The sequence below is a fragment of the Lemur catta genome, chromosome 6 (assembly GCF_020740605.2).
Source record: "Lemur catta isolate mLemCat1 chromosome 6, mLemCat1.pri, whole genome shotgun sequence".
In the NCBI taxonomy this organism is placed as follows: Eukaryota; Metazoa; Chordata; class Mammalia; order Primates; family Lemuridae; genus Lemur; species Lemur catta.
This window is the reverse complement of record NC_059133.1, coordinates 42,932,194-42,991,894: the sequence shown is the minus strand read 5'-3', so window position 1 is coordinate 42,991,894 and position 59,701 is coordinate 42,932,194. Positions and strand designations below refer to the sequence as shown.

At 38.3% G+C, this 59,701-nt stretch overlaps 1 protein-coding gene across 1 annotated transcript; it reads left to right on the top strand.

Moving 5' to 3' along the window:
* Positions 1-4,177: 4,177 nt before the first annotated feature.
* KCNMB4 (potassium calcium-activated channel subfamily M regulatory beta subunit 4) lies at positions 4,178-59,409 on the top strand. The gene is made up of 3 exons (XM_045555237.1): positions 4,178-4,819; positions 30,800-30,927; positions 58,878-59,409. The coding sequence occupies exons 1-3, from the start codon at positions 4,484-4,486 to the stop codon at positions 59,044-59,046; spliced, it is 633 nt and encodes a 210-aa protein (XP_045411193.1). The 5' UTR covers positions 4,178-4,483; the 3' UTR covers positions 59,047-59,409.
* The last annotated feature ends 292 nt before the right edge of the window (positions 59,410-59,701 follow it).

Here is a 59,701-nt window from a genome sequence, read left to right as displayed (position 1 = left end):
TGAGCTATGATCACACCATTGCACTCTAGCCTGCACTCACTGCACAAATTGAGACCCTGTCTCTAAAAAAATTTTTTTTCAAATAATTTACTAAGGTGAATTGATTACCTATGTTTTTTGCTTTTCTCAACTGCAAATATACATTTGAGCTGTATGCAAACATACATTTGAACTTTTAAAATATATTTTAAATAATTACTAGGTTCAAACAAAATGCAGTCTTTGGAAGCTTTCTGATATTTAAGATCCCTTCTGTTCTACTATACTGTGATTATAAATAGAAACAGTAAGCAGTGTCCTCAGTAATAATTATATGCTCAATATAATAGGTAAACGTTATGGCCAGGAAAAAATAAGGATAATTAGAAAATACAGTGGTCACATAGGAAATTTATTTTTAATTTAAAATCTTGAAGATAATAACAAATATTGACATTCATAATGGAGTATGGCAAGAAAGTTAATTTATTGGTATCAGCAAGCTGGAAATCATTTAGTATAACAGTAAATACTTCAAATTAAAACCAGACAAAAAGGAAACTCAATTTTCTATTATTATTATTATTTTTCTTTTTTTTTTTTTTGAGACAGGGTCTTACTTGTGGGGCTAGAGTGCAGCCTCTCTCATAGCTCACTGCAACCTCAAACTCCTGGGCTCAAGTGATCCCCCTGCCTCAGCCTCCCGAGCAGCTGGGACTACAGGCCTGTGCCTCCACACTCGGCTAATTTGTCTAGTTTTCTGTAGGGACAGGTTCTCACTGTTGCTCAGGCTGTTCTGGAACTCCTGGCTTCAAGCGATCCTCCCGCCTCAGCCTTTCAAAGTGTTAGGATTACAGGTGTGAGCCACCATGCCCGGCCTCGATTTTCTATGTTAACAAAATCTGCAATTACAGCTACTAAATAAAAAAATATACAATGTTGCTATATGGTTTTCTTTGTTGGATCACTCATACTTTCATTATGTTTATTCTTATCTAATTATCCTAGTGACAAAGGTCTAAAACCTATCCAAAATGTGCATTTTAATGAAAAAAGGTGAGATACAATATTAATTTCCTCACCTATGTATTTTAGCTATTCAAGTGTTTAGTAGCAGTTTGTTATTGAAAAATTTAGTAATGTGCCAATGTTTAAAATAGTGTATAAACATTTTCCCAACATGCTCTAAACACCCTTCTATTCCTAGGATACAAATGCCTTCTTTATAATTCTTTTTCGAATCTTTCAATAAAATGGCATATACATATGAAATGGTATATTGCAGCTTTAAACATCAGTCACAAGACCTTGTGAAGAATATTGATCATGAGAACAAATTATAAATAATAAAAGTTTTAATGTTCTTGTTTAGATAGGTTTTATTTTTCTTTTAAATGGAACTTCATCAAGACTCAGCCACTATTCTCCCGGAAGCACTGCTTCAGCAATGACATACACTGAATAAGTCAGTCTGGTTCTGAATATTAGAGTTGTTAATCCTAATTTTAATTGGTGGAACACTTCAGAGAAAGGACTAGCTCCTTTTTCTGTGCTGCCTCTACCCTCCACAGGGAACAGAAGATGCTAGGTGACCTCAGAGCTTAGCATTTCTGAGGTCCCCAGGGTTCTTACTATCATTTTGACTTAGAGAGTAAATGGTGACCCATTTTCTGAAATTGAGGGGCTGACATATCCAATCTTCATTGGGGATGTGATAAGGCAGCCCCACCTCAAGTAAATGAAACTAATAACAAACATTCCCACTGTTTCATTAAGGATGAAATAGAAACTGATTTGTGAAGTCTTTTGATATGTTTGACTTCCAATAAGAAAGACATGAAGATAAGAATTCAGAGAAGACAAGCAAGCTAATTTAAAAATACGAAACAGGAGAAGAGTAAATGCCTAAAGAACAGAAGACTGGATGGCTACAGTTTCTTCAAATACCTTAACTGTTAGGGGAAAAAATTGACTAGATGCAGAACTAGAAAAAAATGGATTTGAAAGCTTTTAAGAATTTAAGACAGAATTTTCTGATATTGCTCTGTAGTCTTAGAGGACCACTTCAGTTTGGAGGCATAGGTTTCATTCACAGAATACTTTGAGCTCTGGAATCACTGAAAAATGAATCATCTTCATTAAATTATTCACAGCCCCCCATCCCTGTGCTTTATAAGCATTAATAGGAATTAATTCTGCCTCAAGTTTCAGTCCCTCAGCATACCAAGCTAGCATAATTGGACTTTGTTATTTGCTCATCACTGCCTCAGATTTTAGACTCAGCTTTAGCTTTCTTGAAAAGAAAATTATTATAACCTGCAACAGGAAAAAGATTCAGAGTGAAGATTTGTGATCTCAGGTTAAGCTATTTCAACTACTGAACTCACTTTTCCTTTTAGGTAATGTAATCACTAACAATTGTCCTTATGCCAACAGAAAAAGAAGAAAATAATATAATTCTTAGGTTAAAAAAAAAGGGAATCTCTCTCAAAACTTGAAAGTTATTAAAGTACAAAGCATCTTCCTGATTTGGAAGTTTTCCAAAATCACTCATCTTCTAAATTTATTCAGAAAAACACTTAGGGTCTTCCTGTACTTAAACTTGATTTGCCCATTGCTTGGAAATGCTTGTTACCTAAGCACATAAAGGAATGTATTACAGTACTTCAAAATAACAAACTTATCAGAACTGCAGTTGAAAGGTACTCAATACCAGTTAAGTAACATTTCAAGTCCAGGAAAGATAAGTCAAGAATTCCATGATTCTGTGTTTCCATATTCATCAAGAATATAAATCGATTTAGAGTCTATTCACTTGGCACTTACAAACCAAGAAAAAGATGTTTATGTATTTCTCAAGGAAGTGAACATTCTGATTTTATTCTTCAAAATACAGGTTGAAATAGTTCCCAAGTTTGATTTTATGATAGAAGTGTGGTTTGGAAAAAGGTAATCTTAACTTAAAAGAAAAGGTCACCAAAAGAATAAAAGTTGAAAGTATGCACCGGGCGGGTAAAGGTGGAGAGAGCAACGGGAAGAATTAAGAGAGCAGACGCTGCTCGAGAAACGGTACCTGTCCCAAATTGGGTCTGCATGCTGCTGTCGCTTTGCACAACGCTCCTGGAAAGCTCATCTACAATCCTGGGGGGAGGCCAGGAGTGGCAAGACTCCTAAGGAGGGAAACACAAAAGAAATGATTCTGTTCTCGGGAGGCTTGAAGCGAGGGTACAGTCCTGATGGGAAAGCGGTGTTTCTTTCCAGGCTGCAAGCCTCGCCACCTGTTTCCTTTGGTCCCTACTCAGTCAGCCCCAGCCATGGGGGCAAACGAAGTTGGGGTCGACCCGGCTGCCGGAGACCTAAGTTGCCCCGAGATCCACCGAGGAGGAGCCAGGCAGTGCTTCCTTGGTTTTGCCAGTCGCAGCCTCCTGCCTCCACAGCAAACTCTGTCTGATTCGGCCCGTTCCACCAGGGCCAGGGGGCGCGGGCCTGCGCCGGGCCGGCGGGGAGGGTCGGGCCTGGCAGCCGGGCCGCTGCTGCACTCGCGGGGCGGCGGCGGCGTGGGTGCGGCGGGGTCTCGCCTCCACCCCGCCGCGGGAACCTGCGGCCAGGGCTTCCCCAGGGCGCGCCCCGGCGCACGCTGCCGGCCCCGAGGCTTCCCCCCGCGTCCGCACGGCCCCCGCCGCGCCGGTGTCCCACACCGTCACCGAGCGCGCCTCCCCGGGAGCGCTCGCTGCTTGGCCGCGGGCTCACGCTCCCAGCCGGCTGACCAATCCGCGTTCGACGTTCAAGATTCCCGCCGCTCCGCTGCCACCGGCACTACACCCTGCCCCTCTTTTTTTTTTTTTTTTTTAACTTTCACCCGGGTTAAACTGTATTAATCCTAAGCTTTCATCTCGGACGCTCCTCCAAGGGGACCCAGCGAGGATCCCGCGCGCAGCCGCCGCCGACGCCGGAGCTCGCCCGCTCCTCGCCTACAGGGGCCGCCCCCGGGCGGGGCGGGGCAGGAGGGCGCGGGGCGGCGGCGGCGGCGGGCGGGGCGGCGCCGCCTCCCGCACGGGGGAGCCCCAGGGCTCGCCCCAGCCCCGCCGCTCCTACCCTCGGGGCAGCTGCCCGGCGAGTCCGCGGAGAAGCGGCCGGCGGGCGATGGAGACTGGGAGACGCGCGGCGAGAGGAGGCGGGGTGGGGGAGGCGGGGAGAGCGCGGGGGCGGAGGCTGGCGGGGAGCGCTGGAGGCTGGAGCGGTCCGCGCGCTCCCAGCGCCCAAGGGTGCGGGAGGCTCTGAAGCGGCTGCCGCACCGCGAGGCCCGGGCGGCGGCTGGGGGCTGGGGGGGCTCCGCCGGCCTCGGCCCCTTTGTTCTCGCGCGCTCCCCCTCGCCGCCCACTCCCCTGCTGTCGCGAGGCGGCGGCGGTGGCGGCGGCGTCTCCTCCCGCCCGAGGCAGTCGGGCTCGGCGCCGGGGGCGGGAGGGGGCGGGGGGAGCGCGCCGGCCGCCGGGAGTGGGGGGCGATGGCGAAGCTCCGGGTGGCTTACGAGTACACGGAAGCCGAGGACAAGAGCATCCGGCTCGGCTTGTTTCTCATCATCTCCGGCGTCGTGTTGTTCTTCATCTTCGGCTTCTGCTGGCTCAGTCCCGCGCTGCAGGATCTGCAAGCCACGGAGGCCAACTGCACGGTGCTGTCGGTGCAGCAGATCGGGGAGGTGTTCGAGTGCACCTTCACCTGTGGCGCCGACTGCAGGGGCACCTCGCAGTACCCCTGCGTCCAGGTCTACGTGAACAACTCCGAGTCCAACTCCAGGGCGCTTCTGCACAGCGACGAGCACCAGCTCCTGACCAACCCCAAGGTAAGGACGCCCCGCGCGCCCGGGGGCTCCCCGCGAAGGGCGCCTCGCTCTTGCGGGAGCCCTTGAGGTCCGGGGGCAGCCTGGGTGTCAGAGCCCGCGCGGGGTGGGTTCGGAGTCCGTCCGCGTTGCTCGGGGGAGACCGGGCATCGCCGGCTGCACTCAGACGTGAGTACCTCAGGGAGCCCCAGGGCTCTGGCCCTTCAGGTGGCTTTGTGCGCGGCGACCTGTGGTGCCCAGAGGCTCACTTGAACACCTGTCTCGGATTTTGAGGCCTCGACTCAGCCCAGGTCCGGCGCCTACCGGACGGGCTTTGGAGGAATGCAAGGAGCCACGAAAGTTAACTTTTCCTCCGTTTAAAGCCAGTGGTTAGCGGGGATCCACCTACTCCTGTGCACTGTCGGGTCCGAGCTTCAGCTGGCCTGCTCAAGGGCTCGGGTGGAATGACCTTCCGAGAAAGGTCAAGGGGATCTTTTACCCATTGAAAGTTGTTAGAGAGCTCTTGCCTACACAGACGGTTTTAACTTGGGGTCCAGAGGTAAGCTTTTGAGGGTTGACAGACAACCTGGAATCAAATGGGAAAATCTGTGTGGGTCCATTTTGGGGGATACAGAGAGCTCCTAGTTTTCATGAAGTAGATTCTCCAAAGGGTCTAGAGGGCACCTAGTGACTCCGTCTATGGACCATCAGGAGCAGTCTGGGAAACAAAACTTACTGATAATAGAAAGCCCCCAGTCATACCTACCAAATATTCCTTCCCAGACAACTTTTGGTCTCGCGGGCAGGCAAGAGGGGGGAAAAAAAGGTACAACCTGGTTAGGACTTCAGGATGGAGAGCAGAGAGAGGGAGACTCAGAAAACTGTTCCCAGTGGGAAAAAATAACTTATAAAAAGCAGTGTCCTCAGTCTGTGAACTAATTGAGCTTTGTAGTGCACCTGGTTTTGCAAGAAGGGTTTTCTTATCTTCCCTTGGTCTTTTCTACTCTCCTTGTGGCTTAACTATCAAAGTAATGGTGTGTATCTTTTTTAAAGTTACTGACATTTTTCCTGTTTGTGAGAGCTGTGCTTGAAGATCAAGCAGGAAAATAGTCCAGAAGGGAATGAATCTGTGTACACAGGAAAACTTTCTATTAAATGTGACAAGATATATTTATATTACTCCAAAAGAAAAAAAAATTCTGTTTATATTTTAAAAATATTTAAAACAAATTTAAAACTCGTCTCCTAAACAATAAATAATTTGGGAAATTAAAAGAATTGCTTTTTAAAAATATGACTCCTCTCAGAAAAATGCTTCTCCTGACAAGTGAAGATTTATCTACCTAAAAAAATGAAGATAATACATAAACAGTAAATATAGGAATAAGAATTTAGAATGTAGAATTTAGAGTATAATGTTCAAGCTCTTGAAGAAGTGATAGTGTCTCAAAGACCAGTGTTGTAAGTTAATCTGCTTAATGCTCAGAATTTGAAAAGAACTCTCGGGTTCATAAACATTTTTTTTTCCAGAATTAAACTAATAATGTCAAAGATGCCAAGCAGTAGTAATGATTTAGAAATTATATGGTAGTTCATCATTTAGGAGTTGCTATAGTTGCTGAAACATTGCTAATTATTTTAAGATAGTGGTTTAGGCACTAATAAATTGCACATATCTATACCAGTAAATGGCTAATATCTAATCAAGACATTGACAAATTAGAATTTATTACAAAAGGCTGCTTCACAATTTCCAGGCAATTTTGAAGGATCTGGCAGAAAAAGTAAATTGCAATCATTAGGACAATGATTTTTAAATCACTTGGAAGCAATCACAATGCTTTATGTAATACTAAGATTCTTTCTCTCTGATGCAAATAACCTGGGTTTTTGGGTTTTTTTTTTCCTCCAGTGCCAGTTCAGATCTTGGCAACAGTTGTTTTGAAGATGTATGTGAACAAAATAACGTCTTAGAGAGTATTCAGGAAATGACAGAACTAGAAAAAGATAAATTTATGTTACAGAAAGTCACAACATCCTAGTCAATTTAGACAAGATTTCCTCAGCTAAACCAATATATCTCTATCTACATTATGATTGTGTTGTAGCATTTATGGAATATAAGCTTGTTCTTTAGTATCACCTATTTCTGATCAATTAAATGCTCAGTTTGGGAATTCTTGTATGCCAGAGTCAAGTACAAAAGCAGAATGTTTCCACATTGCCCTTGCTATTAGACAATACCTATTGCCCATTCCTTTGCATCTTGGCCACCTAGAGGTTTTGTCTGCCTTACTTTACTTCTTTATTGAAGGCCTAGGTTTCCCACCCGTTCCTTTGTAGAATATCTAGATTCCCTGCAATGTCTTACATTCCAACCCCCTTCAACCCTCTCTTCTTTATCACCTACCACCACAAGAAATCATTTAGGAAATCACTTCTTAGAAAAAGAGAATAAGGACTTTTCCTTCTCCCTTGAGTTTGCTGGGTTAATTACAGTAAGAGGCAGGGAAGGGAGAAGAATATTACAAATATGTAACTTCTTAAGCCATAGAGTACTAGGAAGACACTGTGAATAAATTTGATCTTTGGGTGATACTTTCTTTAAAATATCTTTAATTACTATTCAATTTATTTGTTTATATTTTAAATCATATCCTTGTTGTCTAAAGCAATCACTACATCGAGTCATGTAATCAGCAGTATACAAGTCAGCTAGTTAGCCACAGGGAAATGATCTCCTGTATGGATTAACCGTAGTAAAATCTAAATTTTGGGTCAGTTTCCTATTGCTGCTGTTCCCATCACTGTACTGTCTCTTTGTGACTCACAGTTGTATATAGTAAAAGTTTTGGTTCTCAGCTATGTGAGAACACATTAGAATCACCTGGGGAACTCTTAAAGGCCATTTCTTATCCCTGGGTCCAACCCTCAGAGATTCTGATTTGGTCTTGGATGGGGCCTGGACATTGATAGTTTTTAAAAGTTCTGCAGGTAATTCTAATGTGTAGAAAAGAGTCGAAAACCACTGTCTTAGAAAATGTACTCATCTACTGTGCAAGAAAAGCAACATGAGAACCAAAAAAGATTCACTGTAATTAATATTTATATTTTTGGAGCCTGGTGCGGTGGCACACGCCTCGAGTCCCAGCTACTCAGGAGGCTGAGGTGGGAGGATTGCTTGAGCCTAGGAGTTCCAGTCCACCCTGGGCAACATAGGGGACCCCATGTCTAAAAAAAATTTTTTTAATTTAAAAAAATACTTATATTTCCAGGTTAAAAGATGTTGCATTTAGAGAGTTGATGTAAAAAGAGGGACTCAAGGAAATTCTGAAGGAAAATGAGTATCATTTAAAACTAGCATGTAAGTGATAGTTTAAAATTGGGTAAACGAAATGGACTTAATTCTCGACATTTGCTTGTGTATCAGTATATACATTAGATGACAAAGAAAAAATGAATTTTAAAAACCACCCTCTTGTTTGTGGGACAAGAAGGAGTGGGTTATTAGAGACTATATGTTTTATTTTTGTTTTGAGCTTTTTTCTTCCTTTGATAATAAAAACTTAGAAACAAAGGGTAAAAGTCTGTTTCTAAGAAACCAGCACTCTTAAGAGAAATGCACTGAGAAAAAGAAAAACTTAGAAAAGGCTTTAGGCTTTAAGTATATCCCCTGAAGCTGGATGTACCTAACTACAGGGTATCGTGGCTTGCAATCACATTGGTACCCTTCAGATCCACTAGTGCACCTAGCTCTGACACACTGTGTAGACAGTGTGGCCTGTTGGGGGTAGTTTCTGAACTCCTTCCTTAAATACTCAATTTGATATACTTTGCATGCTAGGGAAGTCCATCGTATCAGAACTACATAATAAAAGGCTAAGCTGAAATGTGATGACTTCTTTACAATCTTTATTTCTCCATGAAAAAGACTGCACTTTTTCTTGATTGTTTTTCCTTTGATTATATTAAGTAATGTTTGATATGTACATACAATTCAACTCAGCATATCCTTTTTTCAGCATTTATTGTCAAATAACCGGGAAAGAAACAAGAGGACATACAAAGATGAGTTTGTTCATTTATCAAATATTTGTTAAGTGCCTACTGTGTGCAATGTGTGATTCCAGGTTCTGAGACTAGAATAGAGATAAAAACAAAGTTCTAGCACTCATGGAATTTACATTTTGGTGTGGAGAGTAACAGATAAGAAATAAATTTATAATGTAATGTCATGTAATGATAGGTGGGTAAAGAAAATTCAGACAGGGTAGGAGTATAGACAGTGATGGAAGAAGCAAAGAGCTGCTCTTTTGGACAGGATGGTCAGGGAAGGTGGTGCTGATGACGTGGACATTTGCACTGAGACCCAAAGAACATGAGGAGATGAGCAGAGGCCAAAACAAAATAAGGAATGACTCAAGTGGCTATCTGGAGTATGTTCCACTGGCTGAGGAAATAGCAAGTGCAAAGGTCCTGCGACAAGTGTCTGCCAGATCTCTGTGAGGAACTGTGAGGATGACAGTGAGGTTGGACCACAGTGAGTGTTACAGAGAACAGTGGAAGATGAGGTTAGAGTCCTAAAAAACATAAGAAGGACTTTGGATTTTATTCCAAGCATGATGGTAAGCGTCTGACATTGAGTAGGGATGAGAGATAATCAGACTTAGACTCTTAAAAAATGTTAATGATCCCTCTGGCTGCTGAGTTGAAAATAGAATTTGTGTGTATGTGTGTGTGCATGTACATGCACACATGTTCACTTGTGCAGAGTGAGAGGTGTAGAGGCAAGATTAGACACAGGGAGTCCAGTAGGACAGGCAAAAGATGGTGGTGGCTTAGATCAGCGGGTAGCATTGACAAAATTCACTGAGGGATTGGATATGAGGAGTGAGGGAAAGAAGAGTCATGGATAGCTCCAAAGTTTGTGTCAAGCACAACTAGGTGAATGGAGGTTCTTGTACTAGATGAGGAAAACTAGAGGAAGAGTATGTTTGGAGGAATGTGGATGAGAAGGTTCGGTTTTATGTATGCCTAACAGACATGCAAATGAAGGTGAATCCATGAATCTCTGCCCTCAAAGAAATTGTTACCTAGCAAAGGTGATGGGAATACAAATAACTATCAAACAAAGCAAAACACCAAGTTCTACAAGGAGCTACAACAATATGATATGAACATCCAGTGGGGAAAGGTTAGGGGAAAAGCTTCATGGAGAAAGAAGCATTTGCCATGAGTCTGAGGATAAATTGAATTTCATCTTGGTGACGAGGAAAGGTGGGGAGGAATGAACAGAACACAAAGGAAGAGAAAATGCAAGAAGCAAAGCTGTGAGCTGTGTGAGTGTGGAGTGTGTTGGGTGATCAGCAGATAAACTAGTGTACCTGGAACACAAGACACATAGAGTGAGGTCTTGGGATAAGGTGGGAGAGTATGTCAGAGCCAGTAGTGCAGAGGCCCTTGACAACCAGGATGGGTTTGGTGGACATTGGGAAGCTATGGTAGGAAGAATTATGCCCCTTCTCCCCAAAGATGTCTATATCCTAATGTCCAAAACCTATGAATATTTTATGTTACATAGCAAAGGGGAATTAAGGTTGCAGATGGAGTTAAGATTGCTCATCAGTAGATGTTAAAATAGGGAGATTATTTTGCATTATCCAGGTAAACCCAATGTGATCACAAGGGTACTTAAATGTGGAAGATAGAGGCAGAAGAGGAGGTCAGAGTCATGCAATTTGAGAAGGATTCAACCAGCCACCCCTAGCTTTGAATACAGAAGAGGACCATGAGCAGAGGAAAGCAGGTCCTTTTACAAGAATGTGGGGAAAGGCAAGAAAATGGATCTTCCCCTAGGTCTCCAGAAAGGAATGCAACCCAGTTGGCATCTTGATTTTAGCTCAGTGAGACCCATTCTAGACTTCTGACTTCCAGAATTGTAAGATAATAAATTTGTGTTGTTTTAAGCCACCAATTATGTGTTACAGTAACAATAGGGAACTAATACAGAAGCTAAGAAAGGTTTATGACTAGGTGACTAATATGATTAGATATTTAAAGACTTGGTCAGAATATATTAATAGTACATCTATATTACATCTCTTTTGAAACAGTCTAATCTGCAGAATGCTAAGATCTATCTGTGTGAGATTATTTATCATGATCTATCTCTAACTTCCATTTGTGGATGTCATTTATGAAGATCTCAATGATATTTGTAAGATCCCCCAAAATGTCTAGACTTGCTTCTTCTATATCATTCATGAAATGGATTCAGGGGCCCAAATGGACTTTGAAATCTTATCAAATGTCTACCTTACTAGTTCTAATCTAACTGTATTGCAGCAGCATTATATTTCATTGGAGAAAAATTAAATTCTAGAAAGTGAAAGTTTAATCCATTTTTTCTTTATGATAAATATATTTATGAAATTATCTTTATCAGAATAACTTTATTTTAAAAGAGATCTAAACAACTGAACACCAGATAATAATACTGTTAGTGAGAGGTAGATTCTCAATTCTGATTATAATTACCTTTTGTTTTCTCTATTTCAAGGGTAAAAATGGCAACAAAATTTATTATTTCCCCCAACCTGCTTCTATTCTGGAGTCTTTTGTTTCTGTCAATGGTACCATTAACATGCACATTCTCAGGTCCCATCCTAGACCCACTGAATCAGAAGCTCCACCCAAGTTTCTGATTTAGTAGTGCTGTGTTGGAGTTCAAGAATTTGTCCAGTGAAGAGTGTATAACTAACTACCAAGGTGGGGAAAATGAAATAATATAAAGCAAACAGTCCAAAAGAGAGAAAAAGGAATGTAAGCAGATGAAATAATAAAAAAAATAAGATATTAGATTTAAAACTGAATATAAAATAAGATATTAGATTTAAACCTGAATATATAAGTAATTACATTAAATGTAAATGGACTAACTCCTCCAATTAAAAGGCAGAGATTGTCAAACTTGAAAAATCAAACCCAATTATATGTTGTTTTCAAGAGTACCACATAAAATATAAGGGCACAGAAATGTTGAAAGTAAAAATATAGGAAAACAAACGTAATACAAACATCAAAAAAAAGCTGGAGTACCTATATTATATGAAACATGGTAGACTTACAGACAAAAAAAATCTGATACTAGAAATAATAAAAAGGATATTTTATGATTATAAAGGATCAATTCAACAGACTATCATTGGAATGTACCTAAAAATATAATCTCAATACATAACACAGAGAAATTATAGTAACTCAAGGGAAAAATACATGAATCTATCATGATAATAAGAGATTTTGACATACCTCTGTGTGTGATTGATAAAACAATCAGACAAAAATGATATCAGGAAATATCTAGCTATCTATAACATGTATACCAACTGACCCAATTGACATAAATAAAACAGTATGTTCAGTAGTAGCAGCATACATCATTTTAAGTGCCAACTTAACATTTACAAAAACTGACCATTTTTCTGGACCAGTGAAATTAAACTAGAAATTAACAACAAAAGAGAGTAGTAGACAATCTCTACATGCTTGTATATTGAGTAACATGTAATAAAATTCTAAATAACCCATAGTCAAAGAATAAGAAATCACAATGGAAATTTAAAAAGATATTTTGAACTAAATTATAAAATTTCTGCATATCAAAATGTTTGGAATGCAACTAAATCTGTGACTAGAGAGACTACATTCTATATGATCCTATTTTATATGAAGTTCAAAATCAGGCAAAACTAATCTGGTGTTAAAATCAGCATATTTACATTTGGGAAAAAAGAAGATGAGCTTTGGAGTGCTGTTAACATTCTTTCTTGGCTTGAGTGGTGATTACACAACTGTCTTCACTTTGTGGTAATTCAATGAAGAAACTTATAATTTGTGTATTCCTCTATATTTTGTGCTGTGTATACTTTAATTTTTAAAAGGTTTATGTTAACATCCAAAACTATAAGCTACCCAGAAATAATATAACAAACTATGTGCAACGTTTTGGAAAAAATTATTAAACTTTACTGAAAGATATAAAAGATATGGGAAATTCATCAGGAAAAGAATAAACTTATGAATAAATGATGATTGAACAATTGGCTCTCCATATGAAATAAAATTTCATATGATGCGTTCTTCACACTCATAAAAGCAAATTCTAAACAGATTAAAATCTAAATATAAAAAGAAAACTATAAATGATTTATTCTTTGAACTCCATTTAAGATTATATCTTTAGGCCTATATCATAAAGCTATTTTCCTGTGTCATCTTTTAAAAGTTTTATAGTTTTCTTTTTATGATTGACACATTTGACCACATTAAAATAATTTCTGTGTAACTAAAGTTATTATAACAAAGTGAAAATATAAGCCACAGACTAGTAGATGATATCGGCAAAACAAGTAATCAACAAAGGATTATCTTGTGTATGTGAAAATGTCTGCAAACCATTAAGAAAATAACATAAGTATGACAATCGGAAAATAGGCAGAGGATATGTACAGGCAATTTATGAAAAACACAATGGCCATTAAATGTAACAAGAAACTCAATTCCAGTAATCTCAAGGAAATTCAAATGATAAAGATTATGGAATACCATTACACACCCATCAGATTAGCAAAATTTAATATATTTCATAAGATCAAGTATTGGTGAGGATTAGAGAAAATAGTCTTAGTCATTGCTGGAAAATTGGCACAACTATTTAGGAAAACAATCAGAAATACCAAGTGTTACTGAAGCTGTACATACCTGACAACACAGCAAATTTATTTCAAGGTATTTACCCTAGGAAAACTCTAACACATGTCCAAGTATAGGGATTTTCATTGCAGAACTGTTTGTATTAGTTAAAAAGTAGAAACAATCTAATTGAGTTAATTAGATATTGGGTGGGGTCAACCCGACAAGAGGCACCTATGAAAAACCCACAGCTAGTATGACACTTAATGGTGAAACATTGAAAACTTTCCCCCTAAGATCAGAAAGAAGACAAGGATGTCCACTCTTACCATTCCTGTTCAACATTGTAATGGAGATTAGAACCATGGCAGTTAAGCAAGAAAATAAATAAAAGGCGACCAGAGTGGAAAGGAAGAGATAAAACTATTTACAGATCATATGATCTTGTATATAGAATTCCTAAAGAATCTGCACCCCCCACAAGTAAAAAGTTGTGAGAGCTAATATATGAATTCAGCAAGGTTGCAGCATAAGAGATCAATTATACAAAAATCAATTGTATTTTTATACACTAGCAATGAACAATCCAAAATAAAATTAAGAACACAATTCCATTTATAATAGCATCAAAATAATTTTCTGTGAAATAAATTTCACAGATTTAAAGAGTTCAAGACTTGGACCCTGAAGACTACAAAATACTATTGAAAGAAATTAAAGAAGAATTAGATAAATGGAAAGACATCCTTTGTTCATGGATTGGAAGACTTAATATTGTTAAGATGGAAATATTCCCCAAATTGATCTACAGATTCATTACATTCTCTATCAAAAACCCTAGTAGATTTCTTTTTGCATAAATTGACAAGCTGATCCTAAAATTCATGTGGAAATGCAAGGGATCCAGAATAGCCAAAATACATCCTGAGGAAAGAAAACAAAATTGGAAGACTCCAATTTCCTGATTTTAAAATTTACAGGCATACTTCAGAGATATTGTGGATTGGGTTCTAGACCACTCAGTAAAGCAAATATTATAGTCAAGTCACATGAATTTTTTGGTTTCCTAGTACATATAAAAGTTATATTTATACCATACTGTGGCCTATTAAGTGTACAATAGCATCGTGTCTAAAAATATATAAATCCCTTAATTAAAAATATGTTATTGCTAAAAAGTGCTAACGATCATCTGAATCTTCAGCTAGTCATAATCGTTTTGGTGGTGGAGGGTCTTGCCTCAATGTTGGTGGATCAAGGTGGTAGTTACTGAAGGCTGGCATGACTGTGGCAATTTTTTAAAAGAAGATAACAATGAATTTGCCACACAAATTGACTCTTCCTTTCACAAAAGAGTCTCTGTAGCATGCAGTGCTGTTTGATAGCATTTTACCCACAGGAGAACTTTAGAGTCCTCTCAAACTGTGCCACTGCTTTATCAACTAAGTTTATATACTATTTTAAATATTTTGTTGTTATTTCAACAGTGTTCACAGCATCTTCACCAAGGGTGGAGTTTATCTCAAGAAACTACTTTCTTTGTTCATCCATAAGAAGCAACTCCTCATCTGTTAAAATTTTATCATGAGATTGCAGCAATTCAACCACATCTTGAAGATCCACTTCTAATTCTAGTTCTCTTGCTATTTCTACCATATCCACAGTTACTTCTCCACTGAAGTCTTGAACCCCTCCAAGTCTTACTACATGAGGGTTGGAATCAACTTCTTCCAAACTCCTGTGAATTTTGATATTTTGACTTCCTTCCATGAATCACAAATGTTCTTAATGGTATCTAGAATGGTGAGTCCTTTCCAGAAAGTTTTCAATGGACTTTGCCCAGATCCATCAGAGGAATCACTATCTATGTAAGCTATAGCCTTATGAAATGTATTTATTAAATAACAAGACTTGAACGTCACAATTACTCCTTGGTCTATGGGCTGCAGAATGGATGTTGTGTTAGCTGGCATGAAAACAACACTAATCTCCTTGTACATCTCCATCAGAGCTCTTGGGTGATGAGGTACATTGTCAATGAACAGTAATATTTTGAGAGGAATCTTTTTTCTGAACAATAGGTCTCAACAGTGGGCTTAAAATATTCATTAGACCATGTGTAAACAGATGTACTCTCATCCAGACTTTGTTCTATTTCTAGAGCATGGGCAGAGTAGATTTAGCATAATTTTTAAAGGCCCTGGGATTTTCAGAATGATAAATGAGCATTGGCTTCAACTTAAAGGCACCAGCTACATTGGCCCCTAACAAGAGAGTCAGCCTGTCTTTTGAAACTTTGAAGCCAGGCACTGACTTCTATCTCTGAAAGTTGTAGATGGTATCTTCTTCTAGTAGAAGGTAGTTTCATCTACATTGAAAATCTTTTGTTTGGTGTAGCCAACTTTATCAATTATCTCAGCTAGATCTTCTAGATAACTTGCTGCGACTTCTCCATCAGCACTTGCTGCTTCACCTTGCACTTCTGTGTTTTAGAGATGGCTTCTTTTCTTAATCCTCATGAACCCCAACCATTGCCAGCTTCCAACTTTGCTTCTGCAACTTCCTCACCTCTCTCAGCCTTCATAGAATTGAAGAGTTAGGATGTTGCTCTGGGTGAGGTTTTGGCATAAGAAGGGGATATTGTGGCTGGTTTGATCTTCTATCCCGACCACTAAAACTTTCTTCATACCAGCAATAAGGCTGTTTGGCTTTCTTATCATTCATGTATTCATTGGAGTGAGAGAACCTGTGTCTCTTCCCTTTCACTTGAACATTTAGAGGCCATTTCAGGGTTATTAATTGGCTTAATTTCAATATTGTTTTATCTTAGGGAATAGAGAGGCCCGAGGAGAGGGGGAGAAATGGGGGAGTAGCTGGTTGGTGGGGCAGTCAGAATGCACACAATATTTATCAGTTAAGTTTGCCCCTTGATATGGACATGGTTGATGGTGCCTCAAAACAATTACAATAATAACATCAAAGATCACTGATCATATTTCATTATAACAGGTATAACAATAATGAACAAGTTCAAAATATTGCAAGAATTACCAAAATGTGACACAGAGACACAAAGTAAGCATTTGCTGTTGAATAAAGGATGCCAATAGACTTGCTTAATGCATGGTTGCCACAAACCTTCCATTTGTAAAAAGCTCATTATCTATGGAGTGTAGAAAAGCAAAGCACAATAAGATGGAGTATGCCTGTACAGCAAAGCTATGATAGTCAAGACTGTGGAGTACTGGCGTAGGATGAACATACTGATCTATGAAATAGAATGAGAGTCCAGAAATAAACCCATGCATTTATGGGAAATTGATTTTTGAGAAGGGTGTAAGGGAATTCAATAGGGAATAAGTAGTCTTTTCAACCAGTGGTGCTAGAACAACTGAATATCCGCACGCAAAAGAATGAAGTTGGACTCCATTCTTACACTAAATTTAAAAACTAACTCAAAATGGATTAGAGACCTAAATGTAAGTGCCAAAACTATAAAGCTCTTAGAAGAAAACATAGGTGTAAATCTTTCATTACCTTGGATTAGGCATAGTTTCTTAAATATGACACCAAAAGCACAAGCAACCAGAGGACAAATAGATAAATTGTACTTAATCAAAATTAAAAACATTTGTGCTTCAAAGGACATGATCAAGAAAGTGAAAAGACAAAAAAAAAAAAGGTGAGAAGACAACCACAGAATGAGAGAAAATATTTGCAAATCATATATTTGATAAGGGTCTAGTATCCAGAAAATGTAAAGAACACTTAGAACTCAACAAGGCAAATAACCCAATTAAAAAATGGGCAAAGGATATGAATAGATATTTTTCCAAAGAAGGTATACAGATGGCCAATAAGTATATGAAAATGTATTCAACATTATTAGTCATTAGGGAAATGCAGATCAAAACCAGAATGAGCTACCACTTCAAATCCACCAGAATGGCTACTAGAAAAGACAGTAACAAGTGTTGTTCAGAGTGTGGATACATTGGAACCCTCATACAAAAATGTAAGAATGAAAAAGATATAGCCACTTGGAAAACAGTTTGACAGTTCCTCATAAAGTTAAACATACAGTTACCATATGATCCAGCAACTTCATTCCTAGGTATATACCCAAGAGAAATGAAAACATGTCCATACAAAAACTAGGACATGACTCTTTATAGCAGCATTATTTATTATAGCCAAAAAGTAGAAGCAAACCAAACATTCATCAACTGATGAATGGATAAATACAATGTGCTATTTCTATACAGTGGAAAATTACTTGTGTATAAAAGGAATTACAACATAGAGGAAGCTTGAAAACACGCTAAGTATAAGAAGCGAGCCATAAAAGGCCACATGTTATATGACTCCAATTACATGAAATGTCCAGAGTAAGGAAGAAAATCTTTGGAGACTGAAGGCAGATTAGTTGTTGCCTAGAGCTGGAGGGCATGGGAGGATTGGGAATGATTGCTGAAGGGTACAGAGTGTCTTTTTGGTGTGATGAAAACATTCTAAAATCAATTGTGGCAGTGGTTGCACACCTCTGTTAACCTACTAAAAATCATTGAATTGTATACATTAAATGGGTGAATTGAATGGTATATGAATTATGTTTCAATAAAGCTGTTATCCTCCCCAAAAAATCATGAGAAATTTGCTTTGCAAATTTCAGAATTTCAAATAACGTATAAAGAGATATCTGTTCAGTAAATGATGTTAAAACTGGCCTATTATTTAGAAAAATATATTTTTAAAATATTAATTTTCTAAATAAAACTTATTTGAGACATATTAGGAATATTTTTTAAATTGTTTGGAAAATAAAATACAAATTTAATTAAAATTAACAGTTTTGATGGAATAAAATTTTAAAGGTACAAAAATAAGTTATGAAAATACTAAATATAGGTAAATAGGTAATTTTCTGGGGTGGGCAAAGCTTTTCTAAAAGGATAGACATTATAAAGGAATTCACTGATTTACTTAATGACATAATAAGGGGAAAATAACACATTTCTTAAAACATAAAAATTAAAAGAAAAATGACACATTTGGGCAAATATTTGCACCATGGTAGGGAAATGAAACAGAAGTCAATATATGTACAGTGATTAGTTCAGGGATTTTTTTTTTTTAAAAAGTCAGTATATGAAGAACTCATAGCAATAAAAGACCATCTTCTCAGTAAAAAACTAGGCATGAACATGTGAAGGCAATTCAGTGAAGAATTATAAATGAAAAAACGCATGAAAAATATGTGTATTCCCACTAATGTTCAAAGAAATAGTCATTCATCATTTAGTGATGGGGATACATTCTGAGAAATGCATTGTTAGGCAATTTTGTATACCTAGATGGTATACTCTTCTACACACGTAGGCTATGTATTCTACACACGTAGGCTGTATAGCAAAGCCTGTTGCTCCTAGGCTACAAACCTATACAGAATGTTACTGTACTGAATACTATAGGCAGTTGTGACACAATGGTATTTGTATATCTAGACATAGAAAAGGTACAGTAAAAATAAAATATTAAATCTTATGGGACCACGATTCTGTATACAGTCCATTGTTGACTGAAATGTCATTATGCAGTGCATGACTGTATTAATTAAATCATAGCTATGTGAAGTGATGGATGTGTTAATTAGCTTGATTGTAGTAATCATTTCACAATGTATACCTGTATCAAAATACCGCATTATACTTCTTAAATATATACAGTGTTTGTCAAGTGTACCTCAATAAAGCTGAGGGGTAAAAGAAATATTAATACAATGTTGAGATACCTTTTTTGCCTATCAAGTTGACAAATATTACATTGGTAAGAATATGAGGATGTGGGCAGTCTTATGCACTGCTCATGGTAGTATATTGCCAGGAGCAATTGGAAATGTGCATCAGAATCCTGAAAAATACATGTATTAATATTAATTTCCAGCTGGGCGCAGTGGCTCATGTCTCTAATTCTAGCACTCTGGGAGGCTGAGGTGGGAGGATCGCTTGAGGTCAGGAATTTGAGACCAGCCTGAGCAGGAGTGAGACCCCATCTCTAGTAAAAATAGAAAAATTAGCAGAGTGTGGTGGCATGCACCTGTAGTCCCAGCTACTTGGGAGGCTGAGGCGGAGGATTGCTTGAGGCCAGGAGTTTGAGGTTGCTGTGAGGTAGGCTGATGCCATGACACTCTAGCTTTGGCAACAGAGCATTACTCTGTCTCAAAAAAAAAACTAATTTCCTAAGTTTTCCATAACAAAGTATCACAAACTGTGGCTTAAAATGACAGAAATTTATTCGTTCACAGTTCTGGAGGCTGTAAATCTAAAATCAAAGTCAGCAGGTTAATGTCCCCCCTGAAAGGTCTAGAAAAACATCCTTCCATGCCTCTTCTAGCTAATGGCTATAGCCTATAGTCCTCGGTATTCCTTGGCTTGCAGTTGCATCACTCTGATTTCTGCCTCTGTCTTCATATGGCCTTCTTCCCTCTGTGTGTGTGTCTGTCTCCGTATCACATTCTTCTTTCTCTTATAAGGACAGGAGTCATTGGGTTAGGGCCCATTCTAATTTACTATGACCTCATCTTAACTAATTACATCTGCAAAAACTCTATTTTCAAATAAGATCACATTTTGAGGGTCCAGGTAGACATGAATTTGATTGGGACACTATTCATCCCAGTACAATATACATACTGCTTGACCTAGTAATACTACTTCTGGCAATACTTCCTAAGGAAAAAAAATTATGGAGTTGTTGAAAGATGTAGCTGTAAATATATTACTTCCAGCATCATATAAAATTACAAAACATCTGAAACAATTTAAATGTTCAATAATAGGGTACCATTTTTATTATAATAGTGTGTCTACTGTAAGTGTATACTGTAAATATGTCTACTATTAAATAGATACACGTTTATATGATGAAATGTTATGTATTAAATTTATTGTAGAAATATATTTTTGCCATAAGATGTTTATGGTGTGTTATTGACAGTTATGAAACAGTGTAATTCCATGTTTTAAAAAAGTGAAATATGTCCTTGTGTTTATATATTTATATATGTACACACCATTAATTTTCTTCCTTTTTTTTTGGTAGCTCTATTCATTAAGTGTGGTTTTATTAATAATTTTCTCTTTTTAGCTACAAAAGATACACATTATTCTTTGGCAAATAACATTAATACACCTTCAGTAGAAAAATGCAGGAGGATGTGGAATTTGACTTTCAGTGTCCATGTAAGTTTAAAATTTTTATATGAAAAGAAACTATATACAAAGATAAAAGATCAGTGACAAGATGGAAAAATACCTACCACTAATTTTATTTTCACTACTGTAGCTTCTAAATTTTCCCCAATAAAGATGGCTTAATTTTGTAATGAGAGAAAACCCAGAAATGTTATGTTAAATGTTCTGGGAAACACACGGGAAAAGACTAAATAATACAACTGAGAGAATCAGTGTTTTGGAGATGAAGCTACCTCCTTAGAAAACCATGGTGTTGTTTGTGCCTGTACACCCATCTCACCTAACCAACTTTAGTCACCACAATAATAGAGGAACGGAAACGCCTCTCCCCCAGTCCCCATTTCAGGGAACATCTGAGGTTCCACTTAACAGAGTCCAGGACAGAGCGGGGCACATAGCAGGCATTTGAGAAGCTGTCTTGTGTAATGGAAAAGGCTGGCGTGGCTGAGTCTGGGTGCCTCCTATTAAGTGTGCACGTGTAGGCGAATCACTTAACCTCTTGATCCTTGGTTTCCTCACAGGCTGAGGATTATAGATGATATATATGTATATAATATTCCAAGCAAGTATTATTTATAAATACCTGTGGAGTAAATAAATCTTGGTATTTGCATGTGTAGTTCCTGAGGTGTCAAGCAGGGAGGATTTCACAGTTGAGGAAAGAGTTTAGGGACTCCATTGCAAACTGTAGAATCAGTAGTTCACCAGGTGTTTATTAGAGTATTAGAATAGTGGCAAGCACCATTCTAAGTGCTGGGAATGCACTTAACAAAGCCCCTGCTGAGGTGGAGCTTACTTTCTGTTGCAGTCTTCGGAGGGCGGCACACAGTGTTGTGGTGGGATGTGTTTCAGATTTGTGGTAGCATCTATCACCTGGATCTGTTAAGCTTTCTTTCACTTAGCTTTATCTGCCGTGCCTGTGTGATGTACTGCGTATTTTCTTCTGGTTAATGTCAAATACCTTGCCCTTCAGTGTTTTTCAACTGACATTTATTTGATTTGGCAGAACAGCTGGATAGAAAATTAACAGCACAAATTTATGGCGTTAAAATTTTGTAGGGCTTCAGAATTCCCATTGGAGATATGCTGAGCATCTTCAAGGAGTGCAAAATTGTCCTCATTTTCAGAAAGATAAATTCAGGTATGAATCTTCAGCAAGTTTATTTACCAAAGAAGTGTTCTTCAAAAAAACAAAATCTGAAACAAGAATGAGTAGATAACCAGAAATACAGGGAAAGTTAATTAATTTGACCAATTGTATGCCAATAAATTTGAAACCATAGGATGAGATGGTGATTCTCTAGAACAATTAAAATTCTAAAATAAAACAATCTTTATAGAGATTTCTAAAAAAAGAGTTACTGTAAAGGGAATGGAGAAAGTTCTCAAACAACTACAACAGTGTTTCAAGGTCAATTCTATGAAAGCAGATAACTTTAATCTTTAAACTATGGCAGAGAACATAGAAATAAGGAAAACTTCCAAATTCTTTTTATAATTTTGAAATTACACTGAAACAAAAACCTATAATAACATACATATGCAGATAAAAATGATAGGACAGCTTTTCTTAAAGATATTTACTTAAAATCCAACATTAAATAACAATAGTAATCTCAGTGACAGAAGTATCAGAGGTTTTAAATTTTATTTTTGCTTCTCTACATTTTCTAAAAAATTTTTTGGAACCAGTAAGTCTGAGACAACATGATAGTGGTGGTCTTATTTCAGTGATTACAATATATGTCTTTATAGATAATGAGTCTGTCTTTGAAGTGGGTTGAATTGTATAAATTTTCACAGATTGATTTCATAAAAATTACATATTGCTATGAAGCAAATGTACCACAAATTAAGCCAGACAAAATGAGGGGGGACATTTGGCATTGTGTGATAAAGATTTAATTTTTTTTTTTAACTACATAAGAACTCTTACACATCAGTAAGAAAAATGACCCAGATGGGCAAAAATCATGGCTGTTCAGTTTGCAGAAAAGAAACCCTGGCTTTAAAAATGTAAATTAAAACAAGCCCCATATTTCACCATCAGGAAGTTTAATTATAGCCAGTTTTTTGTTTTTTAAGTAGATGGGGAAAGATGGTCTCATAAACTGCTGATGAAAGGGCAGTTTGTGCAGTCTCTTTGGAATACCACAATTATACTTTTTGAAAGTATAGATAGGCCCTTTTATTCTTCTTGTTCTCACACATGTGCATGCGTATGTAGTTTGAGTTTATTGCTCTTGTTTATAACTGCAAAAGACTGCTTTAATGTTTTTCATTAGATGACTTATTAATAAATTTTGGTATAACTATGCAGTAGAATTCAAAAAAGAATGCAAATCTCTGTATGCAGATATGAGAGCACCATGATATATTGGTTAAAGAAAGAACGAAGAGCAAGACACAGAAGTGCATGCACGTGCTCACATCCGCGTTGAGAGAGAGTATAGAAAATGTTTAATGCACAATGACTGCTAAGCATAATTGCCAGGGATGAGGCTCAGTGAGAGAGAGACATTTCATCTTGTAACCGTTCCCACTGTTTGCATTTTACTTTGGGTATCTATTCTGTATTTTATTAATTTTTATTCAAAATAGCAGTGGACTTCAGATCCTACTTAACTGCCCTGTGCCTCGGTTTCCTCACCTGTAAATTGACAATTATAATAGTACCTGTTTCCTTGGGTTATAAAGATTAAAGGAGTTAATATGTGGAAAGCACCTAGGATAGCACCTTGCACACGGTAACTCTTCAATGAATGTTTGCTATTGTTTCTATAAACATAGTTTAAAAAGTCAAATAGTATTATAGCCTTATTTGGGGGCCAGGAACAGGAATTCTCTGACCCAACCCCTTTTGCCACTCAGAAACAACTGCTTTGAACTATCTTTAGGGTTTTTTTCTAGTAATATTTGCCTCTATGTTTCTAAACAATAGGTTCTCTGAAGTAGACAGTTGAGATACTGTTGACTGCCTGTGATGCAATGTAAGGACTTAGCTTTCCTGCACCATTCCATTCCACCCCACGTCCCTCCCTTCATTCTTTAAATAAATATGATTCTATTGTAATTTTTGGCTAAATTAATATTAAATGATTAAATTATTTTAACTATGTAAGGTATTGTTCATGTCTATAGCTTTTTTATTTTCCTTGAGCTAGTAATCGTCCCCACTGCATTTACTCTGGTAAATGTCTGCATGTTCTCTTGGGAAAGTTAGGAGATTTTCAGGAGGTACAACTTGAGGTGCTACCACGAGGCCCCCGCCAAACCTTCACTGAAGGAGCTTTGGGCCTGAGATTGGATGAGGAGCCCTCCCTTACGTCGTAGTTACTCGTAGACTTCATTTCATCCAACCTCAGCTTATTTCAGGTGTGTAAATCAAGGAGGACCTTGGAAGGCCATTCACCTATTTTAATCCTAGAGGTCCTGTTATCTGTTAGCCACTGTCAAAGATCCCTGTGGATCAGATCGTTTTTATTATGTTCACAAATTCTGTGGTCAGAAATTCAGACAGGGCACAGATAAGAATATAGTTTTTCTCTGGTCCCTGATATTGGAGGTCCTGGTTGGAAGATCCAAAGGCTGGAGGCTGAAGCCATCTGAAGGCTCATTTACTCACGTACCAGACAGTTGATCCTAGATGTTGGCTGGAGAGCTCAGTTCTTCCCCACATAGGCCTCTCTTGATTTCTCTCTACAGGCTAGTTTAGGCTTCCTCACAGAACAGTGTCAAGATCCCAAGGACAAGCATTCCCGAGAGAGTTGCAAGCAGGAGCTTATCACCTTTTGTGACCTAGCCTTGGAAGTCATACTGAATCATTTCTGCTGTAATCACAGGCTTCTTCATGTTCCAGGGGAGAGAAGATAGACCCCCTACCTCTCAAGAGAGGAGCCAACATTATACTGTAAGAGAGTGTGAAATGTGATACGTGTTGTTGCAGCTATCTTTAGAAAACACATTCTGCCACAAATAGGAAGCACCAATTTTTTTTTTTTATCACCACCATCTATTCATCCTGGTTCTAGCGGACTTGTCATAGATTGGGCTTGTTGGTCCCCTTCCTGCAGACAGTATGGTTGTAATATTTAATTGACTATATAACCACACATACACATGTTGAATTTGTGTGCTATCAATGAGGCACATCTGAATGTGTGCATGAGCATTTAAGAAAGTGTTATTTCGTTTCAGTGTTCTACATGGTCATAAGAGTATTGACCATCTTTTCAAGGATTTTAAATTATGATCAGAAGTCATTGAACAAATTTTTACATGTCTTGTCATGCTTGTTATAAATAGTAACTATTGAACTTCTTCCAAATTAAAATTTCTTGTTTTGGTCTGATTATTTCTGTTTAGATTCAACCTCTATTTTTATCAAAGGCAGCATGTTTTTATTTTCTAACTCTAAAGCTAACTGAACTATTTTCTCTTGAAGCTGGAATGTCATTCTGAACTTTTCTCAGTTCTAATAATGTCACCAACCTTAGCAGTCTGCCTGAATACAGAAGTTAAATGAATATTATTAAATTATAAAAATGTAGATGTAGTATCAACATATGATAGTAAATCCTAACTGAAAGAGCAATGCATTGGTGGGTGGGTGTATTCTCTAGGAAGTAGTGAGCAAATTTTCACAGAAATATTTAAGGAGAGAGAAACAATATTTGAGTGAGTAGTAGGTCAGATATTTTGGGCATATTCCAACAACATCTCCCATGCCCCTTTATCCTCCAAGCACATTAGATGACTCAGTCATTCTGGAACATCCATACACAGAGTCTTTGCACATTCCATTTCTTCTTGGAATGTCACCTTCCTGGCCCACAAATCAAAAGTCATCTCTTCTGTGAAGCCTTCTCTTATACTCTGGAGGCCAAAACATGCCTGTCCTCTTTTGTAATCAGAAAGCGTTTCGTGCATATGCTACTATTACTACACTGCATGCTTCTGGGGAAGTGGAGAGGAAGAGGGAGAAGGGAGTGAGTAATATCTAATCTTTGTATCCTATCCAGCACTCAGCAATCAAGAATGGTTTGTTGTGTAAATTATCAGTTCTGAAAATCTGTCATTCCAAGGCAAAGGGAGGGCTACTGCAAATGCAGATTCCTAGTCTTAATTCAGGAGGGTGGATCTTTTGGACAAGCAATCCAAATGGTCTGTGGAACAGACTTTGACAAAATTAGCCTTGCTTTTCACATGTTCTAGGACATGTATTTAACCCTCACGTTATTCCGTAAGATTGTTTTTATTTAGCTTTCAGATGTGGATATACATTCTGGACCACCTGCCCTAGAATTTAATTTTTTAGCTGACACATAATTTCACATGTGTTTGTTCAAGTAACCTACCTGTAGAAAGACTCTGTGTGTGTGTGCCTGTGTGTACATGCACGCACAGCATTTGAAACATTATGAAGTTTATAAATGGTTTTGATTCCACAGTGCTTTTCTGATTTTGTTTATATTGTCAAAAATGTTAAATCACATATCATAGCTGACACAGAGATTTCTTACAAGCATTCAGAAAATGAGGGATTATGGTTATATAAAACATAATTAAACCTGTGTTCCATTAGATAATGTTTTAAGAATTCATTTTCTTACTAAATTTATTTGAAAATTATTAAATCACCTAAACCCATTCTAGTATTATGTCTTTCAACACTTCCCTCCCTAACCAAATTAAGTCAAGAAAGAAACAGGAGAAAAAAGTTTGTTCATTTCTGTTTGTTAGATAATTCCTAACATAGAACCCAGTTTCTAGTATTTAGATAAATAGACCACATGTTTTATGCAATGATTTTTAAATGACTGAGTAAAGAAAGAAGTTAATTCTGCCTACTCTGCCCAAATGATTGAAATGCAATCCTCTCAAGACACTTATCACAAAGAACCTACTCAAGTAAGATTCTATTAAAATATAAATCCATTGTGGTAGGCTGAAAAAGAATGGCATTGTAAATCTTGATAAACCCTAAAATAAGATAATGGAAAACTAATAATATGCACGTAATCAAACATTCCACGTCAAGTGATAATAGTGTCTTTTCTTAGTAAACTCAGTGGAAGACTTTATGTTTTACTCAGAATAGCTCAATCAATTCCATCAACTTTGTTCATGAATGCCAAGTCAAAAAATATTTTTCTAAAAGGTAGGTAGGCATTAATCAAATATATTTTATCACATTCCTCTTTTACTCCTGACTTTAAAGAAAGTGATTTCATTCCAGTTGAAGCAGCAAACAACACAGACTCTAGTGAAGGTTATTTGGGTGATAATGATATTAGAAGTTGGGAAATGCTTCCTTTGCAAATGAAAAACAAAATAGGTCAGAACTGTACGAAGACATTTCTCCAAAGAATTGCTTATTGTCCTCCATGACCAAAGCCATTGTGTCTATAAATTTACCTAAGTGAAATTTCATCCATGGCACCAGAAACCAACCCTGAAGCCAAATTGAGACAGGAGGGAACAAGCAAAGACTTACAATGCATTTCTCTGATCATGTACCGGGAAAACAAAGGACTGCAACAGACTGCCTCAGCCTGTCATTTCTCAGAAGGACTACACCAATTCCAATAAAAACCTCTCCAAGAGAGGGATGCAGAGAGAAGGGCATCTCTTTGCCCCACATCAGAAAGCTCCAAAGAGTAAAGACTAGGAAGCTGTAAAGATAGAGATGTGGAAGGCAGTGTGTTAAGAACACTGTGCAGTCTGAATCCCAGTTTTTCCATTTGCCATTGTGACATTGGGAACGTTTTCTTGAACCCCACTGTCCCTCAGTTTCCTCATGAAAAAATGGGGGTGATTATAATATTTACTCATTTGGATTAATGAGATTCTTGACATGTATTCAATAAATGTTAGCCATGATGATGATTATGATATGGTATGTTATTATTTGTGGCCCCTATAGGAGAGAGATTCATGGTGGAACTATTAGGAAGCCTGGAAAACAATCAGACTTGAACCACCTACAAAGAAAAAGAGCTTCTATGACTGAATTCCCTAGTTTCCTTTCTAGAACACTGCTATGAATCTTCATTTCTAACTTATTTTAAAATTCTGACACTCTACAATGATCTACTCAGTAGAACTGAGAAGGAATCTAGGGAGGATCTTGAGTTAGGCTTCACAGAAATTTTTTTAAAAATTAACTGGAGAATCAAGATTTAACAAAATGAGCCATAATGACTTTTAAGAACATACAGTTTAACCTTTTAAAAATTTCCTTTCAAGGCAATGTTGGTTTTCAAAAAGTTTCTAGAGTATTCTAAGCATAGATTATTTAATCTATGATACTCTTTGGAAAGAATGCAGTCCATGAAAAGAATACCTAAATTTTGATCTCAGGTTATTTTCCCCAGTGTAAATAAGTACTTTGCTTCCAAAATCCATCCATATAACCTCAAAGTTTCCAAAAGACAAGAAACCTTTTTTTTTAAAATCCCACATGGAACCTCAACATACCTAATACGAATCTTTACACATTCAGTGGAATTTTTTATCTGATTTTTTCAGAAGCATGTAGGTATGATTCTCCTGATCAAATCTTAGAGTTTGTCATGTGGTAGAGACATTTCTTTTAAACCTATTCCCCCCCCCCCAAAAAAAAAAATGAATAATAAAGAATTCAAACTGAGTTAAATTGCAGAATTTAAAATCTGCTTTAATTACATCTGATTGTTAATGTTACTTCCCAAAATGTTTAATTTGCCTCTTGTGTCAAGTATACCCATTGCAAAAAGGGCTCTAATGAATTTTTAGGCTTTCACACTTCACAGCTTCTACCTCCAGCCTCCAAATCTGGAAATTTCTCCTTCCTAGAAAGAGCACAATAAATTGTCACCACCTCTCACTTTATAAACTAATTGACTGTGGTATAGAAAAAAATATTCCAATAGAAGGAAAGAAAATATCCAACACATTATGGGAAGTAAGCAACAGGAAAATCATGGTTTCCCATATGAACATTTTTCTAATATGAAGTACAGGCCCCTAAGGAAGGACCTGTCACACTCCTCCTCTTTGCTGGCTGGAATACTGGCTTAGTCAGGGTTCCCAGCCATCTCTCCAGTGGGCAGGATCTCTTCTGGGAAAAATACTGCAACAGTGTTTGTGGTCCTGCTGTCTGCTGGGTTCTTTCTTGGTGTACCTACAAGAATAGAATCATAGAAATGTAAAGCTAGAAATTATTTTGGAGATTTTGCAGAATTAGAAAAATTGAAGCCCAGAAAAGGGAAGTAATTTGCCCAAGGCCAAACACCCAATGAATAATAGGACTGGAGCCCTATCTGATGGTCTCCATTGCTTCTGAGTCCACCTGTTGCTTTGGAAGAACTCAGAATCCATCATTTCACAGAAATTTTTTAGCTTCATATTACTGTTGTTAATAGAAGTAGATATGTGCAGAGGATAAATATTCAGTGATTCCATCATTAAAATATTATTGTATAATGTGAATTTGTTACATGTAATAGAAAATAACCAAATTCACTAAAATTTAAAATGTGTTTATATATTTTAAAAATGTTTAAACACTATGAAAATAACTTCATCATCTTGAATAAAAATATATCTAAGTGTGTTATTATTAAGTAACTCAACCAACATTTTTGAAACTTCACAGCAGACATGGTTGTAAGTGTGAAGGTAGAGAAAAGGAAGGATAGTAGTGCTTCTTCTCAACTCACTCGCCAATTAACATAAAACAGACAAGTATGACGCTGTGTGATTCCTATGGCAGCACAAATGAGGGGCACTGAACTGTGGAGGAAGAAGGAGAAGGCTCTCAGAAAATAGGTAACACCAGACTTGAATCTTGAAAGAAGGAGGTTAAGGAACAAAAGGTACTAAAAGGAGAGAGAATAGCCTGTGCCAAGCAGGTAGGTGTGACAACACATGGCAGATTAGGGGAGCAAGCGCTTTACGTGGCTGCATCCCAGGTTTCAGGGAAGGTGAGAGCAGGCAGGGATCACACCACGAAGAGCTTTGTATGTAATGCTAAAGGGGTTGAATTTTACCAGAAAATAATATGAAGGCGTTGAAACATTATATGCTATAAATTATACAGTATGACTCAAATTATACTATAAAACAAATATTCGTTTTCCTGCTCTTTAATATAAGACATGTTGGTGAAACATCTGAGAGTAGAATGCGATAAAAATCACCATAATCTTGTTCTAGTTGTACAGCTGATGAAAACGCAATTTCCTCTTCTGTAAAACGGAGATCATTATAGGGTTGTTGCAAAAAGTACACAAGTTAAGTCCTGTGAAGCATTTATTACAGTGTCTGCCATATTGTAAACCCTCAATAAATATAAGCTGGAATCGTCGTCATCATCATAAAAGACTGAATTGGAGAAAATGGATTAGAATGCTAAGGGTTGATTTTAACATCTGGAGTTAAGAGCAATTTTCCAATTCTGCTGAATCTATATTGCTTAGAGTAATGGAGTCCCTTTAAGAGAACTACTTTGTCAGAGGCATGGCTAGGAAAAGGCATCAGTTAGCAAAATACATTGATTATGTATTTGAAAGGAAATTTTCCACCACTTTCATTGTCCAAAAGAATGTAAGAAAAGAAAACTTGAGTTTCAGTGGTTGAGAGCAGGATCCTGAGAAGAGCTATGTGTTTGATTTGTTAAAAGTAGAAGAGGAAAATATCAAGGTTCATAGATGGGAATTGGCGATAAAAATTAACTTTTTTTGCCTCCCCCCAATTTTTTTGGCATGCCCCCCAAAAGATGGAGTACATTATGCTTTTAATTTGCTATTAGATTGTAACTATTTGTTTATAAAATATCCTTATACTCTAACGACTGAAAATTACTTTTTTTGCTGTATTGTGTTAATGGAATATTTTCTGTCATTGTGCCAAATTGGACATTTGAGATATAGTTTAGCAATTTCAATTTGGTTGTATTTGAAAATTGGGTAGGCCTAAATTAGATTTACTCTCTGCATAATGCCATTTCTCTATTAAGTACTATATTTCAATATTCTATAGAATAATGTTTCTTTTCTGTGTTCTTTTTTGTTAGTGCTCCTATATCCCTCCCTGTAAGAGAGAAAATCAGAAGAACTTGGAAAGTGTTATGAATTGGCAACAGTACTGGAAAGATGAAATTGGTTCCCAGCCATTTACATGCTATTTTAATCAATATCAAAGGTGAGTCAATATTTACATGTACATATTGAAATTATTTGTAGCCTCTGTAATTTATGACATTGATATGTCATAGATTATGCCCATTTGACAAAATATACAGCATGGAGATAACGTCAACTCTTTCTAGCATGTAGTTGGGGAAACCCCTTCTTGCTCTATAAGCTGGGAAACATAAAGCGTCTGCAGAACAGGAAAAAAGAACTTGTGTCATAGAGTTTACCCTCCAGATACACTAAGAAATGATAGTGCCTTTAGGTAAGAACATTGTAGACTTAATAGTGTTCCCCGAGAGTTACAGATTAATGCGTATAAGCTAAACAATGTGTAGATTTGTCAGCATTTTGAACTGCATCAAATCTTTTTTTTTTGTAATATACCCATATAACAAAGCTGCATCAAATCTTATCTTTCCTTTTCCTTTCTATTCTGATGAACTATCAATAAAATGAGTTCACACCATTAAAACTTGACTTAGAAAATACTCGTTATGCCATATAAACCACATAAAGATGGTTCCTTGGACTAGAACATTTTGGTACCCACTGAGATTAATCACTAATTTATTTATCAGACATCTATTGAGTATTCAATACTCCTTGCTGTATATTTTCACTTGTATGTACCACAGTTAGCTCAAACCTTCTCTTCTTCCCATAATCTCTCTCTTAGTGAATGGTACTATCATTCACTCGTTTACCCACCCAGAAAGCTTTGAGTGACTCTTAATTCATTTTTCTCCTTTACATTCTTTTACTTGTATTCACCATCATGTTGACTGTACCTCTGTCATGACTCTGCTGTGGCTTCTACTGCCGCTATCTTAGTTGAGATCCAGATTTCTCAGCTCCAGTAAGGCAGTAGTGCTGTAAAATGTCATTCCACCTCCACCCTGGGCCACTCACGGCCACTCTTCATGGTGCTGCCAAGGGATCTTTCTGACACATGAGTCTACCTCATAGTTTTCAGAATAAAGTCTCAACATCTCAGCATGGCCTATGTGCCAGGTACCTATTGCTGCATAACAAACCACCCTAAATCTATTGGCTTACTACAACAACGGTGTGTTATTTCTTATGATTCTGTGGGTTGGCTGGGCTCCTTTGCAGTAGCTGAAATTACTGTGTGGTCCCAGATGGCCTTCCCACTCACATGCCCAGTGGTCAGTGCTGGCTGTCCACTTGGTCTGTCACCTTCAGTAGGCTAGATTGCCTCACTAACAACATGGCAGCCTCAGAGCAGCATTTCAGGGGAGGCAGGCCTGGGCTGTGGAATTCAAATAATACCATTTCTGATATGTTCTATTGGTCAAAGCAAGTTACAAAGCCAGCCAGAATCATGGGGTGCTGAAATAGACTCCACCTCTTGATAGAAGGAGCTGCAAAGGATTGGCGGCCATATTTCATCTACCACAGCATACAAGACTCCTCAAGATCTTGCCCTAGACTCCCACCTCCCCAGCCTCATCTCCCTGCTTATACTTTTTGCGGTGGCCAATCTGACCTGTGTGCAGTTCCCAGAATATCATATACTTTTATATCCATGCCTTTTTATTTGCTTCTCCTGCTTCTTCACTGCTTTGCTAAAGACTCTTCCTCAGATATCACCTTCTCTGGGCTGCTTTCCTTGATCTCCAAATTTGATTTAGTTATATAGCAGGTGGGATGCCATCTGCTACAGGTAGACAGAGTTCTGACTCATACATCAGGTCCACAGGTGGACTGACATCAGGGTTGTTTGATGCAATGATGTAATAGTGTCTGCAAAAAACAGCTCCATTCCAGATCTCAGTTCTGCCTCAAGGTGGCTCTTTTCACAGTTATATGTGGTTGTTTCAGTTCCAGATGTCACAGTCAGGCCAGCAGTTTCCAAAGGCAGAAAGAGCCTATTTTTCCTGGTATATTTTTCTTGGGATTAGGAAACCTTTTCTCAACTTCCCACAGTCAACCTCCCCTCATATATCCTTGTTCAGAATGAGTTCCTTTACCTACACCTAAACTGATCACAAGAAAGAACAATCAGAACCTAGCCTGGAGTTAGGGCTAGAACAGTGTCTCCTAAGGCACGTGGAGTAGGGGTATGTACCTTGAGTAGATACGGGAAGGAAGAAGGAAAAAGAGCCAGGATGTCGTGGACTAACCAAAAGTCCCAGCAACACGGTGTGTCTTCCATGTGCCAAAGTCTTCTGTGTGTACCTCTAGCCCAGAGACTTGCTACAGTGGCTTCACAGAACTATGCCAGAGGAGCTTTAAAAAAAAAAATGTACCAGAGACCAATTCAGTTTGAATCTCTGTTGGTTGAACCCAGGCATTAATTAGCATGTAAAAAAATCAATCCTAGGGATTCTAATATGTAACCAGAATCTAGAGCCATTGCTATACTCTGTCACCTAGCATACGTTACTGAAATTGTTTGTGTGCCCGTTTTCCTAACCAGACTGTATACTTTGTTAAGGTGTGGGCCAGTCGTCTTTGTCTTTGTATCCCCAGCCCCTAGCACAATGCCTGGTTCTTAGTTAGTAAATATTTGGTGAGTGAATAAATAAGTGAATCTAATGTGCCAAATTAATAAGGAGCATTCCTTGCTTCTAAGGAAATAGGATTTATAGGTAAAAACAGATTCATATGCAAATATAAGTATGATTTCCTTAGCTGGAGGTAAAAGAGGGAAGACCTTGCAAATGGTGTGGCTATAGTCAAGAAACCAAGGCTTGGCGATGTAAGACACCTTTGGTATATAAGTCATGTAATAAGGAGTGCGGAGTTTGTAAGCTGGAAGGTGGCTTGGAGTTAGATTTCTAAAGAGTCGTTAATGCCATACTAAGGAGATTGTCTTTGGCATATAGGCCATAAAAATTCATGAAAAGTTTTTTTGTAATGAAGATTGACATGAGTAGATCTTATGATTTAGAAAGAAAATGGTGTGATTGTTGAATGTGTATTGGATGGGAAAGATGAGTTAAAGGCAGGCAGGAAGGAGAGTACTGAGTAAAAAAATAACATTTTTGAGTGGCTACCATGTGTCAGCCATTATGAATAACATTTTATTTAGATCACCAAATTTCTTATAATCACTCTAAGTATTAGCCTCATTTAACAGATGAGGAAACTGAGTCTGAAAGAAGTTCATTAACTTGCCCAGTATACACAACTGTTAAGTGAAACAACTGGAATCCAGTTAATTTGATTCCCAAAGCCCCTTCTGTTAGCCACCTGCTGGTCCTGACACGGGACTTTGAGGGCTTGAATGAAAGTAGCGGTAGTGGAAGTAGCTAACAGAGATTATATCAGAAAGACATTTTAGAGTTAGAATCAACAGAACTTAGTGACAGTGTAAGTGATGAGGAAAAAGAAGGTGTCAAACGTGACTCAGTGTGAGGAAAGGATAGTCTAGCTCTGAGTATGGTGAGCTCATAAGATATCCAGAAGATGCTTTGAAAAAGCAAGAAACACAGACATTTTAGTTCAGAAGCAAGAGGTCCGAAGCAGTGTTACACAGATCTGGGAATCATTCGCACACAAGCTGTAGTTGAAGCAAAGAGAAAGAATGCATACTGGGAACACGTAGAGTGAAAAGGGAAATGTCGACAGAATCTTAGGATCATCTACATTTAAGTTATAGGCAGAAGGAGACAAAGGAAGAGTAGCCAGAGTGTGAGAAAAGTAATATATATATATATAGTGTCTTGAAAGGAGAGAGTCTATTTTTGTTTTTGGTATAATTGATCCAAAGTAAAAAAAGAAAAAGAAATGAAAGAGTATTTTAAGGAGAAAGAGGTGATCAAGAAGGATACTGAGAAGTCATTGGTTTTGGTAGTTAATAGTCTATAGTGATCATTGTGAAAACAATTTAGGTACAATATTACAGTACAGGGTTAGAAATCATTTTATACTAGGCTGAGGTGAGAATGTGAAGACACTGATAGTGCACACTACTTGTGCAAGAAATTTTCCGTGGACTGCATTAAACGAAAAAGCTTTGTACAGCAAAGAAAACACTCATCAGTGTGAAAAAGGCAACCTACAGAATGGGAGAAAATATTTGCAAACCATATATCTGTTAAGGGGTTAATCTCTAAAAAATAGAAGAAACTCCTACAACTCAGTAGCAAAAAAAGAAACTAAGAACCTGATTAAAAAATGAGCTAAAGACTTGAATAGATATTTCTCTAAAATAGGCATATAAATGATCAACAGGTATATGAAACATTGCTCAACATTATTAATCATCAGAGAAATACATATCAAAACTGCGATGAGATATCACCTCATACCTATCAGGATGGTTATTATAAAAAAAAAACCCCAAAAAACAAAAGACAACAAGTGTTGGTAAGGATGTGGGGAAATTGGAACCCTGGCACATTGTTCTTGGGAATGCAAAATGGTGCAGCTGCTACAGGAAGACAGTATGGAGGTTCCTCAAAATAATTAAAAGTAGATCTACCATAAAGTCCAGCAATCCCTCTTCTGGGTATTTATCCAAAAGAATGGAAATCAGGATCTCAAAGAGATATTAGCACTACTATGTTCACTGTAGCACTATTCATAGCCAAGATGTGGAAATAACCTAAATGTCCATTGACAGATGAAGGGATAAAGAAAATGTGATCTATACATACAGTGGAGTACTATTAAACCTTTAAAAAGAAGGAAATGCTGCAATATGAGACAACATGAATAAATGTGGAGGACATTTTGCAAAATGAAATAAGCCAGAAAGGAAAATACTGTATGATTCTACTTCTATGAGGTATCTAAAATAGTTGAATTCATAGATTCAAAATGCGGAATGGTGGTGGTTCCCAGGGACTGGAGGGAGGAGGAAATGGGGAGTTATCAATGGTGTAAAGTTGTAGGTGAGATGAATAAGCTCTAGAGATCTGTACAACATTGTACTTATAGTCAAGAGCAGTGTATTATACACTTAAAAACTGAAGAGGGTGTATCTCATGTTAAGTATTCTTACCACAATAAAATAAAATAAGTTTTCCATGATTGGAAAAAGGTTTGGGGAGGAGGTAACTGAGAATGAAGCAGGAATGGATACAGAGGTATGAGTTGAATATATATAGTAAATAAGGTACATATGTTTCATGCCCTGAAGAAAATGAGATAAGATGGAAAAAAAAAAAAAAAGGTTAAGAAGTAGGGGAAATTTTTTTCTATGAGGTGGGAGCCCAGTAGCAGGAATAGGCACCAGCAATCAGGACAGTTTGATACTGAGCCCACCACTATCTGAATCAGGTGCTTCCTTGAAGCTTCCTGCCCTGGACCGGGAAGTTATTCCAGATGTGTGAGCTCAAGCTTGCAGTGGGATGCAGACAAGGCACCCCCACCGCCACCTGCTGTCCCGACTCGCTGGTGAGCTTCTTAATAAACATCCCCTTACTCCCCACTTGATCCTGCGTATTGTAAAAGGTGCCTCCTCCCCAGACCGGGTTGCCTTCTGTTAGGGCATGAATTCTGAATATCCCCAATCAAGAAGGACTGTTCTTCTGGAATAGTGAGGACTATCTGAAAAGAGCTAAACCTATAATATGTACTAAAAAGAAAACTTTTTCTATACTCTCACAACACTTCAGACACCGAATGTGAGGAGTTTTTCCACACCAAGCAGTTCAGTTCTCTTTGGACACCAGCTGGTGTCCTCCAGTTCCATTCAGTTCTGACACCGTCTACCTGGAGTTGGCATCAGATCCCACAAGTTAAAGGGCTCAGTCCCATAAGACTCCCCCTCGTTAGATGCCAGTCACACGTCCCAGGTTTCTACCTGTACTTCTGACCAACGTGATGTAAATCAGGGGTTCCCAAAACTCCCTCCTTGGGTCCAATAATTTGCTAGAATGGCTCACAGAACTCAGAGAAGCACTTCACTTACTATTACCAGTTGTTATTATAAAGGGCACAACTCAGGAACAACCAAATGGAAGAGATGCAATGAACAAGGTGCCCCCTCCGGGCACACCACCCTCCCAGCACCTCCATGTCTGCACCAACCCAGAAGCTCTGAGAATGTTAGGGTTTGTATAGAGGTTCCGTTACTGAGGCATGATTAATTAAATCGTGGGCCATTTTAGATTATGTCAGGGGTTGGTACTGAAAGTTCCAACCCCCCAATCTTGTGGTTGGTTCCTCTGGCAGCCAGACTCCCCCACCACCGAGTCACCTCATTAGCATAAACTCCAGTATAGTTCAAAGGGGCTTACTGTGAATAACAAAAGATGCTCTTTTAACCTCAACTCAGGAAATTACAAGGGTTTTAGAACTGTGCCAAGAACTGGAGCAGAGACCAAATGCACATTTCTTACTGTGTCACCTATACCAATTGTGTTAACTTTTGTACAGTAAATTTAAGCCCATCATACTTCTCCAGGATGGATACACATTCCTGTTCCATCATCTCACGGTCTCATCCCCAGACTGCCGGGGTGTGGATAGAAGCGGGGGTGGTCTGTCACAGCCCAGCAGCTCCCAAGACATGATTTTTAAGCGACTCTGGGAAAGCAGGAGTTTGGAGTTTGGCTCTTTTATCCTGACATATGTGAGAGGAAACAGGAGTGCTGTTTGGAGGTGTGAAAAATGGCAGCTCCCTGGTGCCATCTACTCTTCGTACACTTTTTACTACTGCTAAATATGAAATAAAAATAGACTTACTGTATGGACTCCCAGATGCTCTTGATAAGATGAACTTTATATTTAAAGTAACCTTTAGATTTCACTCAAATGCAGGAAATTAGGGAGAATCGTTACCAAGAAGTTCCCATTTTCAAGAAAAGGATTCTATTTTGAAAATCTAAGACAAAGATTATTGGAGTTTTAGCTTTCTACGTTTAAGCCTATTGAAGGAAACTGTGGTTGGGAGTAGAACCTGCAGTGGCCAGCAGCCACGCCTGCCATGGGAGGTCAGTCCCCATGCGCTCATCCCCTGCTACACCCAAGGAGGACTCCGCAGAGGTGCTGCTGGGGCAACTTCACACCCAGGGCTGCATCCATTCAGGGTCTTATATTACCTTTCAGCTCTTTGCCTCCCTCAAGTTTGAGCTCACACTTACCTTCCAATGTGTGTAGATTTCCTTTGCATACTTTTTTTATGTAGGTAAGGTCACACTTATGCTGTCTATAGCATTTTTTTTGCTTAGCCTTCCCCTGGCTTATCCTTTCTCAGCAAAACCCAACTTATGCCCCCTTAGCAAATATGCTTTGAAATCTCCCATTCTATTGCCAGAAATTTCTCTGTAGTCTCGATCTTTTCATATAATTCTCCCTCTTCATCTTTGCCCCGACTTCTTGAAGAGGGCACATCCTTGGAAAATGGTTATTCATTCCTCAGTTCTCTTTGGACCCAAGGGCCAGAAGGAATGGTCAGTCTTTATTTTGTGAACTTTTCCTCTTATGGAAAGCATAGTGCCTTTCTATACAGGTTTACTTTTTAATACTTTGTTTTATACATCTGAGTGGATAGTACATCACAGAGTGCACAGAGCACGTGCACACACACACACACACACACACACACACATCCAGTGAACAAATCTGGCCACACCACCTGGAGAGTCTCTTGGATTCACTCCCTCTGACACTGCCTTGGTTCAGGCTCTCATCTGACTTGCTGAAGTGGCCTTCATTTAGTCTCTCAGTCTTGGTCTTTGTCTTGTCCTTCATCCACACCACACTAGGTTTTATTTAAGCCTCTCTTTGATCTTGTCACAATCCTTGATTAAATTTCCCTGCCTTCTTATAGTCCATAAGATAAAAGCCATACTTTTCCAATACCAGCTTCAACTTCTGGTATTGAACTGTGTGCCAGCCATGGGGAAACAAAACCAAAACCAGGGAAAACCCCCTAAAGCAACAAAAAACAACAGACACAGTTCCTGCCTTCATGGAGCATATAGTCTGTAGTCACATGATTAGTATAATTACAAAGTAGGGTAATGCAATAAAGGAAAAGCTAGAGATGCTCTATGAGGTATCATACCATGGTGGGGAATTTCAAACCCCTGTCTGAGTAAATCATAATTGGGTCAAGACCAGAATATGTTCAAGAGTTAGCTAGGTAAAAAGTGAGGGGAAGAATATTTCAGAACGAGGCACCATCGTGTACAAAGGTACATGGCAAGAAAGAGCTTGGTGAATTTTAGGAACTCAGCGGTCAGTGTGTCAGGAGAGCTGTGAGTGAGAGAGGCGGGGACCCTGGACCGAGACGCAGGCGGGTTTAGATTTCTCTTCAAATGCAGTGAGCAGCCAATGATTGGTTTTAAGTTGGGGCGTGGTGGCATGATCTGATTTAAATGTTTTAGCTTTTACTCCAGCTGCTCTTGTCACCTCAGGTTACTCTTCCCAGGGCACCTTGATGCCTTTGCCCCTGTCCCTCTCCCCTCACCTGGGGACACTGCCGCCTTTTCGACTTCTGGGAATTAGCATAGCACAGAGGTCCTAAAGTGAGCCCTGTGACAGGCACTGGGTGTGTTATTTTAACTTATCTGTGCCTCAGTTCCCTCTGTAGAAGGGGGACGTAATGTCAATGGGATGGGGTGTGCCTAACCCATAGTAATTCCTGTAAAAGTGTTTGTTTTGATTGTTTTTATTACTATTATTAATATTCGCCTTAAGTGTTACTGTGTAACTTTGTCTCATCTTTTCAAGTCTAATTATTTATTTCCTCTTCTGTGTTCCCACACTGCCATGGTTGCTTTTATCGCACTATCATAGAGTTAGCTGAATACATACTTTTCTCCTCTTACAGATTATGAATTCCTTAGGGACAGCAACCATGTGACATCAAGCACGTGGGTTTACCTTTCTCCCCTACCACTGATTAATTATATGACCTAGGGTAAATTACAAAACTTCTCTGTCTTGGTTTTCTTACCTATAAAATGAGCTTAACATTATCCCATCTTAAGGGTTTTTGTTTTTATTTTTGTTATGTAAGGATCACATCTACACAATAGTGAGTACTTACTAAATGATGTGCTTTTCTAAGCTTGCCCTGTAAATTTCTTAACAACTAAGTCAGTAACAAAGTTAGCCTGGTTATTCACTGATTGGAGGCTTAGGTGTTGAATGCATAAATAATGGAGATTTTATGAATGAGTAAAATAATATAACACGCAAAAAAGCTAAAAAGAAGAGATTCTGTTGTTAAATAAAATAAACATGTTATCTTTCTTATACTAACAGATATATTCTAATTTTTTAGTTCATTTAAAGTGTGTTTATTATCCTGTAGTATTTGTTTTTAAATCCAATTTACCCTTAGCATTTTAAAGAAAGACGAACATAATGGCCTGAGCTCAAATTACATAGAGTGCTGTGCAGAACACAGTTTAAAGGCCATTAAATAAAAGATTAAAAGCAACAGACTAAAAAAGGACTGCTCACTTACTTATCTATAAAATTTGATAGACTGATAGATTAAATGATCTCTGAGATTCCTTTAAGCTCTCAAATTCTGTGGTTTTATGATTCTCTGCTTCTGAAGGCTTGTACAATTACAACAAGTTAAGATGCTAGATAAAATCCTCGTGTTGGAAGAGAGAGAAAATTAGCAAAGAACTAAATGGTTAACAGTCTGGAGCCATTTAATGGAAGCACAGGCAGCCCTGCTACCTCAACAATAATTGGGTTTCATAATGATGACACTGAGTCATCAAAAAAGGTTAAATTTGGTTCAACTTCTTCTCCTTAAAAGGCAAGGAAATGTGTAATGTATTTTTAGAAAGATTTTTACCAATAATATTTTAGTATTTTTATTAGTTTTTATTCAACTTAAGAAATTAAGCTTCAATTATTTGAAAAATTGACTTATATGAATTCCTAGTTCCTCTCTATGAAATAAGCAGTTATATTTTAGGGGCTATAAAGATCTTCCTGCCACAAAATAGCTTATCACTCGTCTATCCTGATGTTACCCTTTTTGTTATCCTAGATTTCACCCATAAAAATACTATCATTTCAAGCCAGGCATGATCATGTGGTCCTGTGGCCCCAGCTACTAGGGATACTGAGGTAGGAGGAGCACTTGACCCCAGAAGTTTGAGGCCAGTGTGGGCAATATGTCGAGACCCCATCTCAAAAAACCAAAACAAAAGAAAAATGGTAGATGAGCCTGAAGAGGTTGGACGAGATGATACTGTGCCTTTATGCCTTGCTAAGGTGTTTAGACTTTATATGCAGTGGAGGAGTGACAGTCACAGTTATGTTTTAGAAAGACCAGTCTGTTGGCAGTATGGAGGATAGATTGATATAAGCCAAGTTGGAGGAACAGTGAACAATTTGGAGACTGTTGCACCAGAATTAGTGGACGCAATAGACACAAGGCTTGAAGGGAGGAGATCCACAGATTTAGAGGTGCACATGGTGCATGATGGGTGTTCAGGTTGAGAAGAGGGTGGGATGGGATGATTTCTGGCTTTCAGTCCTGGGTGACTGTTATTGGAGGGAACATCGCTGGCGGTCTGGGAAAGCCACTGCCTTCCTGATGCCAGAACTACTGCCTCCTGCTTCCGCTACCTTTGTCCTGGCAGAAAAGTGGGTAGATGTGGCCTGATGCCAGGACAGCAGAAGCCATCATGCAGCTCTGGGGTGATAAGCAGGAGGATGGACATCTACACATTAAGAGTAGAACAAAAAGAAAGAGTCAGATTCCTGGCACCGTTGTGGCACCCTGTCCTGGCCAGCCTACCTCTGAATTTCTTGTTATGTGAGAGACAAACGACACTTACATGCTTAAAAATATGCATCTGAATACATTTATAACCAATATAGTGAAAAACAATTGGTCAATTATAGTTTACTTTTCCAGTGTTTTTGCATTCTGAAACAGATTTAGCTCTAAAAACAGACGAATCTCTAAAACAGATTTCTTTCAGTATATTTATATGTTGAATTTAATTGTACCATTGGCTTCTAAGTTTTCCTTTTGGTTTTTTATAGAACAAATTACTAAAGAAAAAAACTTCGTTTTTACTAGCAGACATCTTAGGATACAAATGGGGAGAAAGCATATATGCATTTAAAGATGGGACCTGAGATTTTTGAGTAAATTCCATTGGAAAATTTTGTTGACCTCTGAATCAATTACTAAATACTATGATGTAAAATTTATTTATTTATGTATTTTTGTTTTCTGTTTACTCTGAAAAATATTTCTTACACTCTATTGTTAGAGAAAAGACTGGTTCTGTAGTTACTTTTAAAGGAATATCTTGGCTTTCTCCTTAGACATTGAGTTTGGTGATATATCCTGAGTCTTAAAAAACAGAACAGTGAATCTGGAATCTTACCCAAATTGAGTCTTTTCCATATACATTTGTGTCTGGTTCCATATTAAGAGAGATTACATCAGAATTGAAGGCTCTTGTCGGTCCCCAAATCTGTACTTTTTAGAAAAAGCAGTGATTGCTGTGGCTTCTTCAAGTCTGCTGTGAAATCTGTATGGAAGTCATTCCAGTGTTCTTTCTCAGTCTGACGTCCAAACGGCCATACATTACTTAAAATGTGAATTTGAAGGTCTGTTTTCTGACGGTTAATCAAACTGTTTTGATGCCTGCAGATTCATCTGCTAACGGCTTTAATCATCGGGGCGATAAAGTTAATTTGGTGTTACTAAATCATTTCTCATTTAGGATATTTTATGCAGCCTTCAAACAAAGGCCTGAGGGAATTGGGGAGGAAAAATACAAGAACCGTGGGACAAGTAGGTCATAGAGAGCAGCATCATTGGATGGCGGAATGCAGGGCAGGGCTGTGCGTCAGGAGACTTCTGTGCTATCCATAGCTCTCTGTGTGACTCAGTGAATGACCTTGGGCTACTTACTGAAGAGCTCTTGCCTCAGTTTCATCTCAGATAAAATGGGGCCAGAATCACCTACAAGACTTGTAGTGTGTTGTGGAGTTCCTAGTCGCATAGACTGTCACCTCTGAGAGACACTTTTCAGTCATTTACTCCAACCCAAAATGAATCCCACCACATTGTTTTTTTTTGAAAAGTATTTTCTACTCTCTACTTGAACAGCTCTGGTGATATCACCTCCTCCTGAAGAAGCCCATTCCATTTTCAAACATTTTTAGTTGTCAAAAAATTTATCTTGGGGAATATCTAGAATAGGCAAATTCACAAAGACAAAAAGTAGATGAGAGATTGATTACCCGGCATCAGGGGGAAGAGGGAAATGGGGAGTTACTGCTCAGTGACTACAGAGTTTTTGTTTGGTGTAACAAAAACGTTTTGGAAATAGATCATGGGGAAGGTAGCACACATTGTGAATCTAATTAACGCCACTTAATTGTACACCTAAAATGGCAAATTTTATATTATGTGTACTTTGCCACAATTTTTAAAAAATGCATCTTCTCGGCTAGGCACGGTGGCTCACGCCTGTAATCCTAGCACTCTGGGAGGCCGAGGCGGGTGGATCGTTTGAGCTCAGGAGTTCGAGACCAGCCTGAGCAAGAGCAAGACCCCGTCTCTACTAAAAATAGAAAGAAATTATCTGGCCAACTAAAATATATATAGAAAAAATAAGCCTGGCATGGTGGCGCATGCCTGTAGTCCCAGCTACCCGGGAGGCTGAGGCAGTAGGATCGCTTAAGCCCAGGAGTTTGAGGTTGCTGTGAGCTAGGCTGACGCCACGGCACTCACTCTAGCCCGGGCAACAAAGCGAGACTCGGTCTCAAAAAAACAAACAAACAAACAAAAAAAATGTATCTTCTCAATGTGAAGGTAGACCCTATTGTTCAAGTTTTACAAAAGGGGCAACAGAGGCTTTAGGATCTCATGGCCAGGAGGCAGGATCTGAACCTGAGTCCTAGACTTTCAGATTGTGGATGTTACCAAGTCCACATTGCTGTTGCTGTTAGGAATAGCTTCATTCTCATTGTTTGTGATGCATTTTCTTACTGTGTCCTGAGCTGGCTGTGCAGGAGAAGGCAGAACATTTCTACCACCGTCATTCACTCTAGAGACTAAAACTCAGTTAAGCCAGCATTGGCTTTTTTGGCAGCTATAACATACTGTTGATTCACACAGAGTTTATAATTAATTAAACTTACTCCCCCTACATCTGATTTATACATGCTTGATTCTCCTACCCATCACATTTGTTATTTCTTCCATGATAATGCTACCTTAATTGTAAGTCAGAATGGCTTGGATTTCCTTAACCAAGTTATTGATAAACATGCTGAAAAGGACAGACATAGAGACCTATTTCACTGGTGGTTTTTCTCAGGCCTTATTCAATAATAGCCAATACCTGTTTATCACGCTGCCTCTATACCAGAAACTATTTAAGAGCTTTCTGTGTTTTAACTAACTGAAACTGCACAACACCCCTACAAGGCACTATCATTATAATCCTCATTTTATACATGAAGGAACTGAAGCACAGAGAGTTTAAGCAACTTGACCAAATCCCATAGCTGGCAAGTGACAGAGCCGGGATTCAAACCTCTTTTCTGAGCTTCCAGAGTCCATGCTCTCAGCCATTCTGTTGTCGCCTCCCTAACATCAGCCAGGATTCTAGTCCCTGTTGGAATAGGATAACATAAGGAACTCTATTAAATCTAATTAGTGAGATTGATATACCATTTTTTAGGTATACTGTTGGTGGCAAAATAATCTGAAATGCCACACCAAAGCATCTGTGCCTTTATATGTTCTGTATCTTCTACCAAGAATTCTTCACCCATTTGTTCATCAAACTCTAAACTCCTGTTCTTCTTTCATGTCTGCCCAAAAGACATTTCCTTTTTATTTTCCCAGGCAGACTTAGGTTCTCTTTATCTTGTATTACCTCTGCACTTTGTACAAATGTTCATTGCCCTTTGAAATGGATTTCAACAATAAATCAACAACAAGCCTTTACAGAGCACCTAGAGCGTCTGCCAGGCATTGTGCTGGGTAATGGGAATGTCAACAGGAGCAGACAGTGTTCCTGCCCTCCAGTCTACAGCTGACAAGTGAGCCAACACACACAGGGCCCTGGTGCCTGCCACATCATGGGCGTTCTGCAAAGGTTGTTGAATGGCTGAATGGAAGGGAACTGCGTACCAAGAAAGTCTTTTAAAATGACCAAATATGCATTTCTAAGCTGTTTTTGTGCTTTTAATTGAGAGGACTAATTTTGACCATCATGGTTGTTTACTTGGTGAAATTGTAGGATCCTCAGCCTTTACCTGTGCATTTTAGTGAGCTTTGGCTAAATTATGGTGTAGTAACAACCTGAAAATCTCAGAAGCTTGTAACAAGGAAGCTTATAACAACTGTCTTAGGTCCTATGCAGCTTTGTTTCATGTCATTATCACTGCAGGACCCCAGATGAAGATATGGCCCCTATCTAGGACATCAATGCTAGTCTCAAGGCAAAAGAAAAGAAAACAAATTTCCCTAGGAATACCCATGGCTATAATTCTTAGTTATTTTCAAACTCTTTACCATGTTTATTCCACCAATCTGATGGTTATTTACATGTATTTTCTTGAATTTTGAATATCACATGCTACCGGGATAAAGTTAAGCTGCTGGCACATCTAAGAGAAACTTTAAGATTAACTGATGAAGTCTTTTTTAATCATTTGAGTTTTAAAATTCTGTTATTGAACCATAAGTCACCACTTACTGTCATGCATATTTCTCTATAGTACTTTTCTTCTCCAAACATGTATTTATAAGCAATTTATCATTCAGGAAAAGAACCTCAACATTAATTTAGCCAATTTTACTGTGCAGAAGTATTTCGATATCTATTTAATGCATTTTTACTGAGAGATAACTGCTTGGCAGACTACAACAAAACTGAACGTAAAGCTATTATTCATGTACTCTTTACTATATAATTTAGGGGTTAGGATGAATGATTCATTGCTAGCCTTGATAGAAATGCTAGCCTATTTCTATCTTCCTACATGCAGTAGCAGAGTATATATACTCTGCTAATTATTTAATTAAGAAACTAGTGCATAATACATTTTAATGAAACACGCTTCTAATACTTGGGAACTTTCTGTATCACGCAGTATTGTAACAGGAGGTAGCCCCTCCTTCAAAAAAGCACACAGTTGACCTTTCCCTCACCCAGGATACATTTTCCAGATCCTTTCTCCAGAGCTGCCAAAATAATGGTGCAGTACTGATGCGAGAGGTATATAAAAGAAAATAACTTGTGGCAACAGGCTGATTTTTCTTCATTGAGCTTCTAATTACAGGGAATTGAACTTAACTTAATCAGACATTAACAGTGATTTCCTGAGAGTAAATTATAGAATGAATTACTGTAGAATGTGTTGCAGAATCTTTTCCAGAGGTTTTGAAAAAAGAGATTATCTTTTCACCTGCTTGGACCCATTGGGTGTTGGCTGAACCAATAACCAGATGTGGCAGCATGTCCTAGCCCTGCCAGGTCTGAAATTGTGACTTGGAGTAGCAGGGTTGGAAGCTCCTCAAGGAGGGCAGAGCACCTAAATAAAGAGGTGGACAGGTGAGTTAAAAGAACAGAAACTACTAGTGACAGTTTTTATAGGCACAGTGTGATTGGCTGGGCTAGAGATGGGTTAAAAAGCCAAGCAGGAAGAAGAGCAGTAATGACAACAAGAATAGTAAGTATGATCACTTGCTCTTGGAAATTATCTGAAAATAGTTGGCACAATCTGTAAAAACACAAGCAAATACACATGACTGTTTATGCAAACACATCTTTGGTATTTGCAATTTCAAACAAATATATGTGGCCTTTGAAAAAATCCCCATGAAGTCTAAGATCTTGCTTCTACCCCACTCCCAACCTTAATTTATTTAACTGAAACTATGGAGCTGGATTTCCATTCCTTTCTTTGACGGCTTTTCTTATTCCACTAACATTTACTGAGCTGTCACTTGGAGCTCAGCAGGGTATGATGCTTTTCTAGGTACAGGAACCACTGGAAAAAAATCCAGGTTCTTTGGAGTCAAGCGGACCTGCCGAGTCCACCGTTCTTTGTGGGGGCATTTGCGTTTGAGCCACGGGTGAGTCAGTGAGCCTGTGTTGCTCTGCCCCCACTTCAGTTTTTCTATTTAAGAAGCACTTGCCATCTTGATTTTAAGTTAAAAATCATGGGTAAAATGTTTCTTGACCTCCTTTTAAATGCCATTTTTCATCTGTACACAATATACCCAGTGTCATTCAGATGGTAAGAAGATACATTGACATTTGGGGGGATTCCTTACCCACCTCATTTCCTTGAGAACCAAATTCTGAAGCTCTTGCCAGCCTTACAAACACCCAATGGAATCCCTGCTCATATGCATATTTTGGGTGCATCAGTATGTTTGTCATTTTCTCCCTGGAAACGGTTTCTCACACCCACGTTGCAAGTGTGTGATCTGTGATAATATCTCCTGCTCGTTTTCTGTGTCCTCTTTGCCTGGAGCGAGGGCTGAGAACATGATTCAGCTTAGGGAAATGATACAAAATGTGATTGTTAGAGTCATCTTCCAAAAGTGTCTTTTTATATGTGTGCAGTCACTATGCTTGATGTAACCTATGACTTCTTCACTTGAAACAAGGAAGCTGATTTGAACCCTAGGATCATAGAATGATGGGGTTGGATGCACCTAGGAGATACCTGCTTTTAGGCCCTTGGATATCATCTTATTTAATTTCAAAGGGGAGCCTCTACCCTTTTTTGAAGATTTTGAGAGAAAGGCCCATACTAACTTTGCTCAGTGCTGGATCCTTTCAATGGTTGCAGCCTTTTCTAAAATGAGAGCTTCTTTTTCCACTTTGGTATTTGGCTTCACAAAGTAAATAAGGGGCCTAGTGGTTTTATCTTAATCAGTGGGGGTGCATGGGATGTGCTATTTTAATTAGCACTGTTGTTCTCAGTCCTTTCCAGACCTGGGCTTGTTTTGGGAGTCCCTTTTGTAGCCCTGCATTCTCAGACGTGCTAGATCACAATAAGCACCTTTTGATGTTTAAGAATTAATTCCTCTAAATAATGAATTGAAAAACAGAAGGATATTTTGAGCGTTAACATCCTAAATCAACACTTCCATTTTCTGAGGATGTTTCTTCAGGAATAGGCATTACTGAAATGGAAAATGAGTTCTGAGAGTCTTTCTTTGGAAACATAATGGCTCATCCTTAGATTTCCTCATTTTGGCAAAAATTTGATTTAGTAATACAGTATTGCTCTTCAGATACAAGGAAAATCATTGTATGGAAGAATGTGGGTTATTAAAGAATAGAATGGGTTGCAGAGAGAAATTGTAAAACTATGTTTTTGTAAAATACAAGTGAAAGGCTCAGAAATCAACAGGATTAAAACAACATGAAGAACTGATCAAACTGTATACTTGTTACCTCTGAATTTCCCTGTGTGGAAATTCTGTCTCAATTTTAAAATTCAGAATTAATTAATTACTTTTTTATTTTTTGGAGACACAGTTTCACTTTGTTGCCTAGGCTAGAGTGCAGTGGCATCATCATAGCTCACCGCAACCTCGAACTCCGGGTCTCAAGCAATCCTCCTGCCTCAGCCTCCCAAACAGCTGGGACTACAGGCATGCCACCATGCTTGGCTACTTTTTGTATTTTTTGTAGAGATGGGGTCTTGCTATGTTGCGCAGGCTGGTCTTGAGCTCCTGGCCTCAAGCAAATCCTCCCAAACTGCTGGAATTACAGGCTTCCCATGCCCAGTCAAAATTCAGAATTAAAGAAAAAAAAAAAAGATTTGAAGGATAGTTAATGGAGAAAAAATTTAGGACCGTCAAACATATGGTATGGCACAGGATTGTCATTAAAATTAACATGGAATTTGGATTTACTAGTCACATTCTAGTCATGAAAGATCTGTGTGATAAAGAATCATTTGATTCAAATATGGACATATTTGATAAAGAATGAAGTTCAAAAGGAAATGGCAAAGATGTATTACAAAGACGTAAAGGAAATCCTATAAAAAATAAGGCAGCCGTTCATTAGGGAGGATTAGATTAGAGGATTGTGTTAAAATTGCAAAGTTCCATTCATGATGTGGTTAGGAAGAGTGGGTAGTGGTGGAAGTAGTGGAGCTCTAGCTAGGCAAAGGCACAGTGTAGGAAAATGGTGTGGATGAAGGAAAAAGTTTCATAACGTGTGCTGATCTTTGGGCAAGTGTGTTTTGTATGTAAATGCCTTTGTCATCAAAAGGCAAACGTTGAAGAAAGAATGAAAAAAAGTAAATCTTTTTTATAATTCAGATTGAGATAATAGAAAAGAGTGTATTCCCCAGATTTTTTTAGATCTTCTGTTGATGACTTAATTCAGAATGACTAATTGGAGAAAGGAATAGAAAACTTGTGTTAGCAGGAACTGATTGTGATATAGGAAAGCAGCTTACAGTAGTGTGGTAATCTGAATAAAGGCCCCCAAAGATGTCTCTATCATAATTCTTATGGATTGATGTTATTTTATTTTATTACCTCATATTACTTTATGCAAAAGGGACTTGGCAGATGTGGTTAAGTAAAGGATTTTGAGATGGGAAATTGTACTGGATTATCTGGATGTACCCCAAATGTAATCACAGGGCCCTTGTAAGAGGGAGCTGACATCAGAGAGAGTAGTAGGGATTGTGATGATGGAAGCAAGGTTGGAGTGATGCCAGGAAGGGGCCATGAGCCAAGGAATGCAGACACCTCTAGAAGCTGGGAAAGGCAAGGAGACAGATTCTTTCCTAGAGCCTCCAGAAGGAACACAGCCCTGCTAATAACACTTTTGCTTTAGCCGGGTGAGACAGATTTCAGACTTCTGACTCCAGGACTGTCAGAGAATAAATTTGTGTTGTTTTAAGCTGCTAAATTCATTACAGCAGCAATAGAAAATAGATACAGGTAGTAATTTGCAGATCGTTCTAAGTGCAGTTGACTTTTGTAATGAATACTTGTGAGCTCTACTTCAACTTTGAGCTTTGAAAATGCCACAGGTTTTAAAAGATTCTGGTTCTGTGTTCTGTGCATTGTCAAATCATTTCCTCAAAGTTGGGAAACTTGGATATGGACTAGATTTGAAGTCATCTGCGCTGTGTAGGGTTTTGTAGAAAAATGCTTTCCACATAAATATCCTCCTTTGATCTTCTTAATAAGCATTTTATTTCCCATTTTACAAATGAGGAAACTCCATGGTTATTTTTAAAAATGGAGGTGTTCTTCTAGTGCACTCATGGTTTGTTTTATCCAGTTAAGTTTCTCATCCATCTTTTGTGTGTGTGTGTGTGTGTGTGTGTGTGTGTGTGTGTGCGCGTGTGTGTGTGCGAGAGAGAGAAATTAGATGGGCAGCCAATGTTTTTTTCCTCCAAACGACCAGTATTGTCTATCACGATTTATTGAATACTTCATCTTTCTCATATTAATTTAAAATGGTATCAAACTTTCACTTCAAATTTAGAACAACAAAGTAGATATACAAGCTGAGAAATATCATGAGAATAATCTATGTCTCAAATAGAAGAATGTAGATGTCTCCTTTTCTCCAGGTTATTTCTGCTTAAACTTTAAGTTTAAACATTTTGGCCAGAAAACACTTATAGTTCTCCATGAAATAAATAACTTACTTGGTAACTCAGAGAAACCACAGACCAAATTACCCTGAAGAGCAGTAATTCTTAAAGAAAAGCTCACAGGAATTTCTGGCACAAAGCTGTCATTTAGTTTACAAAATCCTGCACCTTGGATGAAATCAACCGGAGGTGGACAGAAGAAAAGGATTTAATGTAAATTTGATGACATTTCTTAGATATAATCTTAGACAATATCTAACTAGTTTGAAAATTCTCTTTCCATTTTTTTAATGGAAGAACAACATAGAATTTATAATTAATAAAGCCCTTTTATGAAGCTGACTTTAGAATAAAAGGGATTAATTAAGTTTTTTTAATTTAAGACAGAACATCATAAGCATCCTTCTGGCTTGCTGGTCTTGACAATTACCCCTTTTTTCTGAAAACTCAGAAAACATCTCAGCCAAGGATTATCCCTAATTGGTCCCTGGTTTCAGGGTTTTAAGAATCAGGCTGGGAAAACAGACAGATGTATAAAAAAATAATTACCACACAGTGTGAATAAAAGCTTTAAAAACTGTGTTACTTTGGGAGCACAGAGCTATGATGGTTTCTCCAGGCCTCTACTTCAGAAGACCTGATTGAGACAATTACTTGTCTGGGCTGCATCTAAAGGGACAGTCATGTTAATCAGTGGGAAAACGTTTACCAAGCCCAACTACCACAATACTTTAATGCTGTTAAATGATAGTTTGTGGGATAAGTTTAGGGTATAACTACTATTTTTGTGTTCCTAGTCATGAGTCTAGTGTTAGTGAATATTTTTTTTCTCGCTTATCTGTACCTGAGATGCATATATTAGAATTGAAAGGCATGATTTGCTTGTTAAACCCATTCTGTTTCTTTACTTTGAAGCCTACCTGTATGGGATAGAATGCTGACTACCGGGGGCAAAGGTGGCTGAGGGGGGAGGAAGACATCTATACTAAAAGGAGTTTTAATTTGATCAAAGGAATTGCCTGACTTCATCCTGAGAATGTTCAATTCAAGAAGGTATTTGGAAAAGATATGTTACTGCCAGTGTTTTAAGATCATTGCCTGAGTTGTGAGCCTCACATTCGTAAAGATCACCATTATCATTACCACCCTGTATTGAATACTCACTGTTAGGCAGCCATCTGGCCAAGCAGCCCACATACATTATCTCATTTACTTCTCAGTAGTATGGTAGGTATTGTCCCCATTTTACAGATAAGAAAATTAAGACACAGAACAAGTAAGTATATTTCTCAAGATCATGTAGCTACCAGGTTTTAAAGCCCATAGTGAACCTCAGTTTGTCAAAGTGAAGTTCATGTTCTGAAATACTGTTTTATACTTACAAGGCTAGTTAGGTCTTTCCATCAGGATGGACTTAAGTATAAGCTTTCCCTTTATAATTAATTCAACCTTTTATTGCTCCAAAATAAACACATCTACTAGTTTTCTGGATATCCTGCCAAAGCTGAATGCAAATTTTTCTCTCCAGAAACTACAGGTGTGAGGTTTGATTTAATTTCCTCCAGGAAGAACAGGTGAGCTTGAGGAGCAACTCTGGTACAATTAAACATTCCTACTCTAAGTTAACCTACTTGGAGAGAACAGTTAAGGAAAGTGTAAGGATGTTTAAACATTTATAGATCTATAATCAGCCTGTCATTCATAGATAGGAACCACAGATAGGAGCAAAGCCATGATCTTGATATAATAATACCTTCCAGACTTTTAAAAACCCTTATCACAATATCATTGCTAGGCCTGAGTGGGCAAAAATGGGCTCAAGATAATGCAGGGGAGGAAAAAAAAAAACCTGTTCTACCCTTTTAGGCATAGTGACTGGGGCCTGTGAATTAAACTGACAAAAAACAACAGGAGAAAAGGCATACAAATTTTATTGATGTTAATATTTTTATGTGCATGGGGCTTCACAGAAAAATTCATAGCAAGTGTTTGGACTCAGGGCTTATATACCTAACTTAGTAGGGGAAAGGGAGGGGGAAGAAAAGGCTCCTATGGGAAGGACAAGTGGGGTTTCTTTAGGAAAGACAAATGGGTTTTTAGGAGGACAACTTTGTGATAATGTTTATTTTTACAGATATTCGTGGACTGTCTGTCTTCTTCAGGGCCATAAAACTCCCCTGGAGAGGGGATTTATGGTAGCTTCATATTCCCAGAAGTTGCTGCTTTTAGTCATTTGTTGAATCTCAAATGTCTTCGGCTTATAATGATCAGTATACCAACTCTGGGGTTCTGAGTGGGTTCCCACAATAGACCAATTCAACATAAAGAATGCTGCAGAGGCTCTCTGTGTGCTGGTCCCTGTATTCCCACTGCAGTTTATAACATAATTTGGTACAGCTTCTAGGTTAGCTGTCCAGGTGCCTTTCTGTGGTCACATGGGGAATGCAAGCATGCTCTTCTCTCCTCTTGGCAAGGTCTTGTGATAGCTTCAGACGGCGACTAGACACATTGCTAAGCACTCTCAGTAAAGACAGTTCAGTTATGCCAAAACCAAATTCAATGTTTTTGTCAGCCAGTTTTTAACATCTTTTAGTAGAAAAAAAATCTTTTCAAATCTTTTAAAAATCATGAATCAATAGATCAAGTTGGGTATTTTCATGGGATGTGTTTTAATTCAGTCTCCTTCTAGAAAGCCCATATCATTGAGCCTTACAAAAACCAAAAATATTTAATAATACTCAGATCAAGGTTTTCCAGATTAGATATCAATGATCAGTAACTTCTGCCTGAAAATCTGTGACATAGTCACCTCTTTCACCTGTGGCATTTCATTTAAATGTTTGTTTATTCATTTGAGACTTTCATAGAAAACTTTCTGAGGCTGTCTGAAACGCAGCTCCAAGCAGACAAAGTTGTCTGGGAAAGAACACATGACAGGTTCTTTGGCTTTTATTGTATAATACAATTTTGCCACCTCCATGTTGAGAACCTAACCTGACAGTGACTCCTTTCACCCAGCGACACAGAATGCCTGCACTCCAGGCGCCTCGGGGGTTTCAGTCTTGAACAATTTGCTCTTCAGCTGTTGTCAAAAACCAGGCTGATACATTTAATATTTGAAAAACATTGTTTAAGTGAGTAATTATCAGCATCACCTGGGAAGCTGTTTAAAACCTGAGTCTGATTCGGCAGATTTGAGGCCTTGGAATAAGTATTGTATTATAAAAACCCTCAAATGGTTTCATCCTTAGCCAGCTTTGTAAAACTGCTATTAAGGGCCTTTTAAGTGTGTTGTACAGATTACTTTATGTAAAAATGCACACAAAATAATTTCTCTTTGAATTTAGTCCTAGCAAAAAGCTTATACTGATGAATCGTCACACTTCCTTTTTGCATATGATGACAGCGGAGTAACTCATCACCATTCTTTTTACCTTGGGTGCTAGGATGCCCAGAGATAAGTTTCACTTGGGCTTAAAGCCCGAGCTTTTCTTAGCCTGGGATTTTAATTTTTTTCCCATCCTAATTACATCGCACTTGTTCTTTACTGTCAGATTAAGGATTTTATTGTGCTCAAGTGTTTTATTTTGGTTTCATTTTTATTGTTATCTATTTCAGATTCTTTTTTAAAGTAGGTCATGTTATAAATAATAAACAAGATTTAGAGCCTACCTGAAAAGGAAAATTTTCTGCTCAGATAAGCAAGAAGTACTTGTGATTATAAATCTAGAAATTCTATTTCCTATCGGATCTCATGGAGAAAGCACTTTGAAGCGGACCATCTTGTGTCTTGGTACAGTTACCATCATGCAATACCAGTAAATTATAATGCAGTTCAGATTTTTACATGAACTGGTTAAGTTTAAGAAATTTCCCATCCCAATTAAAACAAAAAGTGGTCACCATTTTCTCTCCCTGTTAGCCAATAGAACAAGCACTGTGGAATGGAAGAACTCTCATTTGGTGAGACAGAGTCACAGGGAATATATTTTCTGTATTTAGCATGACACACGCCAAATCCTTGTCCTTTTATCTGAGCTGCTGCTAGCCTATGGGGTGCCTTTCTGCCAGTTAGAACAAAGAGCCGCCTCTGGGCAAGTAGCGTCACAGTCTGTATTTCCACCCCTTAACCCACTCCCCACCCCGCCACTAATGTTTGCCTCCTGGCACCCCTGATCCCCGGCTTTCCTTCTGTCTTAATCCACCAGTACTTTTATGCAGTGCACATTCTTCATTTAGAAAAATGCAGAGACTATGAAAATGACCTAGACATAAGTATCAATTAGGAAATTTTACAAATAGCCAGCTAAATAGGGTCATGTTTCATAATACATTTTTTAACTATTAGAACTTTACACAGTGCTTCTTAAACTTAAGTATATATTAGAATCATCCCGGAGCTTCTCTAAAATGCAGATGTCTAGACCCACAAGCTCAGATTCTAATATAGTAAATCAAGGGTTGAAACCCATGAAACTGCATCTCAGCAAGGACCATAGGTGATTCTAATTCGAGAAAAGCTGGCTTAAGGGTAAATAGTACAGGTTTAAAAATATACAGGCATGGTTTCAAATCATGTCCTTATTTTAAATTGTGTAATCTTTGCTTCATTTTCTTTTATTGTAAAGTGAAAATTAAAAATTTCTCGAGCACAGGATTATTTTAAGAATCAAATGAAATTAAATGTCCAACCGCAGTACCTGGTGGGTAGAAAGCACATAATAAATGCTGACCATTATTATCGCAATATATTTTCAAAGCTTGACTCAGAATAGCGCCAATGCTTAAGAAAGTTTTTCTACAAGTATCCTCAGCACTTACTCTTTTTTTCATGATATTTGTACCCTCCACCCAGGGATTTTAAAAAAAAAGTACTTTTCATGAGTGTTTCTACACACTCCAATAGAAATCTCTTGCTTGCTGGTTTGAAGTCCTTAGATACAGAGTAATTATCCTTTTTTGCTAATTGTCTATGTCAACAGAAAAGAAGCCAAACTCCATAAAATAATTTAAAGAGGTTTATTCTGAGCATGGAGCCATGCCCAAGAAGTCTTGAGCAAGTGAACTCACTATGGTTGGGTTACAGTTTGATTTTATATGTTTCAGGGACAGGAATTACACATAAAGTTACAAATCCCTACATGGAAGGCATACACTGGTTTGGCCCAAAAAAGTGGGACATGTCAAAGCAGGGGCTTACAGGTTATCGGTGGGTTTAAAGACTCTTTGATTTGTAATTGGTTAAAAAAATGAGGCTTTGTCTAAAGGCTTGGAATGTTTTAAGTTAAGGTAAGGAAGTCTGTTGATCAGAGACAAGCCACCCGATATATGCCCAGACTCAAGTGATCTGTTGAGTAACTGATGACCTGCAGGTGCGATTTAAGCTTTGTCTTACATAGTGTTAGGCCTGTTAATGAGCTACAAAGGATATCTCCAAGAATGGAAGGGGGGCATGATGAGGGGTGTCTGACCACCCTTTTCATGGTCAGCCACTCATCTTTAGGGTATTTCTGAGGTCCTCTTGGCCAAGAGGGGGTCCATTCAGTCAGCTGGGAGGCGGAGCTTAAGATTTTATTTTAGTTCACATCTGCGTTCTTGTCACCATTCTGATTTTATTGTATCATACTCAGATATTCTCATGTAATTTATCCAGTTTGCCAAATTTGGAAAACAGTAATTTTTTTTTAAAAAAGTTCATCTTCAGTCCTCACCATATAATTATGGAATTCTAAGCCCAAACCCCTTTGCAAATAATTTTTGGCTAAACCATCTGAAAACTGCCTGCCTGATAAAATTGGAGGAAACTGAGGTAGGGGAGTGCCTTCACTACAAACCCAGTTTGAATGAGCCAGACTTATATGCACTTATATATAATATTAATATGTGTACCTCAAAGGCTTTTGAAGCGATTACAAGTTCAACATGGCTAACTCATAGTGAATGATATTATTTTGTCATTTGCAATATTAAAGTTTGGCCCAAGTGCTCTGGCAGGGGATGGAATGCCAAGAAGTTTCTGAGTAGAACAAATATCTGTGACCAGCATTTTCCACTTATTATTTTCTCTCCTTCTCTCCTTTTTTATTCACATTGTTTTTCAGTACATGTTCTTGAAACTGTGTTTCAGAAAATATGTATAATGGTTCCAACCACTGTCATCTGGGCTATTTTTCTGGCTTGGTTGCGCAATGTTGTGGTAAAGGATTCCACATCAGTAATGATGACTGGAGAAGGAATACCAAGTAGGATCCACATGGAAGCATTTTACTAGAAAATTAGTTGTAAAAAACATGTTACTTATGGAAATTACATGCACATTTATTAAAATAGTGTTAAAAATCCAAGTTCCCAGCCCATCCTTCTCCCTTTTTTCTTTAATTTTCTTTCTTTCTTTCTTTTTTTTTTTTTTTTTAACATTTTGGCCACTTTTAAGTGTACAGTTCTTTGGTATTAAGTACATCCACATTGCTGTATACCTCTACCCCTTTTGATGAAGAATCTAGGACTCATCTTTGTACCAGTATATTCTGGAGAAGTATAACTGTCCTTTGCAGAAAGGAAGACTATCTGGAGAGACAGCTTTTATCTTCCTTTGCACACTTAGGTAGAGGCGTCTGACAGCTGTGCGCACCTGTAGCTGGGAAAAGAATTGTGGTAGTGCTGGGATGGGGATTTCAAAGACTCTAAAATATGACAGTAGTTATCTTGACTATTTTTGTACCTCAGCCTCGACTTTTTTAGACTCTGGGCATGAAGTTTCCTGAAAATTTGTGTGGATAATAAGATTGCAACAAGGGCAGGCTACTCTTCCTCAGCAGCAAGGCGTTATTTAGCAACAGCTATTTGTAAAATAACAGACAATGACAAAGTCATGGCCATAATGGACCTCACAGGAAAAAAAGAGCGTATACATTAATATATACACATTAAATAATGGTAGCATCAGTCTTGAAGACAGTGTGTTGCTATAGGAGTTCAGAAAAAGGAGTCATTTCTGCACGCTGGGATGATTTTTACCTAATTGTTACAATGAGTCTACGTTTACTTAATACAAATTTTAATTGAAATATTATGAAATAAAATGTCAATAAAAAATGGCCCAGCACAGTGGCACACACCTGTAGTCCCAGGTACTGGGCAGGCTGAGGTGGGAAGATTGCATGAGCCCCGAAGTTTGAGTCCAGCCTGGGCAACATAGCAAGACTTCATCTCCAAAAAAAAAAAAAAAAATCTCACTTTATGTGCAAAATTTGAAATTATATTTTGTGCCAATGGGAAAAAAAATGTGAGGATTATATAATTTTAAAGCCAATCTTTAAAACTATTTCTGTTAATGCCACATATCTCCACTACAGGTAAAAAGAAATACACAATATCCTTTGTCAGTCTTCTGGGAAAATAGGTTCTGAATTATAAGAGCTATGACTAATGAGCACTCCTAGGAATGCATTTTTCTGTTAAATGCACTGCCCTTGTACTCTGAAGCCTTTGATGTTCTTGAGAGCAACTGGACTCATTATTCTGCGTTGTTTTCTTCTTCTGGAGGAAGCACAGCTACTCTAATAGAACAAACCTTCCTGTGGATGAAATGGAAATATCTTGCAAAATGCAAACCTCCTGTATGAAAGCTGAATTCCCAAGATCTCTCTCTCATGGCCAAAAATGAGAAACCATGGCTTGTGGAGCATACCTCATCTTCACATCCTGTGAATAAGATCAATGTAGGAATTGAAAAATAGAGCCCTGCATTGATAAGATAGAAATCTATTGCTAAGACTTTCCAAGATTTATCAAGAAAGTGGTCAGTGGTTTAAAATGGTGGCCAGTCCCACCCAGAAGCATGGAAAAATGCATTCAATTCAACCATTGTCTTCTTATTACTAAAAACCTCTAGTTCACATAGTAAAGCTGAGTTGACCTGAGGGCAACACCATCTGTCTTTCTGACTAAATTCAAACAGTGACTTTAACTGGATTTTCTGAATTAAGATCATTTGGGCCCAACCTACATGCTAAGGTCTGGTTTGGGTTTGTTGGAGAATACTCACCCATCGGTAATTTTTAGACCGATTCAAGTCCCTTGAACAGCAGACATTAGAGAATGCATGAGAAAATGGGATACATTAAGCAACTTAGAATGGAAGAAAATAATAGCATAAGAAATTGCTACATTTTTGACACTTTGTAGCTTGTAAATTATAATTTATGTACAAATTTGCTCCAGTTACTCAATTACTTGATTCAAGAGCTCAAAACTTTTCATAATGGGTTTGAAGCACAAAGTACAGTATTTAGTCAGAGCGAGATCTTTGCTTTCAATCATGACTATTCCCTTTGGGCTGGGAAGCAAGTTTGGCTCCAGGTTTGCACAGTTTTCAATGCCATGCCAAGGCATTTGACCTCTCTTTCTTTCTTATTCTCCACCGCCTTGCAGACCGGATGACGTGCTCCTGCATCGCACGCATGATGAGATTGCCCTCCTGCATTGCTTCCTCTGGCCCCTGGTGACATTTGTGGTGGGCGTTCTCATTGTAGTCCTGACCATCTGTGCCAAGAGCCTTGCAGTCAAGGCAGAAGCCATGAAGAAGCGCAAGTTCTCTTAAAGGGAAGAAGGCTGTGGAAAGCAGAACACAGAAGCTGCGTTCATCAGCACACGTCCACCTGCGGAGCCCGTGTTTCCTGGTGCAGGAGATGGAAGGGGCCACGACAGGTCTCCGAGAGGGTCATCCCTCAGTGGCAGCAGAAACAGACACAACTGGAAGACTTAGGACCTCGTAGCTTGTATTCCACGTGTCGTAGCAATGGCTAAAGGGTCAAGCTCTTAGCTGTACTGAGTAACCATTTCAGGAAACCCTATGAGAAGTTAATTTTCACTGGAAAGTAACAGCATATTATTTGTACAGTGTAGTATACAAACCATTATGATTTATGCTGCTTAAAAATATTAAAATAGAGTGGTCTGTGTTCTTTTCTATTTCTTTTTTTATGCTTATAACACCAGGGTGAAAAGGGGGGGTGTCTTCTGGGTTTCACTTGATTGTTCTAGATTAATGACAACAGATTCCTACAGAAGTCTTAACCTTACTGTATAACCCTCAGTTTCCACAACTGAAGAGTTACCTTTTGATTCCTGCTTGAAAAAGGGATACTGCACTGGTAACTGAACCTCCAGTCATTTCTGTGTCTTTTAAGCAAGGGACCCTCAAAGATTAGGGAAGCATATCCTCCAATACCTGCCTTTGCTTATCTATTATTTTT

Coding starts and splice junctions, on each gene's coding strand:
- KCNMB4 (XM_045555237.1), top strand. CDS start 4,484: ATGGCGAAGCTCCGGGTGGCTTACGAGTACACGGAAGCCGAGGACAAG. Junction 4,820..30,799: donor AGCTCCTGACCAACCCCAAG/GTAAGGACGCCC, acceptor CTTTTTTGTTAG/TGCTCCTATATCCCTCCCTG. Junction 30,928..58,877: donor TATTTTAATCAATATCAAAG/GTGAGTCAATAT, acceptor ACCGCCTTGCAG/ACCGGATGACGTGCTCCTGC.